Raw genomic sequence first — 61,964 nt, 5'->3', positions numbered from 1 at the left:
AACCCTGAACCCTGAACCCTAAACCCTGAACCCTGAACCCTGAACCCTGAACCCTAAACCCTGAACCCTAAACCCTGAACCCTGAACCCTGAACCCTGAACCCTAAACCCTAAACCCTAAACCCTGAACCCTAAACCCTGAACCCTAAACCCTAAACCCTGAACCCTGAACCCTGAACCCTAAACCCTGAACCCTAAACCCTGAACCTAAACCCTGAACCCAGAACCACTTTAACCGCATCATATTTATAAAGATTACAATAATATATAATTTCGTATTATAATTATATAAGTATATTTTTTAATTATACTTATGAGTTTATTTTCCTATAATAACAATAATAAATGAATTTACTTATTTATAATTTTTAATAATTATATCGAGTTTTAAAATAAGGTTCATGGAATATTAATCCCAAAATAGAAGTTATTAATTAAATTTATAATTCCAAAAAATTTTCTTTTCTTTTATAGACAAAAAAAATTAACAAAAAAAATAAATTAATAAATGGTATAGGATCAGCCTGCATAAGTTTGTATATATTTAATAATGGAGGTTTTTTCCTATGAACGGAATTTATAGATTTTTTAGTCTGTTTTTTATGACTCGATGAAGTTATAATTATTTGCACCGGTCTTTTTCCTCCAATTGAATTTATAACCTTTTTCATGTTTTTTTTTCTCTTCAATTCTTTTCTCCATCCATATGATAAATACTAACGTAAAATTATGAAAAATATATAATATTTTATACTAAGGAAATATTTTAAAAATTGTATACTTCATAATTTTATTTTTATTTACCTTATACATAATAGCCAATGCAATGGGTATTAAAAGAACTATAGCTTTAACGTAGGTTGGTACCCCTCCTTTAAATATATTTCCTAGAAGTATTACTTTCGGTGGACTTTCTTTTATTCCTGCATCAGGTACTGAATTTGTCATTATATTGTTAGAATATGTGGATACGTCCTTTTGATCGTTTAATGGGATATCTGTTGACGGATTTGTTGGCTGTGAATTTGGTGTTTGTGTATCTGGTGATGATGAAGAGAGGCTTTTAGGTTCAAGTTTTTTATTATCGTGAGGTTCTTTTGTTTCTTTTGCAGGTGTTGAGACCTTTTGAAGTTGTTCACTTAATTGTTTAATAGCGTTATAAATTTGTTTACCAATATATATAGAATTAGTATGAGCTTTTTCTATAGCTGATGATATATTTTCATTTACTCTTTTTTTAATTTTATCGTATGCATTATAAAAAAGGGAACAATAGTTTTCAAACGTATTTTGATCACCAATTAAAATTTTCAGTAGTTTTTTGGCGTTTTCTGAATCTTCTTGTCCACTTGATGTGTCTTTTGAAGATTTATCCAAATCATCTTGGTTGCTTCCTAAAGCTGGGTCGGATGCAGACGGTGGTGATGCTTTCTGTTGATTATCTGTTGGTGGATTTGGAGGTTGTGGTAGAGATGGTGAGTCTTGTTTTTGTGGTTCTGGTGTTGATTGTTGACCTGTTGATTTCTGATCTGTTGGTTGCTGATCTATTGGCGATGCTATATTTGTTCCAGGTGTTGTTATAGTGTCTGTAGTTGTTGTGGTCGTTGGTGTGGATACACTCGTCGATGAAGTTATACCTGATGGTGATTGCCCAGTTGATGACTGTCCAAGTTGCTGCTGTGATGCTGATTCTGCTGGGTTTTGTGTTTGTTGTCCTTGCGGCTCTTGTTGTGGTTGTATAAGTTCTAGGTTTGTAGGTGATCCTGGTCCTGATGGTGTTCCATCCTGGTCATTTTGTATTGGATCCAATGATTTTTCTGTGGTATCATCATTATCTTCTAATTGATCATCGTCATCACCATTATCTTCATTATCTTCATCATCGTCATCATCATTATTATTAAGAGAATTATCAATTTTCGTATCTTGGGATTCTTTTGAATTAGGTATGGTTTGGGCTTTTCTTTTTTCATAATCCTTTAACATGCTATTTCTCATTTTTATAAGCATGGAAGTGTTATTATTTAATTTTTTATGTAATTTTTTGCATCCTTTAGTGTTAAAATTATTTTTAAATGGTTTTTCTTTCAGTGAAAGTTCTATAAGCCGATTAAGTGTGTCCTCTCCGTGAACATTTTCACTTCTAGCCGTTTTTATAAAGTCGTTATATATTGTTTTTAAACGACTCAATAACTTACGATACGGGCCACATGGATTAAAATATTTAAAAAGTTTATCATACATAACATAGAATTCAAAGGCCTTGTTTACATATTCGTATCCTGATACATTTTTTGTTTGATATGTATTAATTGTATAGAAAACTTGCTGAAATAAAAGGTAAAGAATATTCATAATTGCAATATTAGAATTTATCAGATACATTTTATTTTGTAAAAGGGTCCAATAACTAAAATTTCCAATATTATTCTTTAAATCTTTGTTATAAATCGAATTTAAAGTAAAGTTGTTATCTTTGAATTTCCTGTATAATATGTGGTTTATCCATATAATAAAATAATCAAGATGTCTTTCACCATTCGTTCCATTTAAAGCTTGATTTTTATTATATAATTTCATAAATACATATGTTCCAATAGCGTTGATTCTTTGATAATCATTATAACAACTTGTATATCCATCCTGTTCAGGGCAATATTGGGTTAGTTTATTGTCATTGTTAAATCTGCTCGTATTAACACACTTATCATCAAAAAGTTTATCAACTTCATGAAATAACTCAAACTAAGAAAATGTTTTTAAAAAATTAATAAAACATTTATTAACAAAAAAGTTATTAAAATGAAGTTAATGATAATTAATAGCTCATATACACCCTGAAATATAATAAATCATTTTTATTAAAAAATTGTATTTACCGAATATGCTTCCATTATAATTGAGTTATGTTTTAATTTTTAGATCAATTTTCATCATATTGTTTTTAAATAAAATATATATGCTGAAACAAAATAAGTTAAACAATGGCTTGATTCCTCTATGTAAAATTGCAGTAGTAAACGCGTTATTAGTATTATTCCCAATAATAATATTAATTTTAAATGAATATAATATAATGAAATAAAACTTATATTCACTTTTATTGTAATTTGTTTGAAACATTTTTATCGTATGCGAAATATCGCTACTCTTAATAATATTCGGAATAGCTTCATTGTATAATTTTGTGTAATCTTTCATGAGTTTAAATAAAACATATCTCCTAATTATTATACGCTTTATATAAAAAGCTATGTATTTTCTATATTTATAGCAAAGAAGGCACACATTCTATATTATTATAATATATAAAGAATTAGAAATGTATTATTACTATAATTGTTAAAAATATATTTGTATCTCATTATTTTAATGCCATTTATTAATATACGTTATTATTAAACGTGAAATATTACACCTTTTATATTATTTCTAATAAATATAAAAACAATTTGGGTTTAAATTTAATATTTTCCTTTTTCTAAATAAATGGCACATAATATGTTTAATTATCTTAATTACTGTATATAAATTAATAATTCATTTTAGAATATTTAATAACTTTGCTTATGTGCTAACACTTCTTTATTTATAAATATAATTAATGAATAGTTTCGAGTGCATATCTTATTTTATTTTTAAAAATAAAAAAGCATAATATACAAATTAGGTTAATTGAGCTATTGCAATTAAAATGAATAATGGATATAATTAGTTTTAGGATAATAGTTAGTATATATAAAATGTACATTATTATTTTCATTTTTATCGTATATTTAATGTATAAATGATTAATAAATATATTTTAAACAATAAAGAAAATAAATATAATTTAATATAATAATTTTTAATTTTAGAATTGTATTCACACTTTGGTTGAAATAATTAATTAATTTAAGAATCAATATAACATGGGTTACTACATTAACTACACATCTATACTTATAACCTAAACATATGTATTGCATATTTTGTAATAATATTTTATTTATTTCTATAATGAAATGGTTGTATTTTTAATGAAAACTATAGAACTATTAATAAATTAATATATGCATAATAAAGATTATTTATTTCTATAATGAAATGGTTGTATTTTTAATGAAAACTATAGAACTATTAATAAATTAATATTATTTTGCTCGACATTGTTAATATTAATATGATCATATTAAGGCTTACTTAAATAAATGTTATAATATTCCATTTGGTCTTGTTTACATACAATTTTAATATTATCACCGGTTTAATAATATATATAATGAATTTATATTCATCTGTTGTATCAAATAAATATAATATACTTGGTAATATTTAGTAACATACTAGCCCATTATTATTGCTACTGATATATCACTGCATACTACAATGAGATAATTAATGCCCTCAGAGAAATACTTTAAACCAATTAATATTTTTCCTTGCTATATTGTTTTAAATTATAACATTTTAGAGCATGCATATTATTCTGTAATAACAATATATTTAAAATATAAATATACAAGCTTGTATATATATACCCTCCTAATATAAATATTGTTAGTTCAAAGAAAATTTATTATTATATTTTTTTATATATAATTTGTATTAATATATAATTATATGACGTTTTTACAATAAAATAATATTTAAATATTAGTTATCGTTAGAATAATTTACTATTTTATATGTATAGGTATAGGCATATAATAATAGCCCTAATCCTATATACCTAATTTTTTTAATTATTATAAAAATTATTAAAACAAAATATTATATGAAATCTTAACAATATTATTTTATGCAATATATTAACTTTTTAAAATATAATTTATTTATACCTCAAAACTATAAGTTTTAAAATGAATAGTGATTAATATATTATTATATCTTTATAATAAATAAACAAAATCTTATAAAACTATTTCTATTAATACTAATTAATTTTAACAAAAATGTAAAGAAAATACAAAGGAAGTAGTAACTACAATTAAAACTTAAAAAATATTGCATATATAGTTCAATCTTTACTTTGTTATTAAAAATATTAGATGCATAAAAGACATTTTATAGATAATGTTATATTGTTGATTCCTGATCGATATTCCATGCATATATATTTTATGGCTATTTATTATATATTGGTAATATATTTAATTAATCTTAAAAGACACATATTAATATGAATATATATTGTAATGTAGATGAATATTCAAAATTATAGCGATTAAAATATTTTTTGTTATTAAATAAATGAATAGTATTATAATATATAGAAAGCATATAGCACTTATAATAGTTAATTACTTAAAAAGAAATATTATATATTTATTTAAAATCGAGACTACATTATTAATCGATAACTATGAAAGAATTGCAACAATCGTATTATCATATAGCAGAATATCAAGGAATATATATAACAGTCCTATATTCATAATTGGATTTTTCATAGTTAAATGGGAATCGTAATTCTATCAAATTATATGATAAGACATAATCATTAAATTAAATTTATACTATTATATGTTTTATTGTTTAATAATTTTAAAAAATAACAAACTCGCAATATATTTAATTGCACAATTTTACATGAGAATCAAACTAAACATTTATAGCATTCAAATGCATTTAAAAATCATGAAAAAATATAAACATATTAAAAAAATGGTATGCACAAAAACAAACCCTACTAAAATAATATATATGGATATGTTTGGCATGAATATAAGAAAACGCCCTTTTAAAATTAAAAAAGGCACACAACAAATAATTTTTTAATTAATTAAAAAAGTGTATAACTTGAAACATTTGTAAACACATAATCGTTTCCTTATTACTATTATTATTCCATAAAAAACCATATTTATATAATATCTTCGCTTTTTGTTCATTGTGATTTTTCAATAATGATTTTTAGGGTTATATTACTTCATATTTACTTTATTCATTATTTATTCGGTTATTTATTTAATTCTTCAGCATTCTATTCATTTTCATTTTCTTCATCTCCGAAACATGATACAAGTTCTGCATCTATTTCTTCATCTACATTTAGAGTAAAGTCGTCATTCCCCAGTATCGTACTTGCGTCATCTTCATATATCGTGCTTTCGTCATCATCATGTACCCTATTTGATATCTCTGCATTTATAGTACTTAATTTTTGTTTTTCAGACATCTTAGGTACTGAAGGAGAGACCCCATATTGATTATGTACGTTCTGTTGTTCATGTTGATAATATTCCCTAAGAGGCACAAAATTAACCATAATCACATCTTCATGATCTTTATATGGTCTAATATACCATTCTGATACACTAGAATCTTTTTCTCTTATTAAAGATCCTGTCACTTTATCAGTAACAGTACCATCGGTTTCTGAGACAAAGGGTTTAGCTAACATACTTTTACGTCCTTTGGTATCTTCTAACTTTATTGGATCGAAATCACCTATAATTTTGAGATCTGGAAGCTTAGGGTCAACCGGTTTCTTTTCTTTAACTGATGTCTTATGGGATTTCTTTGACTTTCTTCTACAGAATCCAAACTAAAAAAAATAACAAAATAAAAAATATATCAAATATTTCCATGCTAATTTATTATTATATTTATATACAAAATTAATTAAAACAATTAATATAGGCATATACAATATGATATATTTTTGTCGTTTTTTCGTATATTACGCAACCCGTGGTGGATCCTGAATCTGAACGGTTTGTTGCTAAAACTATACTAAATATTATTGAGGAAGTTATGCCTAATTATATTACCTTCATTTTCAAAAGTCCTATTTGAAATTATACATATATAAAACATATTTTGTATTATTACCAATTTAAATATAATTAAATATAAGATTTCGAGATTCTATTATATAGGTGCCCATTTCAAATACAATCAATTATACATATACTAGTGGGAAAATACAAAAACAATATATATATTTTAGTAATTTGAAGTTAATATTGATATTACAATATAGCATATATATAGAGACTTAAGAAAACATTTTGATGGATTAAAAAAATAGTAAAAGTTTAAAAATTTATATTATAAAGCACTAAAAAAAATAAAAAACAAATATAATTATTACATAAAAAATAATATTTAATTATTATATTTTAATATTTGAATAAAATTAATTCTATTAAACATTAACAACAGTTTTATAAATGTTTTTTATAATTAAAAAAATATTATATTTTTATTACTTTATATAAATTAATTTAATTACGTAAAAATTAAATGAAAATATAAAAAACTGTTTTTATTATGTTTTTAGAAAAAAATACAACTATGTAAAATTTTTATGGTTTTTTCTACATGAAGGGGGATATATTGGATTGCATGACCATAATATGTTCATTTGAACTGTTTTAAAATATAATATGCCCCAACCATAAATATTATAAATTGGTAGATGATAATTTAACATTATATATTTATGTAAAATAAATAAAAACTTGTGACACTATTTTATTAATATAAATTAAGATTTTAACAACATAAAATGATGAAATAATTTCTTATAATATACTTTTTTATTACTATATATTTTTTTAGACATTATAAAAAGTATTTCATAAATATTTGCTGTATTATAAATAATGATGCTTTGTTGAATCTTGATTTATATTTGGGTATCTGCAACTTATAATTGTATATTAAAATATATAAAAATTTACTTCATTAATATTATAAAATATACGTATTAATCCGATTGTAATTTTACAACGTCATATATAAAATGTTTATTACAGTTTTATTGGGGAAACTATAATTTAAATTCAAAAATGTGTCGTACAAATAAGAGGTTTTGTTAAATAAAAATATTCATAAAATGAACATATTATGATATATATAATTAAATAGCCCCCCCCTTACCCATTAACATACTATGTGCAAGTAATTATATTCAAATCATATATTATCAAATATTATATTAAAATAATATATTATGTGAGTTATATTAAAATTAAATAATATCAGAATATGTTAAAACATATAGGTATTTTTTTAATGTTAATTTAAACTTTTATATTATCGGCATATTGGGTTATTCATGATTCAATATAGTCCCTGACTAACAAGTCTACATAATAAATAATAAGGGGGTTTATATATAGTTATCCAAAAATTACCAATAAAATATAAAATGGGAAGTTATAATATTGCCCCATTTAATATATATGAATGAATTAGATGAAAGTATTATAGCGCATGGAAAATATATTATGCGACCCCTTTCATATTAATGGCTATACCCCTTTTGGGTTGCATATTTAGACATAATTTTGAGATTAAACATACAGGAATGGTAAATATATTTTATCAACATCTACAGACCCAATATATTATCAAACTATAAAAAATTATATTATAATATACTCCGAACCCTAAATCAAAACCCAGATACAGTGAACAAAACACTAACCCATAATACACAACCTTGACCCATAAAACATAAATACCTCGGCATCAAGTATATCACAATTAGAAACTAAATAAATTTTATGTATGCATATATATTTCTTAATTTTACAACTTTATGTTTCATTATTTTATTTCCATTATTTAAATTTTGTATATACTTTATTTTACCACTAAAAGGAAACTTATAATTTGTATTAATTTACAAAAAATATGGGTGTCAATATTAATACCAATAAATAATTTTTATAAAATTAACAATTTTGCTAAAAAAATGTTATTTAGTAAAATTTGTGTTAAAAGTAATAAAAAAATCGCAAAATGTTTTATTCTCATACTATAAATTTGATCATACTATTATTATGAGGTAAAAAATATTGTTATTATAGTAGCTTAGTGATATATAAAATTAACTGTATTTCTCATATTAAATTAATTATTTTAATATTTAAAATATAATAGATATGTTTTATATAAAAAACTATCCATTATCAAAGAAATTTTGTAAAACAAATGTGAAAATATGTCAAAATAATTATTTTAATATAATATTTATATTACTATGGTCGTTTATTTATTAATGTAAGTATATTAATTATATTGAAACACATATATATTTTTTTATTATTTTCTTACTTTTATATTTTTATTTTAAATGATTGATCTTCTATTAGGTAAAAACGAAATTGTTTTTTTCTATTAATATATGTAATTCCAAACATAATGAAAATTTTTATAAATTTTAAATCGAGCTTAATTATAAAAATATAAGACTTGTGCATTCATAATGATATATATTAAAAATGGTGCTTATATAATATAATTAAAGTTATTTATTTTTAGATATTATAATATTAATGAAATTATGAATAATAACATTTGATATTCATTATTTATCAAAGCTTTTGTTTTTGACGTCGTATGGTTGAATTATTTAAATATAAAATATATTAAACTTATAAATCTGATAAAAGCGTACATTTTATCGTTTAAATAATTTGTATTTTTTTAAAATAAATATTTGTTTTTTATACTTCATTGAAGAAAATGATTAGCTTCAATTTTAATTATACTTGTGCTTATTTTTCGAGCTGTTAATTTTTAACCAAAAAATACTAATATATATTTTAATATTTTGTTTGTAAAGTTCGAAAATGAATAAGTTTTATATTCAAATTATTTTATTTTTTTTAACCATCTCCCTATATGTGAATAATAAAACCCTTGCAACTGAACCCTCTCCAGGAAGATCTACAACACCCGAATCAACATATCAATGTCTTACGTAAGAAAATACAACAATATATATATATTACATATTTCGTTATGAAAATGTTAATTGTACGTCTGTGCAACAATATTGTAATATAAATACAATACCTTTATTTATATATATATAAATATGTTCATTTTGATCAATGATAGTTCAGAAGAAATATATGAAAAAAATAAGCACTTATTATGTACCGATCCAGAAGAAACTGTAAAAGCAGATGAAGTTATGAAAGAAGCTGTATCGCAATTAGTATATCATGCTACAAGTATAGATGATTATGAATTATTTGATACAAATCCTAGTGGTAATACATTTTTTTATAAAAAAAGACATAAAAAACTTACAAATGTTCTAAAAATTAAATATGCAATTTATGGTTCCGACCAGGTATCAATTAATGAACAATATTAAAGTTATAAACCAAATTAAAATAAAAAAATTATTATAATTTATATACATATATTTCTCTTTGTTTCCATTAGTATAATGAACTAATAAACGAGTTATGGGATCCAGATAATGTCGTTTTTATAAATACTGGCTCTATTAAAAGTATACAAAACATAAATAATTAATCAAATCAACATATTATTGTTACTATTCATTCGACATTTCGTGATTTATTATTGCTATTGTTATATGATACTATTTATTGTTTCCCATATCTTCAAATTCATGTTATTTTAATTTACATAATACGAAATTATTATTTTTTTTAAAAGTTGTCCGTGTGTACAATCCAAATTTAGTAATGGTACAACAGCGTTACAAAAATCCGTTTTCGTCCGTTCATAAATATTTTTATGCTTTATCTGCAAAATTTGAAGTAAGGAAAAATTTCCTCTTCTATTCCGTTATAAATTGTATTTTTCATATTATTCACAATAATTTATGCAATACAATTTTATTAATTTTGTAGGTATCAAAAAACAAGACTGTATTAGTCATGGCTTCAGCAGATATAAATGATCACAACCTTTCCACTGAACCATATCAAAACACAATAGTAGAAAGCGCAAACTTATTCAAAACTGACATTGATTCTGAAGATGATATTAGAAAAGGAAAGTTAAAAAAAACGTTTATTAACATAGCTGGATATCTCATTGAAAAAAAAGACGGCTATTCTGATATCACCTACATCGAATCTGTAAGCGATATATATATTTTAATAACCTATTTCAATAATTTAAAAAAAAATATTGTTTTAAATAAATGCATATATTTATAATATATTCTATAATTTGCAAAATATTTAAACATTTTATATATTCATCCATTTATGTCTTTTTTCTTAGGTTAGTTGCCATGCTCCCATTTCCCTAAAACGTATGATTAGAAAATATTTATATTGTTTTCTACCTCATAAATAAACATATATTTTTCAGCAACGTAATATTAGAGAATTTATGTTAATAAAACAATTTATTTCCATGCATAATGATTGCTTTATATTATCATAATAAAATTTTTTTTTGTATATTATTTGTTTGTTTTTTAATATTAGAATGTATATATACGTATTAATTTTGTGAATACTACAAATATAACTGTTATAACTTATGAAGATCTTTTATTTATGATGGTCCTTTCATTTAATTATTATCACCCTTTTTGTGTTTACAAATATAGACATCATCTATAGGCTAAAATTCGGGGGGATATTTCATATATTTAAACGAATTTTTATTTATGTATACTATTTGAGAAGATTTTAAACTAATAAGTGTTTCAAAATTAAATCAAACGAGACACATAAACCTCGAAAAAATAATATTATTAGGATCTTCAATTCTTTCTTTTCTTATCTATATAGGATAACTCTTTGAAGCTTTTAGCATAAATGTATTATCCATGTCTTCTAAAAAAACAATGTGTTTATGGTTATTTAAAAATACCTCATAAGAATTACGCAGGATCACTATCTTATATATAAATATATTTATTTGTTTATTTAATAGACTTTTAAACAACCAAATATTATTAAATATGAGCCAATTAAACCATCTTTGACCCAGAAATAGAACCATAAACACCTTAACACCGAGACAATTGTAACTAAAAAATAAAAATATTTTTTGTATTTTAAGTTTTTTATTTTATATTATATATCTTGCTAAATATAAAATATGTTTTACGTTCAAAACAAATAGAAAGAAATAACAAAGCTATAGTTTTTATATAATTGCCAGCATATTATATGTATAATTATATTCAAATCATATATATTAAAAAATATTCATTAAACTAAATATATTTCTTATATAATTTTCTTTATATTTTAAATTGTTGGCGTTGGTGATAGCTAAAATTATACAGCTTTGTAACATGCGAAAGGTATACATATATAATTCCATACATAATGGCATATTTTATAAGTTTTATTTTAAAGTATGTTTTAGTTGAATGAGTTATACAACTCAAAAAAATTGTATATTAATAATGCACCATTAAAGATATTAAATAATTAAATTTGTTTATTTTTATTTATCATAACATTTGATAAATCAAAACCCATAATATTATACACATTCGTTATTTATGAAAGCTTTGGTTATCCACTGCTTCCAATCAAACTAATTAAATATAATATATCTTGAATTTATAAATATAATAAAGTTATACAAAATTGAGATTTAAATATATTTTTTTTAAATAAATCTTATTTTTATTGTTTTTTCGAATATTTGTTGCTTCGATTCCAATTTTATTTATATAGCTTTTCTAATTACTAATTTATAGTTTTTAATCTAAAAAAAATATAATTAAATTTATTAATATTTTGTTTATTAAAATCATTTTTTCTCTTTTGATCTCATCCATATATATGAGCAATAAAACCCTTACAAGTGAGGTTGATTCAAATATTGAAGCTTTACGAAAATTTATTCGATCATCTATCACGTAAAAACATAGACAGTGTATATATTCACGTCGAATATAATTGTGCATTTACATCTTCCATATATGAGAATGTAATGCATATTTATGGAAATGTATACCTACATAAGATTGAATAGTAAAAATATCAGTCTATAAATGCATTTATCTTTTTTCTTTACAAATTAAAATGCCTACCTTTCCCAATGATTATTCAGAAGGAACAAGTAAGCAAGCCTCCTTCGACTTATACATGGACCCTGAAGAAACTAAAGAAGCAGAAACACTTATGAATGAAGCTGAACTGTTATTGAAACAACATGCTACAAGTACGGATGATTACAAATTATATCATAAATTCAGCAAGGATTCAATTGCATATTATAAGAAACATGGAAATACATTAATTTTTAAATTTAATCATAAAATCAAATACCCAGACAAAATATGAATTACCAAAGAAGCATTTTTAAGCCATAATATTAAGTTAAAATTAAAAAATAATTATTACATATATATATGCGTTTTCCATGTTCATTAGTATAATTATATAATAAGCATTTTATGGAATTCAAATGCCAAATATGTTGGTGATAAAATTGTTAAAGGTATTAACCAAATAATCAATCAATTTAATATACGATTCCCAATATCCAATATTTCATCTTTTATTATTTCCAATATTCTATAATACTGTTTTTTGTCTCTTACTCGTTAATTTTCGTAATATCCTAATTTATATTTATGTAAACATATCTTTTTTTTTTTAGAATAAGTTGCACGTGCATACTCTCCAAATTTAATGATGATCCAACAACGTTACAAAAATTATGCTATATCGTTCCATGGATATTACTATGCTTTATCAAAAAAAGTTCAAGTAAGGAAACATTTGTTTTCGTTCATCCCTCTAAAAATGAAAATTTACACATTATATAGTGTAATTTATGCAAAACATATATATATTTTTGATTCATTTTTAGGTATCAGACGACACAACTATAATTGTCTATGCATCATCTGATGTAAATGACTATAACAGTGTCAATAAAAAAAAATATACAAACACTATTTTAGAAAGTGCAAACTCATTCAAACCAAAAATTTATTCAGAAAATGATATTAGAAATGGAGAATTGACAAAAATGTTTGTTAATTTATCTGGATTTATAATTCAAAAAAAAAGGGATTGCGTTGATATTACCTATCTCAACTCTGTAAGCAATCTAAAAATTTTAATAACTTAATAATTTTATTCCACAATTTATTTTGTTATTTCCTTATCCTATTTTAACATTTATAAAAAATACATACCATTTATATAAATGCAAATATTTATAATATATGTTCATCCGCACAAAACTATAATATTTCCTTTTATATATTTATCCATTTTTGTTTTTTGTTCACAGATTAATATTAATACCCCTATTTTTGAAGATTTATTAATTAAAATAGTTAATTCATCACAAATACTAAATATTCTGAGATCAACCACCATAATTTCCAAGAAATTGTGTGCATTCCTCATAATATTTTTGATCATTTTAATGTTGTAATACATTATTAATAAAATAAATATGCTTTCATATATGATGCCTATTTTAATTTATTTCCATAACTACATTTTTTAATACAGTTTGCTTTCTATATAATTTCTTTACATCGTTTTAACATAAAGCTGTATATATTTATTTTGGTGGACATCGTAAATATAACCATTATAATTTGGGAAAAATATTTCTTTATTCTCCCTTTTCATATTAATATTGATAATCCTTTTATATGTAGAAATATATAAATTAGTATTTTTCTGGTACTTTCCCCTTATTTTCATTATGCATATACAACTCCCCATTGTTATTATCAAGCTTAGAAATCATTAACTATATCAATCATCATCCTCTAAATCATCTATTAATGATTTATTTTGTCTTTCTTTTTTTCTCTCTTAAATTTTCTCTTTGGAACTGTTTTCGAATTCCAAATAATGAATACTAATATATTTTTAGAATTATAGAAAAGGAAATTATAAGTCGAAATCAAATGAGTCGACTATACAACATTGTTTTATATAGATTATTAAAATTCATATATTTATATTATAATATTACACAAAAATCCATTTTTTAATTGTCTTTATAAACCAAATTACTTATAATTTTTCAATATTTATATAGACTTTTAAATTCAGATCCAAAAAATCTGAACCCAAAACAAAAACTATTAATTAAATTTATAATTATAAATAATTGTGTTTTTTTATAAAATAAATAAATAAATGGTGCAGGATCGACCTGCATAACTTTCTATATGTTTAATAATCCCATTTCCTCATCAACTCAATTTACGACTTTTTTCATGTTTTTTCCTTACTTCCCTTCCTTCTACCCCCGTTTCTTATATTATGAATTGTAATAATTTAAAGCAGTGTTCTCTTCTAGGAACAAGTCGATTCCAATATTTGATAAATTGACTCATAAACTATTAACCAAAAATTAACAATAAAATATAAAAAGTACATAGTTCAACACATTTGACATTACGTTATATTAACACGAAATAAAATTCTTATAATTTATCAAAATATATTTCTTCATACTCATTTTTTCTTACATATTTAAACTTAATATAAATATTAAAAACTACAACTTATCCTTTAAATATTTTAATAATTTATTTCCTATATATATTTAAAGCAATTCTTTAAACTAATAAATGTTATCAAATTATAAAAAATTAAATGCAGTGTAATACTTAACCCTAACCCGAATATGGGGTCCACAAACATAGCCCTGATTCACAACATAAAAACTATATAAAAATTATACAAAAATTATGACCAAAAATTATTTCTAAATAGGTAATTTCTTAAAATATACCAGCCATTATTACTATTCCCGAACTAGTCACTTTTTTCGAATCATATATTAATGATTCATTCTCTTCTTTATATTTTTTATTTTTTCTCTTAAATATTGTTTTTGAGCTCGTTTCCGAAATCCAAATAACGAATACTAATATAAAATGTTAAGAAACGTATGATTTGTTTGTTAACGTTTGGATATATATAATTAAAGTAATTTTTTAATTCCTTATTATTTACCTTATAGGAAATTCCTAAAAAAAATGCTATTGCACCAAATATAGATAAAACGGTAAATAGTTTGTTTCCTATCGAAGAACTTGATGTATCTTCAGATGTTAATGCATAAATGCTTGTTTCTATCTCTGGAAGGGATAAACAATTTTTACATTTAGTTTTTAAATTATTATAATCATTTGATAGTGTATACAATAGTTGCTTATAGGAACTATTATTAGCAATATCCGATTTTTTATTAAGTTCTTCATATTTTTCAGCAAACGTTTTGGAATATTGCGAACAGTTTGTGCAATTTGACGTGCTTTCATCAAATTCAGTATACATTTTGCATAATAATTTAAATGCTTCATAAAAATTAGATATAATATTACTATCCATATCCAACAAATATTTTTTTTTATCTACAAGATCCTTATAACTATTATATTCTGTAACACCAGTTATAGGCTTTTGATACTTATCATTATTTATATATGTTTTATAAAAATGTTCTAGATGGCTGATGGAGCTACTAGTATTTTCCTTTAAGTTTAACATATAACTTAACCACATCATAATGTATTCAACAATATCGATGTTACTATTTGCAACAGACTTAAACAAATCAGAACTCCCAAAGAATGTATATAAAAAATATAAACATCCAGCACTAATTTTTTCGAGATCAGTATTGCAGTTTTTATTAGGGCAGTAATCTTTGAAATGTGTATCATCTTTAAATTTATAATTTTTATTATTCGAATCATATTCTAAATTCGTTGTTACATAAATGAAGTTATTACACTAAAAAAAATTTTAAAACAATTATTATAAATGTGCATTATTGAAAATTTTAATAAAATAAAGTTTAATGATATATATAATACAATATCAAAAAATGTAAAGGAAATTATTAGTATTAAAAAATGCATATACCAGATTTTTATCCATTGTGATAAAATTTCATTTTAGATTTGTAAATTGGGTAGAATCATGCTGTTTTATATACGTTTCCCCCAATATGTGACGCAAATACTTTAACCCCATATATAACAATTGTTTGTAGTTAAATATATTATAACTTTTTAATAATGAAATTAATATAGAATAAAAAAACAATATTATTACTAAAAAAAGTTACATTCCTTTTTATGATAATTTGCTAAATTACCTTAAATAGAAGGTTGCTTAATACATTTTAATTAAATATATTTATAATGAATTTTATACAAAAAATGCTATTCTTACTAACATCTGGTATAACTTTATTATAAAAATGAATATACTTTTATAAAGAATTTAAAGTATGCTTGAACATAGAAAAGGAATATATTAAATTTTTATATACTTATTTCTTATAATATATAATATAAACCTTTCTAAAATTATAACATTTATAAAATAATTTGCATTGCTCCCTTTTTTAATTGCATGTACATAATTTTAATATTGTTTTTATTTAATATAAATAAGTTCATAATCCATCTTAATGAGTCCAATAATTTTATTTTTATTCCTATATACTTAAATTTAGAAATATACCTTATTGGGTGATTTTATAATATATTTTGCACATCTTTTCCACGGTTTAAAACGACAATTAGCACTGAAACCGCATTTATTATGCCATTTATAAGCTTAAATAAGTCTTTGAATGCATATTGTTTTTAAAATAATACTTAGCAAATATTAAATATTAACACATAAATAAGTATTTATACAAATTTTAAAGTATAATAGAAAACTATGTGTAATTAAATTGTTATATTTACATTTTAGATAGGAGAGATAAGGGAATTATACTTTTTTAAGACAATTATGTAGCCATATAAAATTTACCTATTCTACATAGTTTAATTATACCTTATATTTTTTACCATTCAAACTTTCAATTAATGTATACATTAAAATTATTAATTAAAAATAACTTAGAATTATTAATTTTCTAAATATATAATTTTCTTTTATATTTTAATAAATAATATTATATTGTATATTTTATAATAATTAACTCAAATTCTTAATGAAAAACTATATTTTTAAGGAAACTATAGAATTATTAATATTATTTTGCTTGTTAGTGTTAATTCTAATATTATCGCATTAATGCATACTTAAATAAATGTTATAATATTTTATTTAATCTTATCATACCTTTAATAATATATATGATGAATTTATACCCATGTAGTCTATCAAATAAAATAATATATTAACCTAATATTATTATTGTTGTTACTAATGATACATAACTGTATAGTACAATGAGATAATTCATTCACTCAAGAGGAATACTATAATCCAATTAGTATTTTTCCTTGTTTCATTGTTGTAAAGTATAACATTTTAGAACATATATTATTTCGCAATAACAATATATTTGTGAATTTGTATATATATAATAACCTAATAAAAATATTATTAATTCAAATTAAATTAATTGTTACATACTTTTTCTATATACTTTGCATTAATATATAATTGTATATATTTCCCAAATTTAACATATTTCAGTTTTAGTCATTGATACAATATTATATATATTAGAACAACGTTAATTTTATATACCAGGTTGTTTATAAGTGTTATAGCAAAATATAACATTAAATTTTATTAATATATTTATATTTTATTTTTTAACTATTTTAAATATATATTTCCAATTTATATATACCTCAAAATTATAATGTTTAAAAATTAATAATGATTAATCTAATATTATACCTTTATAATAAATAAATTAAATTATAAAAAACTATTTCTATAATTTTAATTTAAAACTTTAGTATAAATTATATTATATATAATCGAAAGTTAAAAGGATTTTATACATATATATATAATGTAATTTTTTATTAATATATACATTTTTATTGTATTACTAAAAATGCTAGATGTATAAAATGCCTTATATAGATAACGTTGTATTTTCGAATCTCGACCGATATTTATGAATCTATATTTTATGGTTATCTATTATATATTGGCAGTGTGTTTAATTAACATTAAAAATATAATCATTACATGGAGGTATATTATAATGTAGGGAATTGTTCAAAATTAATTTTATTATAATTATACTCTGATATATAAAATTATTATACTGTTCGGTTATAAAAATACGATTTGAATCAAAATAAACATGATACAAATCATAAGTTTTACTAAATAATATTTACATAAAATGAAACATATGATATGCATAATTCAATATAGCTCTCGGTTAACAAGTCTTATATAATAAATAATTATGATACATCATAATATATTAATATATGCAATATAGACATTTTCTTTTAATCATATTAAATCGATATGAACACTCAATTATATATATTATAATTTATGAAATATGTTATGTAACCCCTTTCATATTAGCGTATGGCTCTTTTAGGTTGTATATTTGGACTTTTGAACTTCATCTTATGATTAAACATACGGATATAGTACATATATTTAATTACTGTTCAAATCATAAAAAAATTAATGCAAATAAAACTCTAACTCAAAACATCGATTCCATAGAGCAAAACGGTAACTCGTAATACAGATCACTGACCCTAAACCCTATCAAATTGTATGATAAGACATAATCACTAAATTAAATTTCTACTGTTATATGTTTTATTGTTTATTAAGTTAAAAAAGGCAAAAAAAAATATATATAATTTTAATTAGTTAAAAAAGTATATAACTTGAACCATTTGCAACCATTTACTCGTTTTCTTATTACTATTATTATTGATAAAAAGTATATATTCTATATAATAGCTTCGATTTTTCAATAGTTATTTTTAGGGATGCATTACTTCATATTTTCTTTATGCAGTATTTATTTATTCATTCATTCATTCCATCGTTTTATTCTTCGTCCAAATATAGCGTACTTGAGTCTTCTCCATTTATTGTACTTAATTCGTGTTTTTCAGGAGCCTTAGGTACTGCATGTGTGCATCACCTTTTTTATGTGCGTTCATTTGCTTCTATTGGTAATTTTTCTTAATAATTATCAAAATAAAAGTATTATTATTTTCATATTTTTCTTTATATGGTCTAATATACCATCATCTCATTGTTTCATTTTCTCTTCTTAAAAATATGGGCACTTTATCAACGAAAATACCGTCGGTTTCTGAGATAAAGGGCTTATCTAATTCAGCTTGACGCCCTTTATAAATTTCTATTAATAATGGATCGTATTCATCTATAAATTCGAGATCTTGAAAATCAGTCTCATACTCTCCTTATGTTTAACTGACTCATCTCCCGTCTTATGGCTTTTCTTTGTTTTTTTTTCTACAGAATGGAAACTAAAAAGATAAGAAAATTAAAAATATATCAAATATTGTTATCTTAATTTATTATTATATCTGTACACAAAATTAATTAAAGCAATTAATATAGGCATATTTATATACAATATGATGTATTTTTGTGTTTTTTTTCTTATATTACGAATCATGAACCACAAAACAATTTAAATCAAAATAACATCAAACCCTCTTCCGAATTCTCCGAAAATCTTCTAATTACAAAGGATATTCATAATATGATACCTATCAATATATATCCCGAAGAAATTCAATTATTAAAAGAAAAAGAATTTTATACTGATTTAAAACATCTAACTAGTTTATATATAAATGCAGATTTTAAAAAGCTCTATTATAATGTATTTTCGAAAATACATCCAAAAAATACATTATATCAATTTTCTCCCCAAATAAATCCCCAACGTCTTAATTATGACCATTTTAATGAATTAGGTCATACTATACAAACTCCATCTGGATATTCATTTAATTTTAAATATAATGTATCATTGCAAAAAGTTAAACAAAAAGTATATCCATAATTTATATTACCTTCACCCTTATATAAACATCATTTCTTTATTCTTCCCCTTTACAGAACAAACTATCCCCTCACCTCCATAACAATATTGATATACATTTATATAAAATTTATTCAAAATCTAAGAAATTAATCATAAACAACGAAGATGACGTGGGTAACTTTCCAACATTTATTCATTTCTTCCACTATTTAATCATAATATAACATAGTTACTTTCCTATTTCATTTTAATAATCCTAATTTTTTGCTTTTTTACTTCCCCAATATTAATTAATATCCTTATTCAAATAAGATATACTATATATCCACAAAAATATATTTCAATTCCAATTTCTTTCATGGTTTAAAATTCATCATTTTGGTTAATTTTAATTTATGTAATTTTATAATATTTATTAATCTATATACATTTTATTGACCACTATCATAATAAAAATAAAACTTCAATAACCATTACATACATTTTTATAATATTATTACACACACTACCATTTTAAATAAAGAATAAAAAAGTATATATCTACAAAATGATAATTTATTTTCATAACAAATCCAAAATAAAAGGCATTTCACTACATATTTTCCATCTAATATTCCAATTCCTTTAACAATTATATAATCATAATAGTAATAATAAATAAATAATTCAATTTATTTCTCTCTTATAATTATTTAACAAAACCTTATATTTTATCTTTTTTCTCAACTTACATATATTTTTAGACCCTGATATTTAATACTTTTATTTATAATAGTAATCTCACACAACATGAAATACATTATTTCTGTTAATATCACATAAAATATGTATATTCACAAACATACCCCAAATAAATCACCACACTATAACATTAAATACAACCAATAAACAAAATTGTACAAATTATATAAGTTGTATAAAAACATTATATTTCACGGAATTACCAATTTATCATCATCCCAAAATCTTAAATCATAATTTAATTACTCTATTAACTTTTTATTTTTCTCATATTCAATAAACATTATTATGCTATCTCGAACATTTAAACACTATATCACCTCTATTTTTACATATCTCAATCACAGAGCAAAAAATACAACAAATAATTTAAATATAAAATCCCATCATATACCAAATATATTTGATTAATTCCCTCCTGTTTTAATCAAAATACACAGAAATTCTAATTATAGTTTTCTTTATAGATATTACACCACTATATTTATAATAATGAGCAAAATATATATGATTTATTTAAAATTTATATACTCTTTTGTATTCAAACTCATAAACCTGCAGCATTAAACCTGATATATTTCCACATCACAGCTTCACGAAAAAAAAATATTAAATTTTTATTTAATTTTATATTTGTTTTTATATATATATATATTTTTTATTTTGATACATAAAAAATATTTTATTATAATTTGTATCAATTTGCAAGAAATAATGTATATCATTGCTATCACCGAAAATATATAATTTTGACCGTTTAACGAATAATATTAGAAAAATTCTATTAAACTTTCAATTAAAGTAAAAAATAAAATTACAGAAAACATAATTCATCATAATGTAAAATGTACCATTCTATTGTTAAGATGAATTGGAATGTTATTATTGTAGCTATAATAGTTGCAACCATATATAAATAATGCATTTTCACCATAAATTAAACTCTTTAATACATAAAAATATAAAAAACATCCATACTCAAATAAAAGAGAAAAATAACAAAACAACTATTTATTTTTGATTCTTTTCTCTCTATATTTTAAATTATCAATTTTCATTAGGTAGAGTATCCATCCATACATTTTTTTTCAGATCCATATAAATGCTTACAAATCCTATATATATAGATATTTTGTAAAACTAAGCTTTAATTTTACCTAACTATAAAAAACAAAAATTTGTATTCCCATAACGCGTAACATATAAAATATTATATATAATTAATTAAAGCTACTTTTTTAAATATTATAGTATTAGAAAAATTAAAATCATAACATGCTGGGTGCTCTATAATTTTAGTTGTACGTTATCTTCCCCCCCTTGCAACAAATTCGTTTAAATAGTTTCTCGTTTAAATAATTATATAAAATTTTTTTTATTTTTCAATAAGTATTAATTTTTTATAAATCATTGCATATTTTTTTCCTTCGATTTCAAATCTACTTATATAACCTGTTTTTACAGTTTTTAAATTCATATTTTACTTATCAAATCCAAAAATGAATAAAGGATATATTAAAATTGCTTTGATACTTTTAAGCCTCGCAGGATATATGCAAAATGTAGCATTTGCAGCCGAATATGCTCCAGATGTTTCTAGTGAGGCCAACCCCGACCGCCAAAAAACAATGTATGAAAATATCGAAAAATATATACATATAATATAAATATCCATATTCATCAAACCCATCTCTTCATAATCATTAAACATTTTTAATCCAATTTTATAAATTCATTTCTTTCTTTTTTTTACCCATCAAAAATAATCTCACTTTCACCAATAATATTTCAAATTCAAGATTTGAGAAATACAGAGACTTTGTATGTTATGACATTTATGAAATTTTAGCAGCAATAGATCATGCAAACGATACTTCAGAACTTTTACTAAAACTTTCTGAGACTAGTGCAGACAATTATTCGACCTTTTATAAAGAAAATGAAAGCAAAATTATATATTTTAAGAGAATTGGAAATATGGACATTTCAAGAGTTCATCTTACGATCCCATACGCCTCTAACGTATCAAATACCAAACAATATTTAAGATATAAAAATAACTTCAAATTAAATAATCATTATTATATATATCCATATTTTTATTTTTCATTAGTACTCTGTCGTAATAGAGAAACTCTGGGATTTCAATGATACACAAAAATACTATTACAAGTTTATTAAGGGTGCATAAAATATAATCAATAATTTTAATATGTCCTTATCACTATTTACGCATCTTTCAATTTTACTATTCTTTGTCTATTATTTTCATTTATATTTTGTTATATTCATAATATTTCATTTATATCTCCAAAATAATAATTTTTTTAGGAAATATTGTTCGTGTATACTCCAAATACTTAATCATGTTTGACAAACTTAACATAGATTCTAATTATTCAAACATCATAAAAAAATATGTTTTAGCCGCAAAAGTTAAAGTAAGCAAATTTTTTTCCATTGTTCATATTATTATACATTGATTTCCACAATACATATATTTTTTTTATTCATTAATTTTGTAGCCATCTAATGACACAACTGTAATTCTTTGTCCTTCAAGAGCTCTAAATTATCTCGGTGATATCTATAATGAACCTAATATGAAAGAAATATTAAAAAATACACAATCAATCGAAACTGGCATTGATCCTGAGGAAGCATTAACCAAATTGGGTACTAACATAGCCGGATTTGTAGTTAAAAAACGCAACGATAATGTTCAAGTTACTTATATCAACGTTGTAAGCAATCTCATAAAATTATAATTTTTTTCTCATTTTAGCATTTATCGAAAATATAGTTTCTCTATAATTCATATATTTTATGATATTCATACACAAAATATTGACGTATTTTATATATTTATCCATTTTTTTCGTAGATTTATGATGGTGGGAATTCTATCGAGTATGCCTGCGATAAAAGAGAGAGAAATTATGCATGCTCGAGTATCCTAAGCTTAGAACAACGTATCTGATCTAGTAAACAGCAATATCCCCCAAGTATAACTCTTTCAACACTTTAATATTTGGATACATATATTAATAAAATTAATTTATGATTATGCGTAATGCCTATTTAAATTACCAGCACAACATTTTTATCGTTTAAAAATTATTATTTAGTATGTGATTTTTTGTTCCTTTTGAATTAAAATATATTGAATGGGTTTAATTTGTGACGAAATCAAATAATTAATGCTATAATCCAATTAGCTTTTCTGTATCGTTCCCCTTTATATTAATTCCATCACTTTTTTTACGTTAAAAATTTATGTTTTGTACTTTATTATTATCATAAAACTTAAAATATGTTAATAATTAATTGTATATCAATATAGAAATATCATAAAATATATCTATCACCATCCTCAAATTAATATACTTATCATATTTATCTTTATTATTTATATTTTTTCCTTAAATTTTCTCTTTAAACCGTTCACACAATCCAAATATGCAATAATAATATAAATATATTCAAAAAATATAATTTAAATTTTATCCACTCAAATATATATCTATATTTTTTAATTGTCTATTATAAAAATATGTAATTTATTTAATTGATATTAAAAATAAACAGCTCGTCTATTTTAAATTATAATGTAAACAATCTATTAAAACACAGTTTATTATAATTTTATACCTTCATATATAACGTATGTTACGATTTCATGTAGGATTCATATATTAAATTCAAAAAACTCTCACATCAAATAAACCAAATGTCTGTATATTGTCCTATCTATACCCCAATCGAACCTTAAACTCCGATTAACACTTCTTATATAATAGGAAATTATGATACAGTATAATAAGAGTTCTTAAATATATTTACCACGAATTTAACAATAAAATACAAAAAGTACATAGTTCAACACATTTAGCATTAATTTATATTAACACGAAATTCAATTCTTATAATTTATCAAAATATATTTCTTTATCCTCATTTTTTCTTACATATTTACACTTAATATAAATATTAAAAACTACAACTTATCCTTTACATATTTTAATAATTTATTTCCTATATATATATTTAAAACAATTCTTTAAACTAATAAATGTTATCAAATTATAAAAAATTAAATGCAACATAACACTTAACCCTAACCCGTAACATAAAAACTATATAAAAATTATGCAAAAACTGCATATTTTGAATAAACTGTTTCTTAACATATATAAATCATTATTAATATTCCTTAAATAGTCAATGCTCTTCGAATCATATATTAATGATTCATTCTCTTCTTTATATTTTTTATTTTTTCTCTTAAATATTGTTTTTGAGCTCGTTTCCGACGTCCAAATAACGAATACTAATATAAAACGTTAAGAAGCGTATGATATTTTTGTTAATGTTTGCATATATATAATGAAAATAATTTTTTAATTCCTTATTATTTACCTTATAGGAAATTCCTAAAAAAAATGTTATTGCACCAAATATCGATAAAACTGTAAATAATTTGTTTCCTATCGACGAACTTGATGATGTATCTTCAGAAATTTGTACAATTTGTTGTGCAGTTTGTTCAGAAATCTCTCCAGAACTTTGCTCACTCTGTTTAAAAATTTGTATAATTTGTTCAGCCTTCTCAGGCAAATTTACAGTAGTTTTTGTTTTTTCTATCGATGGAAGGGATGGAAAATTGTTACAATTAACACCTTTTCTATTACAATATTTTTTAAAATTATCATAATCAGTTAATAAATTAGACAATATTTGTTTATATGAAATACTATCAGTATTATTAGAACCATTGTTAAATTCTTTATATTTTTTAGCAAATTGACTAGCTTTTTCCGAACATCCTGCGCAATTTTTCTTGTTTTCATCAAAATTAGTATGCATGTCACATAATAATATAAATGAATCATAAAATTTAGAAATATCTTTAATATCAATACTCATCAACTCTTGTTTTTTATCTATAAGATCCTTGTAACTTTTATAGTCACTAACACCATTTATAGCCTTAATATACTCTTTACCATTATTTATATATTGATCAAAAAATTCTTTTAGATTGTTGATATTATCATGTGATTTTAGGCTTAACATATAACTTAACCATATGATAATGTAATCAACAATATTGATGTTATTATGATACTTAAACAATTCAGAATTCCCAAATAATTCATTAAATAACAATAAACATCCAGCATTAATTTTATCGAGATCACCATCACAATTATTATTACAATACTTATTGAACTCTTTATCACTAATAAACTGATAATTTCCATCAATTAATTTATCGGGAAACCAGTTCCTTACAAAAAGGAACCTTCTACACTAAAAAAAACATTTAAAAACAAATATTATAAATGTGCATTATTGAAAATTTTATTAAATAAAGTTTAATGATATTTATATGTAATACAATATTAAAAAATGTAAAGGAAATTATTAGTATTAAAAAATGCATATACCACATAGTCATTCATTATAATGGAATTTTATTTTTGATCTATAAATTGAGTAGAATCATGCTGTTTTATATACACTGTTCCCAATATGTGACGCAAATACTTTAACCCTATATATAACAACTGTTTGTAGTTAAATATATAATTTTTTCAATAATTAAATTAATATAGAATAATAAAATAATATTATTACTAAAAAAACGTTATATTCCTCATTATGATAATTAGCTAAATTACCTTAAATAGAGGGTTTTTTAATAAAATTTTGATTAAATATAGGTTTGATGCATTTTATACAAAAAAGACTATTATTAATAAAATATGGTATAAATTTATTATAAAAATGAATACACTTTTATAATGAATTTAAAGTATGTTTGAACATAGAAAAGGAATATATCTATAGTTTATGTTTTAATGATTTCAATTCTAAAACTTAAATACTGTATATATCTAAAAAATAAAAAGTTATATTATTACTATAATCCTTTAAAGTATATAAATAGTTATTTTTTTAAATATATTAAATATTTATATGCTTGTTTCTTATAATATATAATACAGTTTTTTCTAAAATTATAACATTTATAAAATAAGTTGTATTTTTCCCTTTTTTAATTGATATACACAATTTTAATATTTTTTTATTTAATATAAATAAGTTCATAATACATCTTGAATCATATAACTATTTTTATTCCTATATACTTCAATTTAGAAATATATCTTATTATGTAATTTTATAATTTATTTTGCACATAGTTTCCACGGTTTAAAACGACAATTAGCACTGAAACTGTATTTATTATACTATTTATAAACTTAAATAAGTCATTAAATGTAGATTGTTTTTAAAATAATACATAGTAAATGTTAAATATTTACACATAAATAAGTATTTATACAAAATTTAAAGTATAATATAAAACTATGCATAATTAGGTTGCTATATTTACATTTTAGATAGGAGAGATAAGAGAAGTATGTTTTTTAAGACAGGGATGTAGCCATATAAGATTTATTTATTCTACATAGTTTAATTATGTTTTATATTTTTTACCATTAAAAATAACATAGGATTATTACTTTTCTAAATATATAATTTACTTTTATATTTTATAATAAACTATATTTTAAGGAAACTATAATTATTAATATTATTTTTCCTGGTAATTTTAGTCTAATGTTATTGCATTAAAGCTTAAATAAATGTTATAATATTTCATTTGATCTTGTATACATACAATTTTAATCTTATCATACCTTTAATAATATATATAATTAATATATATCAGCATATTCGAATCAAATGAATTTAATGATTTTTTCACATTTAATAATTTATTGTATTACTATTATCATTGTTACTGCTATATCACTGTATAGTACAATGTGATAAGTAATGCAATAAAGAGGGATACTTTAAACCAATTAGTAATTTACTTGTTTCATAGTTTTTAAATTAAGTATTTTAGAACACATATTATTTTGTAATAACAATATATTTAAATTATATATTTGTGAATTTATATATATATATATAATAATCTAATAAAAATATTATTAGTTCAAAGAAAATTAATTATGGTTGTTCTTCTCAATAAAATTAATATTTAATTATATGAAGGTTTCATAATATGGCAATATTTCAATATTAATTATTGATATTTTACTATATTATATATATAGTCATATAATAATAATACATTCTATCTACCATATTATTTATAATTGTTAGAACAAACTATACTATTCAATTTTATTAATATACTCATATTTTATTTTTTAAATCTTTTAAAATATAATTTATTTATGCCTCAAAATATAAAATTTAAAAATTAATAGTGATTAATATATTATTATACCTTATGATAAATAAATTAAAGCGTATATATAAAGTTCTATTATTACTAATTAATTTTAATACAAATGTTAAATACAAAAAGAGGATAGAAACTACAATTAAAACTTAAAAAATGTTAGAAGCATAATAATATTTTATAGATAATGTTGTATTGTCGATCCTCGATCGATATTTATTTGTGAATCTATATTTTATGATTATCTATTATTATAGTTCGATTGGCGTAATATAATTTAAATCAAAATAATAGTGGCACAAATTATAAGCTTTACTAAATAAAATATTTCATCAAATAAAGAAGCATATTATGATATGCATAATTCCATATAACTATGAGTTAACAAGTTTTATGTAATAAATAATTATGATATATATAATATGAATTCATATATAGTCAATATCTATATTAATATATCCAATATGCTATTTTATTTTAATCACATTAAATCAATATTACGCTTTATGGAAAAAATGTTATGAAACCCCTTTCGTATTAATCGCTATGCTCCTTTGGGTGGTAAATATTTGGACTTAATTTCGAGATTAAACATATGGGAATAGTATATATATTTAATCACCATTTATAGACAAATAAATATGATCAAATTATAAACAAATTAATAAAAATATAACCATAACCCAAAGAATAGATTCCATAGAGCAAAACTATAACCCACAGTACAGGACCATGACCCAAAATACAAGTTCTCCAAAACGCAACTCTAATCCAGAATCCTTAACTATATATATACCTTGTAATTTTATTAATAAGTGTACTTAAATTTGTTTATTTAAAATAATTATAAATACTAGCTAAAAATTAGTACATTAAAAATTCATTAATACATAATATATGTGCATGAAAATAGACAAATGAGTTTTTGAAAGCGACAAACACAGGTAAATTAATTATATAACGTGATTATATGTTAAATTAAAATATATAATAATATAAAAAACTATTAAATTATATTTAACTATTATATAAAATGTAAAAAGTATAAATTTTATGCCATAAAATACTAAATATATCATTTCTAATCATTTAAGCATGTATAATAAAGAATAATAATAAAGTGGTTATTTTAATATTTTTCTTAATTTAAAGGAATATTTATAAACTCTCCAATGGAAAAAAAATATGGAAAATCCAGACGGTATGAGTAGTATCATTAAGCTAAACAACCCTGTTATTGGTACCGAAACAGCAACTGCTACAAGTGTCAACCACGACAGGATGTATTTGATTGCTTCCTTTCTATATTTTTTAGTCAATTTTGATTTCATATGACGATTACTTGATGTAATTTCATTATTTTCATTATTTTTCAATTGTTTAAAGTCTTCATGTTCTGATACAGAACCATTTTCATATTTTTTTATTATTATTTTATCATGTATAGGCTGTATTGCTAATTCACCATTCATTTTATCAGAAATATCTTTTTTTACTTCTTCTAATTCTTTTCGAAGCTCATTAATTATTTTGTTTGCCTTACTATCTACATTTTTTAAATCAAGTGATGTATTACTTTCTTTATGCTTCTTTATATGTGAATCTATAATATTTCGAAGGTGTGCTATTTCTTTGTTACCTTCAACACAATCACCAAGTTGACTTGCAAGACTCAAAGTTGATTCATAAAATCCATTTAAATCAAATTCGTTATCTGCATATGCTAATATCCTATTATTTCTAAAGTTTATTACATTCCTTTCAAGGTATATCCCTCTATCGTTTACAAAGTATAGTTCCTGAAAAGAAATGAAATATTTATTAACATATATGTAATTAATTTTAATTGTTGATTTAACGTAAGTACCTTACCAATACATGGAACAATAATATAAGGCTAATGTGAAACAAATAGATACGAAACCTATAATGAAATATTATTAATAATAAATGAAAATAAAGTGTAACTTACATTTTTGGCATATTCAAAAGAACAAATAACAATTGAAAAAAGAACATATTTTAAAATACTGACTCTCATTTTTACCTTTACTTATTAAATAAAAGAACTAATATATGTAGTTTGAGATAATGTCGGTAACTTAATATTTATTCACAAAATAGTAATATTTACTAGTTTTTTGTTCTAAAATTTATGAATAAATGAATATATCTATAAAAAAAACGAACTTATTTCATTTATTAACTTTTTGCAATTTCTATAGAATTTATAAATGTATTATTGTAATAAATTTCGTTATATTCATTAAAATTGTTTATGGATATAAATACTATATATTTTTTCAAATCAATATTAACTTTTATCTAAAAAATACACCGTTTTTAATATAATTTATAATATGTTGGTGCTTTTAGTGATATGGTTTTAACATTTTATAAACTTATATTTTTCTATTATTGTTTAATACGAAAAAATTAATAAATATCAATTAAAATAATAAAATATTAGATACATATATTTTTTTTATATGAATAAATACAGGCATATAATGACAAAATTAACAAATCATCGTTGCTATTTACATTTAAATAGTTTCTAATTTATTATATTTTATTATAATACTTCTCCAATTTTAAGTATTACTTAATAATATTCTCCACTTTATTTACCATTTTTTTGTAAAAATAATTGTTTTCATAAATTGGTATGTAATAATTTTATTTATAAATATATCTATGAATATACAACGTCAAATATATTATTTCTAATAAAATAATATAAAATATTCATATTTTCAAATGTAATTCAAACAAATAATCAAATTATAATATTAAATCACAAAAATAATACATATAGAACCAATATATTGAATGGAATACCAATTTATTTTTATTCCAATTCGAAAAATGAAATATACATAATTCTATTAACTTTTATTTTCATCATATTTATTTAACAAATGTTAATGCACTGTGTATTTAAATAATACAATATTTGACTTTTATAAATAATAATTAAAGACAAAAATATATTATAATTTAGTTATAATAGAGAATTCCATCATATAGAAAATTTACTTTATGCATTATTATAAAATAAGAAACAAACTCTTGACATGTATCATATATGCGCAATACTTCATTATATTAATAAACAAATTTACTATTTATTATTCTTTAAATGTGACTTCAAATATAAGTTAAATAAATGTTATCATTCCAAAGAATTGTTTTTTCTTTTATAAACAAAGAAAATAAATTAATAACTGCCATATAACCTTCCTCTATATATTTAATAATCCCATTTTCTCATCAACTCAATTTACGACTTTACAATTTCTTCAATTTATAACCCTTTTCATGTTTTTTTATCTTCCTTCATTCTCCCCCATTTTCTCATATAATGCATTGTAATTATTTAAATCACCTTTCTCTTCTAGAACCAAATCGATATTGTGGAGTCATCTTTCTATATCGATCCCAATATTCGATCAATTGCCCCATAAACCATTAACCACAAATTAGCAATAAAGTAAAAAAAGTAAGTATTTTAGTTGAGCACATTTGCCATTAAGTTATATTAACACGAAATAAAATTCTTATAATTTATCAAAATATATTTCTTTATTCGTTCCTCTCCATAGTAATCTTCATTTTCATTTGTTCTTACATATTTAGACTTAATATAAATCTTAAAAACTTCAACTTATTCTATACATATTTTTAATAACTTATTTCCTATATATATTTAAAACAATTCATTAAACTAATAAATATTATCAAATCATTCAAAATTAAATATAATATAGTACCTAACTCTGACCCAAAACATAAAAACTATATAAAAATTATGACCAAAAATTATTTCTAAATAGACAATTTCTTAAAACATATCAACCATTATTACTATTCCTGAAATAGTCACGCTCTTGAATCATATATGAATGATTCATTCTCTTCTTTATATTTTTTATTTTTTCTCTTAAATATTGTTTTAGAGCTCGTTTCCGACGTCCAAATAACGAATACTAATATAAAACGTTAAGAAGCGTATGATATTTTTGTTAATGATTGCATATATTTAATGAAAGTAATTTTTTAATTCCTTATTATTTACCTTATAAGCAATTCCCAAGAAAATTGATACTGCAACAAATATAAATACAATCGAAATTATAGTTTTCTTTATTACTGATCTTCGTGAATATGTTGGAAGGGTTGGAAATTTGATAGATTGAGCACCATTACATTTATTTTTAAAATTATTATAATCATTTGATAATGTAGACAATATTTTATTATAGGGACTTCCTTTAGTATTATTATAATTTTCATTAAGATCATCATATTTTTTAGCAAATTCTTGAGCTTCATCCGAACATTTTGTGCAATTTGACGTTTTTCCATCAAATTCAGAATATATATCACATAATGATTTAAATGCATCATAAAATTTAGATATATCTTTAATATCCATATTCATCAAATCAAGCTTTTTATCTATAAGATTTACATAACTAGTATTATAATCATCACAATTTATAGAATTAATATACTCATTACCATGATTTATATATTGATCATAAAATTCTTCTAGATTGACGATATTGTCATGTGATTTTAGGCTTAACATATAACTTAACCATATCAAAATGTATTCAACAATATTTATTCTATTATGATTATTAAAAAATCCATAACTCCCAAACAATTTTTCAAACAAAAATAAACATCCAGCATTAATTATATCGAGGTCACCATCACATTCATTATTAACACAATACACATTTAATTTATGTTCATCTTCAATTTGATAGTTTCCGTCACTGCCCAATTCATCGGAAATCCAATTACTTACTATCTGGAACTGTTCACACTAAGAAAGAGTTAAAAAAAATTAATAAAAACGCGAATTATTAAAAAATTTATTAAATAAAGTTTAATGATATTTATATGAAATACAATATTAAAAAATGCATATACCACATAGTCATCCATTGTAATGAAATTTTATTTTTGATTTGTAAATTGAGTATAATCATGCTGTTTTATATACGCTGCCTCCAATATGCGACACAAATGATTTAACCCTATATATAACTGTCTGTAGTTGCATATATTATAAGTTTTTCAATAATTAAATTAATATAGAATAATAAAATAATATTATTACTAAAGAAACGTTTTATTCCTGTTTATCACAATTAGCTAAATTGCCTTAAATATAATATTGTTTAATAAAATTCTGATTAAATATATATATAATGAATTTTATACAAAAAATGCTATTCTTACTAACATCTGGTATAACTTTATTATAAAAATGAATATACCTTTATAATGAATTTAAAGTATGTTTGAACATAGAAAAGGGATATATTTATATCTTATGTTTTAATGATTGTCCTTCTAAAACTTAAATACTGTATAAATCTAAAAAATAAAAAATACTACTATTACTATAATCCTTAAAAGTATATGAATAGTATTTTTTAAAAATATACTAAATCTTTATATAGTTATTTCTTATAATATATACCAATATTTTATTAAAATTATAACATTTACAAATTAAGTTGCATCCTCCATTTTCTATCCAAATTACATAATTTTAATATTACATTTAATTAATATATATACATTCCAATAACATTATTTTTATTCCTACATATTCTAATTTATAAATACTGTTTATTGGGTAATTTATAATATATTTTCCATTCTTTAAATGCATGCTTTTTTTAAATCATACTTAGTAAATATTAAATATATAACACATAAATAAGTATTGATGCAAATTTTAAAGTATAATAGAAAACACTCTTTAATTAGGTTGTTATATTACCCTTTGAGAGGAGAGAGATAAGATATACTTGCTCTTTTAATATATAAATTTAGATAAACATTCGTTAAATGTTTTGCATTGTTCAGTTTTATCTTATATATTTTATTGTTATAGTTGTCAATGTATATACATTCAAATAGTTTGTTAAAAATTCTATATTTTATTAATTCTATGGTAAAATAATGGAAATATAATACGCGTTAATATGGAATAATAAACTGTATTTAACGTGAATTGTGTCTTTAACATTTTCTCCATTGATCTTGTTTTTTAGAATACAAATTACAAATCCACAATTGGGTCTTTAACAAATATATAAAAATGATACATTAATAATGTATTATCATTTGCCTTCTCGATAAAATTAATATTTAATTATATGAAGATTTCACAATATAACAATATTTCAATATTAGTTATTGATAGAGTATTTTATTATATTATATGTATAGAAATATAATAATAACGCATTATATCTATCGTATGATTTACAATTGTTAGAACAAAATATGATACGTAATTTTATTAATATACTTATATTTTATTTTTTAAATCTTTTAAAATATAATTTATTTATACCTCAAAAGTGTAAAGTTTAAAATTAATAGTGATTAATCTAATGTTATACCTTTATAGTAAATAAATTAATGTATATAGAACTATTTATATCAATATAAATTATAACATTAACATATATGTAAAGTTTTGAAATGAAAAAAATGAGTATTATATATATTTATTATTTATAAATTTATTATATATGCATTTATAGTCTATTTTTTATGTATTACTAAAATGTTAGAAGCATAACAAGATTTTATAGATAACGTTGCATTGTCGAATATCGATCGATATTTTATGAATGTCTATTATATATTAGTAGTGTGTTTAATTAATATTAAAAATATAATAATTACATGAATGTATGTTATAATGTAGGCAATTGTTCCAAATGAATCAAATTATAATTATATTCTGATATATAAAATTATTATACTATTCGGTTATAAAAATGCAATTTAAATCAAAATAAATATGATATAAATCATAAGTTTTATTAAATAAAAGTTTCATCAAATAAAGAAACATATTATGATATGCATAATTCAATATATCTCTGGGTTATCAAGACTTATATAATATGCAATTATGATATTCCATAATACGGTTTCATATATAGCCAATATCTATATTAACATATACAATATAGACATTTTATTTTAATCATATTAAATCGGCATGAACACTCAACTATATATATTATAACTTATAAAATATGTTATGTAACCCCTTTCATATTAATAACAATGTCCCTTTTTTGGTTGCATATTTGGACTCTTGAACGTCATCTCAATATTAAGCATACGGGTATAGTATATATATATTTAATTAGTGCTCAAATTATAAAAAATTAAATACAAGATAATACTTAACCCTAACCCGATTATGAGTTCCATATAACAAAACTACAACTCATGGTACAAGCTTCTACCACTATATATAATAATAAATATATGTTTAAAAATATCATATAAAGTTTATAATATATAATTTAATTCATCATTTAATTGAGCTTATTAGTTAGGGAGATTCCTACAAAAATATCTAACTCCTATTTTGACAATAAAAATTTAAGTTAATACTTCATAATATGATACAATACGAAAACCTTGTTGAAAAAAATGGTTTTGCAAAACATTAACTTTTTTATTTATTTACATTACATTACTATCTTATAACATGTGTTCTCTTTTTTCCGTTGCATGAATATAAAGCATTTTCAAAAAAAACAATGGTGCAATTTATTAATTTTATTGAGCTTCCTTAGGAGAATTCATATTAAAACTTTTTAACAAGTGAAATAAATATAAATAATGGAAAATTATCATGCACGCATATTTGCATAAAAAAGTTTATATCATATTTTAAAAATTGTTTTACATTAACAATACTACTTATTAATAATATCAACTATTTTTTAACTTAATTTAATGCATTTTTATTAAAACTATCTTGCTTTTTATATTCTTCAGTTAACGATCTATATTTGTTGTTGTACTTCATCTTTTATTTATTATTGTTCTTCTCCATTATGCCTTTTTATTTTTGTGAATCAACTTCTCTTATAGCGGAACTAAAACTTCCAATTATCATATATTTATTTTTAAAATATCATCGTCGTTTGTTTTTAGGTTTCTATCTACACGCTTCTTAAACATTGTATTTTGTATTTGGGCTTTCACTATTGCATTACGATTTTCTAATAGTATCAGGTTTAAATGGGCTAGAATAAAATAACCTACAAAACATTTTTCATTTTTAACCTTTATTTTATGAATTCAAAAAAACTTTAATAATTGACAGCGATTATATATATCTCCTCAATTTGGAAAGTACAATTAAAAATTATTTGAATATGAAAATAATAAATACATTATTTGTATGCACGTTTGTTTTTTAATAATCTTATGTATAATTTTAGTTATAAGGACATGTTTCAAATTAAGCTAATCATTTATATTTATTTTTCTAAAGACAGAAAAAAAGAAGTAACGCACTAATAATACGAAAACAATCAGAAATATTTAATATTTACTGTGTGTAAATGAATATAAGAAATGCTATAGCTTTTAAAACGGGATAACTTAAAACTAATAAAAAAAATAATTTTATCTTTGTTGTTGTCCTTCGAATGTGTTTTTATAATTTTATTTAACAATTTTTGATAAACCACAAAAAAACAAAATGGAAAAATATAATAAACCATAAAATAAAAATATTTTCTAGTGTAGTCATATCATGCAAACGTATGTAAATTTGCTAATATTTTCAATGTTTCCATTTTTAATTTAAAATATACGCGAACTTTGGAGAGAAAAAAAATATATAAATGTAATAATATGCACACCTATCAAGTAGTAGTTTATTCGCTAATTACACATGCACGAAAAATATTTTTATTTATATACTTATTATTACTACTATTTTATTATTGTATACTACTGTGATATAATTAATGAATACAATAGAATACTTTAAACCAATTTATAACATTCCATTTATAATTTTTTTAAAATAATGTATTTATAATAATATATATATTCTAATAAAAACGATATATTTAAAACATATATTTACAAATTCTTATATCTATAATACTATAAAATATAGTTAAAAACAAATTAATTACTATACAATTTTTCTATAAAATATGCATTCACATATAAATGTATTAAGTTACCCGAATCAAATAATATTCAGTATTTAATCATCAATATAAATTAAAAAATATATAGAGAAAAATAATTCTAATTTTATATGCTCATTTTTATTCATTATTACAAGCAAAATATATTATGAAAAATTATAAATATTCTTATTATACCTATTTTAAAATATATTAATTTTATATAAATTTACACTCCCCAAACTATATATGTGGGGCTATTAAAATAAAAAAATAATTTTAACAATATAGTATTATACCTTTGTGAAAAATAAATTAAACCATATAAACCATTTCTACTTTATTATTCTAAAATTAACAAAAAATTTAAATAATTAAATTAAAAAAAATGTATTAATATAATTAAAATTTCAATTATTTATTATTCATATATTTATAATGCATTTTTATTATTAAGATATATAATTAGGTGTAGGCAAAAATATAATAATTAGCAATTTGGGGATAATTTATAAAAGTTGTTATATATGATCAACCAAAACTTACCATTAAAATATAATATACAAATATTATACATTAATAATGTTTAATTTATGAGTTCATCAAATTTAATATTAAACTTTATGATATATTTTATATTTACAGTGTTATTTTTGTATTAATGGTTATACATATTTTCTGTGTTCAAAATTTAGTCTTTATCTAGAGATTAAAAATTCAGGTTGTAAGACATTTTTTTTATATTTTTTACTTATATATTTAAACAATTTATTATTTATATATATTGTTTAATAAATATGAGATCAATAAATATTAACAAACTTTACAAATTTTATTAAAACGAAATTCTACACAAAATCTGGGCAGCATCTTAATCTGTGTTTTATATACATGGCACTAATTATTTATTCTAAAACCGAAAAATGGCGAGTTTTTATTTGAATTATATAGTTTTTTTTAATTAAAATCACTATTGAATTTCTGCATGCAAAAAATGAAATAAAAAGGTCTTTATTCCGAATTACTATTCCCCTTTATTTGCATATCATCTAACTTTTTTTAATTCATGTAAATGTTTTTGGCTTTTAAATTTTTGTCAGCACACATTTATCTTAAAAAAAGTTATAATGCAATTATTAAATTTTTTATTTATATAAATTAAAAAAAAAATGAAAGCATAATTATTTAATTCCCTTTTTTTATCTACACACCAACAAATAAGTTGTTAATTTTTAATTATTGGTTATAACTGTAATTTTTAATTTAAAATTTTTATTTAGTGGAAAATAATTTGTTTTATATACTTAAACATATATTTTTTATTTATATATAAACATGAAGAATATTATATTTAAATAAAATGACCAAAAATTAGAAAATTAAAACAATTAATGTAGAACAACATTAATATTAAGAAATAAAATCAAATAAAAATATCATAAATATAGAAAACGCATATATATAATACATTTTTTTAACTCAAAAATATATATTATATTTAATCATGAAAAAATATATTTATATTATTAGTTTGGCTACATTTTTTATCTCCTTTGGTAATAATAGAGATCTTTAACAAATTATTTCAATTCGTGGTTTTACATATTTTATTTAATATATGCGTATGTATTAATTATGCAAATTTGTATATTCCTATACTAATATTATTTAATTTTTTTCACCATTAATATGCAGATATAATATGTGGAATCCAAATTAAGAAAAATAACAACAAACATGCCCCAAATTCAAACAATTATAACCCATATCATAATTTAAAAGAAAGTGATTTTAATAATTCAAACTTTTCAAATGAAAAACAATATAATAATAAAAATAATTCCATTAATAATGAAAAATATATACAGCCATATTTAATAAATAATAACGCCTTTCAAAATAAAAAAGACATAAACAATACAAAACTCACATTATATAATGAATATAATAAGACAAATAATCTTGATGATTTTAGAAATTTTAATCATGAACATGAAAAAACAAATAACAGGCTAATTGAAATTAATAAGTCTTTTTTACAAATAACCTATATATCTCGAATAAATAAAAATACATTAAATACGGTCGATACTATATATGGTGTAAATGATGATGAAAGTGTATTGAGTTTTTTTTATAAACCTCTATATTCTGCTAAATATATTAAAAAAATGTTAGAAAAATTAAATATATTATCTAATTACACTGTTCAAAGTAAATTGAATAATAATCATGATACGGTTCTTAATGACGTCATAGAAACAAACAAATCATGCAATGACAAAAAACAGGAATTAATAAATCAAATTGACAATATCCACAATCCTTTATATAATTTTTATAATAATCCTCCAATGGATGATAACTCATATACAACATCAAAAACAAACTTTGTAAATTGTTTAAAAAATGGATTTGAAAAAATAAAAAATAAACCAAATGATATTATTTCATATGAGGAAAAGGTGTATAAAGAAAACTGTAAAAATAGAATCCAACTCAAGAATCTTCCTCAGAATAATTCTGAATTTTGTAAAAATGTGACGCATCTCGCTCCAATTTATAAAATAAATTGGGAGGTTCCCAAAGATAACGAAACAATTCCATTTATAGATTTTCTAATAAAAGAATTAAAACAAAACAATAATCTAAAGACTCTTGTAACAAAACTAGAATTTATAAAAAAACAATTCGAGGATATTAAAAATAAACACAATAAACACATAGAAATATGTAAAAAAGAAGAGGTTTCTTTGAAAAAATGTATCAACACCATTAATAATAATAATTGTGATAAATATTTTAATGAAATTAAAAAAATAGCCGAGTCATATAGTATTTTATATTATAATTATACAATTATAGAAAATTTAGAATCAATACGTATTACTTATAATAATTCCTTAATATACTTTTTTAAATCGCTAGGGGAATTATTAATAAACAAAGTAGACTCAGATGGAAATATAATAGAACAAGATGATATTTATAATTTTAATTTGGTGAAACCCCAATCTACATTCAAATCATTAGAAACCGAATTCCATAAAATATTTGAAAATTCATGGAATTTTTATAAAAATAAACAAAATCTTGATAAATCCAAGGATATAATGAAAAATAAAATATCATTAATTTTACCACTTATGGACAAATTTAAAGGTTTGAATGACTCTATGTTAAAATTAAAAAATGATGCTGTTTTAGAAAAATTTTTAATTATTAATCAAATAAAACAAAAATTAAATAAATCAACTTATGATGAAAGAAAAGAAGGATTTAAAACTTCTCTCGGATTAGCAAAAACTTGGGAAACGAAAAAAAGCGAAATATTAACGAAATTAAACGAAGAAAACGAAGAAACTGTTCAATTGGAAAAAGAAATTAGAGATTTATTTAAAAAATATTTAGATGTGGTGGCTGAAAAGAAATATGTAGAAGACTTAAAATTAAAATTAAGAGAAATAATAAAAGACATACATAGCAAAAAGGAATATATTAAAAAAACAGTTGACTTAAAGAATGAAATAGAAAAAGACATCGTATATATTGATGAATTAGCTAAACAACCACCATATAAAACTACGGAATATATAGAAAAAAAAAATACAATATATAATACAATAAAATCAGATATCGAACAAATTTATATAGGTAATATTGACCAACTTTACAATGAAGTGTCTTCTGTAGTTCAAGAGAATACCATTGATAATATAGAAAATAAAACAGAACTTGAAACTTTAAAATCGAAAATAGATAATGTATATAATAAAATCGAAAACATAAAAATTGAAGCAGTTGAATCACATATAAGGAATATAGAAACTAACAAAAATAAACTATCAGACACAATTTTGGAAATAAAAAAATATATATATGGAGAGATTGATAAAGAGCTAAATAAAACATTAAAAGACCTTAAAAATAAAGAACAAGAACTATCAAATAAAATAAATGACTGCACTAAGGAAAATGACCAATTAAGTGTATATCAATCAAAAATATTAGAAATCAGAAATCATTATAATGATCAAATTAATATAGAAAATACAAAGGGAGAAGAAGCAAAACAAAACTATGATCAATCCAAAGAATACACCAAGACAATATCTATCAAAGAAGGCGAAACATCAAAAATCATCAATGAAGTAAAAAGTATGAAAGACGAATTATTAAATAAAGTAAATAAGTATATTGATTTTGACAACGCTTATAAAGAAAAGGTTAACTCAGAGCACGAAAAATTTACCGAATTAATAAATAAAATAAAAAATGAAATTTCAGATTACCAGTTGAATGACTATGAACAGAAATTTAATGATTGTAAGGCTTTAATTATTGAAACAAATAAATCCATTGAAGAGGAATATAAAAATATAGATACTCTTAAAAAGGTAGATGCGTATATAAAAGTATGTGTTAATATAACTGAATTAATAAAAAAATTTCGTAGTAAACAAACTATATTAAAAGACAAATTAAATCAAAATATTAATATCATAAAAGAAACTAATTCAATAGATACATTTTATACAAACCAGTTTGAAAATATATTAACAGATAAAAAGACAGAATTAGATAAAACATTTACAGATGCCTCTTTAAATGATCACGAATCAAGTAACAATGAATTAATGAAATATTTCAATAATTTAAAGGAAAATTTAGGAAAAAATAAAGAAAACATGCTATATCAACAATTCAATGAAAAAGAAAAAGCTGTTGATGATATTAAGAAAAAAAATGTATATATAAATAAAAATGTTTCAAATATCGAAATAGCAATTTATACATCCATTTATAATATTAGTGAAGAAATAGAAGATGAAATTGGAAAAAATATAGGATTACTAAATACTCAAGTACTTAAAAAGGTAAATGAAAACGTAACCAATTTGAATGAAGTAAAGGAAAAATTAAAACATTATGATTTTCATGATTTTGGTAAAGAAGAAAATATAAAATATCCTGATGAAATTAACAAAATTAAAAATGACATTAAGACTGTAGACCAACAAATTGATCACCATATAAATAAATTAGAGGAAATAAAAAAAAAGTCAGGGAGACATATTGACGAAATAAAAGGAAAAATAGATAAATTAGAAAAAGTAACAGATAAAACCATATATAGCAAGGATCCAAAGGAAATTGAAGAAAAAATAAAAAATATAGTAACAAAAATCGATGAAAAAAAAAATATATATAATAAAATAAATAAATTATTAGATGAAATATCAGAAATAGAAAAAGATAACACATCGTTAGAAAAAGTAAAAGATATAAATTTATCATATGGAAAAAGTTTAGGCAAACTATTTTTGGAGCAAATTGATGAAGAAAAGAGAAAGGCTGAATATATGATAAAAACAATGGAAGCATATATAGATGATCTTGATAATATAAAAAATAAATCGCAAGAAATAGAAAAAGAAATGAACATAAACATGGACGTAAACAAGGAAATGAAAGTGCTTAATATATCACATGACTACGGCAAAATATATCACACTATAAGTAAGAATCATGAAGAAAAAATTTCTGATATCCATAAAAATTCTTTAAAAATAATACAAGAATTTTCTACGGAATCAGATATAAATAATATTAAAAACGATTTACAGAGAAATGTTTCAGAATCCAAAAATCATAATAATTATATTAATCAAAGTTTAAGCAAAATTGCGAACTTATATAATATTTTAAAATTAAATAAAATTAAAAAAATTATTGATAAAGTAAGAGAATATACTAATGAAATTGAAAAGAATAATAAAAACATAAATGCTGAATTAAGTAATTCAAAAACACTAATTAAAAAACTCGAAGACGATTTAAATTTAAAAGAATGTAAATCGAAAATAGAGTCAACCATAGATGATAAAGATATTGATGGGTGTATAAATAATATTACAGATTTAAAAACTTATATTTTAAACGAAGAAAATAATATCAACACTTATTTTAAAAATGCCGAAGAGTATAATAAAAATGTATTATTAAACTTTAATAATATAGAAATGGCGGATACTAAGTCGCAATATATATTAAACATTAAAAAAAATAATGACATTAATAACAATGATTATAATATCAATGAATTGAAAGAACACAAGAATAAGTCTAATGGTTATAAAGATGAGGCTGATAAAAATACAAAAGCAATCAAAAAAAATAAGGAATTATTTGAAAAATATAAACAAGATGTAACTGTACTTTTAAATAAATATTCTGCATTAGCATTAAAAAATAAATTTGATAAAACAAAAACAGATTCAGAACAAATCATAAAGGAAATAAAAGAGACACACAAAAATTGTATATCGCAATCAGGCAAATCTGAACAAAAAATGAATGAAATAAAAAACGAACAATTTCATATTGAAGATGAAGTCGCTAACAATGATAAATCTAATAAAGCAATAACAGATATTAAAATATCCGTAGAGCCATTCGAAACAAAATTCTTAAAAATAAATGATATAAGAAAAAAATCAGATGGTTGTTTAAAAGAGACCGAAAATATAGAGAAACAAATATCAAATTTATCTATAGATAGTCAAGAAACAAAACTAAAAGAGAACGGGGATAAATTAAATACCCTTGAGAAACTTTTCGAATCTCTCAAAAACCAAAAAAAAAATATTGAAGACCAAAAAAAAGAATTAGATGAAGTTAATTCCAAAATTGAAAAAATAGAAAGCGATGTAAACCAGCATAAAAAAAATTACGAGATTGGAATTGTAGAAAAAATAAATGAAATCACCAAAGAAAATAAAAACCAAATTGAATCAACAAAAGAATTAATAAAACCAACAATAGAGAATCTAATATCTTCTTTTAACACTAATGATTTAGAAGGTATTGACACTAATGAAAACTTGGAAAAATATAATACAGAAATGAATAATATATATGAAGAATTTATTAGATCATACAATCTAATAACAAATTATTTAGAAACGGTATCAAAAGAACCCATAACATATGATCAAATTAAAAATACGCGAATCACCGCACAAAGTGAACTCTTAAAAAATATAGAAAATGTAAATAAAGCCAAATCCTATTTAGATTATATAAAAGGAAATGAATTTGATAGAATAGTCACATATTTTAAAAACAAATTAAATACAGTGAATGATAAGTTTAAAAACGAATATTTAAAAGTTAACGAAGGGTTTGATAATATTTCAAACTCTATTAATAATGTTAAAAATTCAACTGATGAAAATTCATTATTAGATATACTAAACCAAACAAAAGAAATATATGCAAATATTGTCAGTAAAAAATATTATAGTTATAAATATGAGGCAGAAAACATATTTAGAAATATTTCTAAATTAGCAAATTCTTTAAATATTCAAATAAAAAACAGCTCTGGGATAGATTTACTTGAAAACATTAATATAGCTATATTACCTTACTTGGATTCCCAAAAAGAAGATACGCTAACCTTTATTCCATCTCCCCAAAGAATATCAGAAACATATACAAAAATAAGCGATTCTTACAATATTCTTCTTGATATATTAAAAAAAAGTCAAGAATTGCATAAAAAAGAACAACAAACATTAAATCTTATACTCGAAAACCGACGTTTATATGAAAAAGTCCAAGCAACCAATGAGTTAAAAGACACATTAAGTGATTTAAAAAATAAAAAAGAACAAATATTAAATGAAGTTAAACTACTTTTGCATAAATCTAACGAATTAAACAAATTATCATGTAACTCTCAAAATTATGATACCATTTTAGAATCGTCAAAGTATGATCAAATCAAAGAAAAAAGCAATAATTATAAACAGGAAAAAGAAAAACTTGGGATAGATTTTGATGTAACAGCTATGGAAGAAAAATTTAATAATGATATTAAAGATATAGAAGAGTTAGAAAATAATTACAATTCTTCAGAGGAAAATAGTTACAATTCTTCAGAGGAAAATAATTACAATTCTTTAGAGGAAAATAATTACGATTCTTCAGAGGAAAATAATAATATTTTACAATCTAAAAAAAAACTAAAAGAACTAACTAACGCATTTAATACTGAAATAAAACAAATTGAGGATAAAATAATAGAAAAAAATGATTTAATTAATAAATTAATAGAAATGAGAAAGGAATGCCTACTTTTTACATATACAACATTAGTTGAGACTCTTAAAATCAAAATAACTGATTACTCAGAATTCATAACATCTGCAACGAAATTTTCAAAAGAATTTTTAAAATACATTGATGATACTTCCAATACTTTAAATGATGACATAGACGCATTGCAAATAAAATATAATTTAAATCAAACAAACAAATATGTAAAAAGTATGTTTGCAGATGCAACTAATGATAATAATAATTTAATAGAAAAGGAAAAGGAAGCAACTAAGACAATCAACAATTTGACCGACCTATTTACAATAGATTCAAATAATATCGATGCCGATACATTACACAATAATAAAATACAAATGCTTTATTTCAATTCTGAACTTCATAAATCAATTGAATCCATAAAACAACTTTATAAAAAAATGCATGTCTTTAAATTATTAAATATAGGTCACATTAATGAAAAATATTTTGATATATCCAAACAATTTGATAATATTTTACAGCTGCAGGAAAATCAATTAACAGAAAAGTTAAATAGTTTAAAGAAAATTGGTCAAAGCATTTCTGATAAAAAAGATCAATTCCTTCATGCACTAAGTGAAACTCCAATTCCCAACTTCAATACACTTAAAGAGATATATCATGATATTGTTAATTATGAAAGTCATATAGATAAAATAAAAAATATTAGTAATAAAGAAAACGAAAATATAATCTTATATATAGACACAATTACCAAATTAAAGGAAAAAGTCCAAAGCATTTTAAATTTTGTTACAACTTATGAAAATGATAATAATATAATCAAACAACATATCCAAGACAATGATGAAAATAATGTATCAAAAATTAAAGAAACTTTAAAAACCACAATTCAATCATTTCAGGAAATTCTAAATAAAATAGATGAAACAAAAGCTCAATTTTATGGTAATAACAATATAAATAATATTATATCTACCATATCACAAAATGTAAATGATGTTAAAAAACATCTTTCTAAGGATTTAACTATAGAAAACGAACTCATCCAAATACAAAAGAGTTTAGAAGATATTAAAAATTCTACTTATGAAATCAGAAGCGAACAAATAACCAAATATATCAATACTATAAACAATTATGTTGAGCAACAAACTAAACACATCCAAAATAATCCAAATAAAGACGAAATAGACGATATAATACAAAAAATCGTCAATTATAATAAAGAATCAGAAATAAAATTACCCACCATTATAGATAATAAAAATAACGTTACATCAATAATTTCTCATATTAACAAAGTAATTGATTTAATAAAATCGGAATATAATAACAATAATAATGTATCATATAATGTTGCCAAAAAGCAGGAAGAAGATGCCAATATCATAATTCGTGATTTAGATACGAGTCAAAACATGGTTAATAATTTAATACAGAAAATTTTAAAAATTATAAACGATTTAAAAAATAGAAAACAGGAGATGGAAAATCGTAATAATTTACATGCTATTAATAGGCAACAAGAAATAACGCAAACAAAACATATTAACAATACATATCATCATCATATTAATGATACAAACAATATAAATAAAAATCACCAATACTCAAGCTCAGATAGAAAAAACTCTTCCAAAACAAAAGATACAGAAAATTCGGTTAAATATGCCGGAGCAATTACACTAGGTTTAGTAGCATACTATATAATTATAAGAACAAAAGAAAAAAAGGATAAAGATGAAATGGAATTCGATGAATCTACAAGTTTTTATAATGGAAATGAAAATGACCTTTTTAAAAGAGATGATGAAATTATAGAAATAGATATGAATGAAGATTTATGATTTAATTAAAAACCATTTGTTTATAAAAGTTAATATTATAGGGAATTTACAACTACAAATAACAAAAAGTATTTTATATGAATATTTACCATATTAATGCAACAATTCTATGTTTAACATATTTTTTGTATTACGCATACAAATGCTAATTGTTGAATGTTATATATTTAAACACATTTATAAAATTGTAATTTATAATACCAAATTAATACATCAATGGGTATTATAATTACATACAAAATAAAATCACATAACTTAAAAAATTTCCAATTATGTTTTAAATATTTGCAATTTTACATTTTTTTTTGTTTTTGTTTTTTTTGTTTCAATCCTTATTATATAAATATTTGTTTTGCATATAAAAACATATTTTATAATTCACACTAATTTACATAACAAAATGGGTATCAATACTATTAAGGATACATCATTTTTATCAACTTAAGAATTAAATTGCAAACATTTTGTTTAGTAAATTTGAAATTAAAAATAATAAAAAATAATAAAAAATATCACATAAAACAGGATTTATTATAAATTTTATGATGAATTTGTAATATTATTATTGTAGTTGTGCAATTGCAACCATAATAAGCAATTTAACCTCAAATTAGTCTCTTTTAATGCTTAAAATGTAAAGACATGCTTTATACCAAAACTAATGAAAAAAACACCAAAACTATTACTTTTATATAATCTTATTATAATGTATTTCTCCCCTAATCGCTTATTCATTGACATATGTATCCACAAATATCATCATATTCAAATCATATATATCAAATTTTATATTAAAGTTAATATATTTTTTATAATCATTCCTCTTTGCATTTTAAATGGTAGTTTTGCTATCAGTTACACACAATTGGTAGTGTATAATATTGCTTTTGTTCGATTTTTTGCAAATATAAGGTATATTAACCCCATATGTATGAATATCTTACAAATTTTAGTTTTTATTTTAGCTTAACGAACCATGATAAAAAGTTTGTGTATTCATAATGCAATATATATAATATTTATATTATTTATTTTTTGATATTCAGTATTGGGGAGACCATTGGTTTTTATTGTTTTCTTATAAAGAACAATTTAAATAAAAAATATATTGAATTTATAAATTCAATTAAGTATGCGCATTAATAATTAAATAGTCGTATTAATCTTTATTTTTTTAAATAAATATTAATTTTTAACGTTTTATTTATCATGTCCAAAATGAATAAAGGATATATTAAAATTTGGGTTTCTCTTTTAACCGTATTCATATATATGAGCCGTAAAACCCTTGCAGCTGAACTTTCTCTAGAAAAAGTTACTCTAGGCAAATTTGTGTAATCAAATAGGACAATATATGTGTTTCATATAAGAGAATATTATATACATATTTATGTAAATACACACCTGTATAACTTTGGATAGTTAGTATACCATTTTACAAATTATTTTTTTACAAATTATTTTTTTTACAATTAAAAATGTAAATATTAATTAAAAATATATCCATTTTGGCCAATGATGAATCGGATAAAGGACATGAACAAAACACCCCACTATTATGCACAGATCCTGAAGAAATTGAACAAGCAACAAAACGTATGAATATACCTGAGTCACTTTTACAACACCATGGTACAAATACAGATAATTACGATTTAATTACTGATATTGATTTTGATACAAATATATATTTTAAGAAACATGAAAATGCATACATTGAAAAACTTAATTTTAAAATTCGAACCCCCGATAAAATATGAATTAAAGAGAAAAATATTACAATCTATAAAGTTAACCCAAAATAAAAAAATTATTATATATTTTTTGCCATTAGTATAATGATATAGTAAACAAACTATGGAATCCACATGGTGATCAATATTATGATGAAAACTTTATTAATGGTATACAAAAAAAATAATCATTCTATTTAATGCATGGTTGTTACTCCTTATGCGTCGTTTCTTGCTTTATTATTTCCAATTTTATATGATCCAAAATTGGGGTTTTTATTGTGCTAATTCCATAGTATTTTATTTTTATGTATCCAATTTTATAATTTTTTTAGGAAGAATTACTCATATATATAATCCAAATTTAATAATCATACAACAACGTTACCGAAATCCTACGCAATCATCTCCAAAATATCCTTATCCTTTAGCCACAAAAGTTGAAGTAAAAATTATTTCTGTTCATATTAAATGATTGCACCATAATTTATACAAATGATGTATTTTTATATCCATTTTGTAGATATCAAAAGACACAACTATAATGGTCTGTGGTTCAACAAATATAAATGACCACAACAATGCCAATCAAAAAACATATATAAACACAATCTCCGAATTTTCAAATTCATTAAAAATTGATATTGATTCGGAAGAGGATATTAAAAAGGAAAAATTAGAAAAATATATTTTAACTTATCTGGATTTATAATTAAAAAAAAGACGAATTAATTGATATTACCTATGTTACCTCTGTAAAGCAATATAAACAATTTAATAGCATAATAATCTTATTTCATCATTTATTTTACATTTTTATTGCGTTATTCTCATTTTAACATTTATCAAAAAATATACTCTGAATAAATACACATATTTATAATATATGATATCCATCTTCCAAAAAATTGAAACATTTCTTATATACATTTATCCATTTTTTTCGTAGATGAATGTGAATGCCCCTTTTGTCCCAATGTTTATTAATATACTAAATAAAGCATCAAAATTGATAGTTATTATGCACTTAAAAAATATTTTTTATAATGTATAAACATATATTTCCCATTGTATCTTTTAAACAATTTAATATTCTGATACATATATTAAAAAATTCATTTGTTTTCATGGATGACACCTATTTTAAATTACCATCACAAAACCTCTTTTTTCCGTTTTATGAATTCTTACTTTGTATATAATTTGCTCATATATTCTTTATATAAAGATTCATATGCAGGTATTTAATTTTGTCAACAGACAAATATAAGTGTTATAATTTGTGCAAATATTTTATTTACGCCCATTCTTTCATTTAATGTTCATCATACCTTTTTCTAATATAATGCAAATTTTGGTCAAATCATAGTATTTGAAAATTAAATTACATTGTCCTATTTTCTAAGTGTATATGCATAACTTTTAAATTATTATTAATATATATAATTTTTTTTTTAATTCTCTTCAATAACTTTATTTACATCCAAAATTTTCTCTACACATAAATTTTATTTATATATTTATTTTTTAACTGTTTTAAAATATAATTTATTTATAACTCAAAATTATAATGTTTAAAAATTAATAATGATCAATCTAATATTATACCTTCATAATAAATAATATAAAACTATTTCTATAATTTTAATTTAAAACCTTACCATAAAATTATACTATATATAATCGAAAGTTAAAAGGATACTATCCCTATATCTATAATGTAATTTTTTATTAATATGTATATTTTTATTGTATTATTTAAAATGATTGATGCATAAAACATCTTTTATAGACATCGTTGTGTTGCCAAACCTCGATTGATGTTTTATGAATCTATATTTTATGACTACCTATTCTATATTGGTAATATGTTTAATTAATCTTAAAAACACATTTTAACCTGAATGTATTTATAATGTAGATGAATACTCAAAATGAATTTTATTATAATTAATACCCAACTTCATACATAATAATAATATTGTACTGTTCGATTATCAAAATACAATTTAAATTAAAACAAATAATAAGTTTTACTAAATAAAATGTTTTATTAAATAAAGAAACATATTCTGTTATGCACATTTCAATATAGTTATGATTAACAAGCTCTATATAATAAATAATTATCATGTATCATAATATGAATTAATATAGACATTTTATTTTAATCTTATTAAATCCATATGAACACTCAATTATATATAACTTATGAAAAAAATGGAATGTGGCCCTTTTCATATTAATGGTTATATCCACTTATGGGTTCCATATTTGGTCTTTTGAACTTCTCGAAATTAAACATACGCGTATAGTACATATATTAAATTAGTGTTCAAATTATAAAAAATAAATAAGGATATAAGATTTAACCCTAACCCAATTATGGGGTCCACGACCTGAACCCTGACCCACAATATAAAAACTATATAAAAATTATGCAAAAATTATGACCAAAAATTACTTCTTAATAGACAGTTTCCTAAAATATATAAATAATTATTATTATTCTTAAATTGTCACTCTCTTCGAATCATATACTAATTATCCATTTTCTTCTTAATGATTTTAGCTTTTTTCTTAAATTTTTTTGAACTTTTCTCCGAAATCCAAATAACGAATGCTAATATAAAATGTTAAGAAGCGTACGGTTGTTTGTTAATGTTTACATATATATAGTATTTTTTTTTAATTCCTTATTATTTACCTTATATCCAATTCCTAAAAATAATGCTATTGCACCAAATACCGATAAAACTGTAAATAAGTTGTTTCCTATCGACGACCTTGATGATGCAACTTCAGATGTTTGTGCAGAAGTTTGTTCAGAACTTTTTACAGAAATTTGTGTTGTTTTTATCTCTGGAAGGAGTGGAAACTTGCTATTTTGAACATTTTTACATTTATTTTTTAAATTATTATAATCAGTTGATAAAGTAGACAACATTTTATTATAGGAACTGTTATTAGTGTTATTATAATCTTTGTTAAGGTCTTTATATTTTTCAACAAATTCTTTAGCTTTTCCCGAACAGTTTGTGCAATTTTTATTGTCGTCATCAAATTCAGTATACATTTCACATAATTTTTTAAATGCATCATAAAATTTAGATATATCTTTAATATTCATATTCATCAATTTTATTTTATTTTCTATAACACTCTTATTAATATTAAAATCATTAGTTATATGCTCATTATATTTACTATTTGTGTTTATATGTTCAGTATAAAAATCGTATAATTTGGTGTTTCCATTTTGTGTTTTTTGATTTAGTTTATAACTTAACCATAAAATAGCATATTCAGCAATTTTATCACTCTCTAATTTTTCATTATGATTAATACCATTAAATAAAGTTACTAATGCTATAAAAGTAGAAATAACTTTTTTGACATCAGTATCACAGTTATTATCAGGGCAATAATACTTAAAATAACCAATAGAATTATGTCCTCCCTGGTTTTTCGGATCATTAGCAAAATTATCAATCTCACTAATTATATAACACTACGAATATATTTTACGAATTAAACAAAAAATGTATTAATATAAATGTTACTAAAATTAAAATTAATATAATTTGTAGGAATGCAACATACGAATAATATAAGAAAAAATGTATATACCACTCTAAAAGACATTATAATGAAATTCTGTTATAATTTGGAGATTATGCGGGGTGATGTTGTTTATATATATTGCATAGAATATATGGTATATTTACTCAAGATCTTTACATATAAATTATCTTTCGTTAGACATATTATTCTTAATTTTAACTTCATGTAAAATAATAATACATTAGTATTACTAAAATTATATTATACTTATTTTATGGCAGTTAGCTAAATTACCTTAAATAGAAGGTTGCTTATACACTTTTGCCATATGTATATATGATGAATTTTATACAAAAAATACTATTCTTACTAACACTTGGTATAACTTTATTATAAAAATAGATATACTTTTATAATGAATTTAACAAATATATACTTATACATATGCTTTAATATAGAACACAAACAACGTCATAAAACTCAAATACTACACAAATACAAAAAATTAAGAAAGTTATTATTATTAGAATTCTTAAAATATATAAATAGTGATTTTTTAAATATATTAAATTTGTGTATACTTGTTTCTTATAATATATATTATAGTTTTTTCTAAAATAATAGCATTTTCAAATTTAGTTACATGCCTCATTTTCTATACAAATTATTTAAATTTATATTATTTGTATTTAATATAGATAAATTAAAAAATAATTTTAATGCGTTAAATAACTTTATTTTTATTCCTGCATATCCCAATTTAGAAGTATTCTCTGTTGGATAATTTTATTATATATTTTCCCATCTTTTACATTATTTAAAATAACAATTAGCACTGGACCAGTATTTATAAGCTTAAACAAGTATTTGAATGCATATTATTTTTAAAAAAATGCTTAGTAAATATTAACACATAAATAAGTATTGATGCAAATTTTAAAGTATAATATAAAGTTATGTTTAATTAGGTTGTTATATTGCATTTTAAGAGAAGAGAGATAAGATATATTTTCTCTTTTACTATATAAATTTAGATAAATATTCGCTAAATGTTTTGCACAGTTCATTTTTATTTTATATATTCTATTGTTATAGTTATTAATGCATATACGTTCAACTAATTTATTAAAAATTCTATATGTTATTAATTCTATGGTAAAATAATGTTGTTTTAGATTAAAAAATTATTATTCAATAAAAACTAATAATATAATACAAGTTAATATGGAATAATAAAATGGCAATTAACATGAATTGAGTCTTCATCATTTTCTCCATGGATCCAAATTTTTATAATATAAAACCACATATCTCCAAATTGAATCTTTAACAAAAATATATAACATTGATACCTTTATAATGCATTATTATGTGTTTTTTCGATAATATTAATGTTTAATTATATGAAGGTTTCACAATAAAATAATATTTCAATATTAGTTATTGGTAGAGTATTTTATTAGTTTATATGTATAAGCATATAATAATAACGCATTTTGTCTATCATATTATTTATAATTACTAGAACTATAACATTAAATTTTATTAATATACTTATATTTTTTCAATTTACTATTTATAATATATTTCCAATTTATATATACATCATATCATTAAAACTTACAAATTAATAGTGATTAACATGTTAGTATACCTTATGATAAATAAATTATGGCGTATAAATCAATTTCTATTAATACAAATATAAAATGCAAAAAGAGAATAGTAACTACAATTAAAACTTAAAAAAATATTATATATACTGCGATTTTTATTGTATTATTAAACATGTTAGATGCATAAAACATATTTTATAGATATCGTTGTACTGCCGAATCCCAATCGATATTTGATGATTATCTATTATATATTGGTAATATGTTTAATTAATATTAAAAACACACATATTAATATGAATATATATTGTAGTATAGACAATTGTTCCAAATGAATCTAATTATAATTTATACCCTCATATATAAAACTATTATACTATTCGGTTATCAAAATAAGACTTAAATTAAAACAAATGATACAAATAAGTTTTACTAAATAAAATGTTTTTTCAAATAAAGAAGCATATTATGATATCCATAATTCAATATAGCTCTGGGTTATCAAGGATTATATAATAGGCAATTATCATATAGAATAATATGAATTCATATATAGTCAACATCTATATTAATATATTCAATATGCTATTTTAATCATATTAAATCAATATTACACTTTATGGAAAAAATGTTATGCAACCCCTTTCGTATTAATGACTATGCTCCTTTGGGGGTGTATACTTGGACTTAATTTCGAGATTAAACATACGAGTATAGTATATATATATTTAATCACCATTTATAGACAAATAAATATGATCAAATTATAAACAAATTAATAAAAATATAACCCTAACTCAAAGAATAGATTCCGTAGAGCAAAACTATAACCCACAGTACAGGACCATGACCCAAAATACAAGTTCTCCAAAACGCAACTCTAAACATAAATCTGAACCATAAACATTTAACAAATGCCAAATAAATATAAATTTATTATATATTAAATTAAAATTTACATAATAATAAAATTAATAATAAAATATGCAATTAAATAAAATTCCATTATTATATAAAATGTAAAAGTATAACTTTTATACCATAAAATATTAAATATGTTATTTTTAATCATTTAAACAAATATAATAAAACATAATAATAAAAATTGGTTATTTAAATTTAAATTTAATGATTTTCTTCAGTTTAGTAGCTATGTCAGCTGAAATTAGTGTAACTATAACCAAAAATGGTATTGATAACGTCCCTGACAATATTCCCATCATAGAAATTCCAATCAACAACAGTCCTCTCTTCAATATTTTTTTGGCCGCTTTATCTGCCCTTCGATGATTTTCTAATTCATTATTACTACTTAAATCGATCTTATTATTTTCTGTCCCCAAGACATGTTCACAATTTTCCAATTGTCTAAAATTTTCATGCTCTGATACAGAATTATTTTCATCTTTTTTTGTTATTTTTTTATTCTCTATTGATTGTATTGCTAATTCATCATTTCTTTTATTATCAAACTCTTTTTTTACTTCTTCTAATTCTTTTCGAAACTCATTAATTATTTTTTTTGTCTTATTATCTACATTTTTGAAATCAAGTAATGTGTTATTTTCTTTATGCTTCTTTATATGTGAATCTATAAGATTTCAAAGTTGTACTATTTCTTCGTCATCGCCATTGCAGTCATTAACTTGATTTGCAAGATTCAAAGTTGATTGATAAAAATCATACAAATCAAATTCGTTATCTGCATATGCTAATATCCTATTATTTCTAAAGTTTATTACATTCCTTTCAAGGCATATCCCTCTATCGTTTACAAAGTATAGTTCCTGAAAAAAAAATGAGATATTTATTAACATATATATAACTAGTTTTAACTGTTTCTTTAACTAAGTGTTTTACCAATACATGAAACAATAATATAAAATTAATGTAAAACAAATGATACAAAAACTATAATGAAATATTATTAATAATAAAATAATGTGTAACTTACATTTTTGCCATATTCAAAAGAACAAATAACAATTGAAAAAAGAACATATTTTAAAATACTGACTCTCATTTTTAGATTTATTTATGTATTAAATAAATGAAATAATGTTGATAACTTGATATTTATTCCCAAAATATTAATGTTTACTATAGTTTTTTGTTCTAAAATTTATAAATAAATTATATATCTATAAATAACAAATTTTATTTCATTTATTAATTTTTTCTATTTTCTTAGAATTCATTAATTCAATGTTGTAATAAATTTCGTTATATTCATTAAAATTGTTTATGGATATATATATTATGTTTTTTTCAAAGAAATATTAACTTTTATCTAAAAAATACATAATTTTTAATATTTTAATTATAACAAAATATATGTATATAATAATTTTCCCTAAAATTTATTTTTAGAAAATTTGTTATAAAATAAACTTTTAATATAATTTGTAATACTTTGGTATATTTACTGATGGGGTTTTAATATTTTGTAAATTTATATATTTTCTATTATCATTTACATACGACCAAATAATAAATATCAATTAAATAATATGATATTAGGTGCATATATATATGTTCTATATGAATAAATACAACCATATAATGAGCACTTTAGTAAAGTATCTTTGTTATTTACATTTAAATATTTTTAATTTATTATATTTTATTATAATATTTCTCCAATTTTAAAATTACTTAATAACATTCCACATTTTATTTACCATTTTTTTGTAAAAATATTTTTTTTCATAGATTGATGTGCACTAATTTTATTTATAAATATATCTATGAATATGCGCATCAAATATATGATTTCTATTAAAATAACATAAAATATTCATATTTTTAAATGTAACTCAAACAAATAATCAAATTATAATATTAAATCACAAAAATAATACATATAGAACCAATATATTGAATGAGATACCAATTTATTTTTATCTCAAGTCGAAAAATGAAATACACTTAATACTATTAACTTTTATTTTCATTATATTCATTTAACAGATGTTAAGACGCTTTTTGTATTTAAACACTACAATATTTTGACTTTTATAAATAATAATTAAGTCAAATAAATATTATAATTCAGTTATAATAGAGAATTTCACCATATAGAAAATTTATTTATGTTTTATTATAAAATAGGAAACAAATTCTTGACATGTATCATATATATACAATACTTTATATTAATAGACAAATTTACTATTTATTATTCTTTAAATTCGACTTCAAATATAAGTTAATTAAATTTATTATATAAATAATCGCTTTTCCTTCTATAAACAAAAAATTAATAACTGTGCAGGATCTGTTTGCATAATTTTGTATATATTTAATAATCGCACTTTCTCATAAACTCAATTTACGAAATGTTTCATCTTTTTTCCTTATTTCCACTTCCCCCAACTCATAAATACTAACATAAACACTAACGTAAAAATCACCAAAATATATAACATTTTCAAGTGGAAAATTATTTTTAAAACATTATACTAATTCTTAAAATAATGGGTATTAAAATAAATATGCCTTTAACGTAACTTACCTCCTTTAAATATATTTCCTCCAAATAGTACTTTATACTTCTATTCCATTTAAATTAATCCCTCCTTCATTTATTCCATTTATCATTCGATTCAGGTGTCACTGATGGAGGAAATAATAATAAATTATTTTTTTCCAATTTCCCCCCCTAGTTGTTCATATTAAATATTGTAATTATTTAAATAAACGTTTTCTTCGAGGACGAAATCGATACTTTGGAATCATTTTTCTATATCGATTCCAATATTTGATCAATTTCACCATAAGCCATTAACCGCTAATTAACAATAAAATATAAAAATTAAATAGTTCAACAAATTTAACATTAAGTTATATTAACACGAAATTCAATTCTAATAATTTATAAAAATATATTTCATTATTGCTCCTTTTCAGAGTAATATTCATCCTCATTTTTTCTTACATATTTAGACTTAATATAAATATTAAAAACTACAGCTTATCCTTTACATATTTGAATAATTTATTTCCTATATATATTTAAAGAAATTCTTTAAACTAATAAATGTTATCAAATTATAAAAAATTAAATGCAATATAGCATTTAACCCTAACACGAATATGGGGTCCATGAACATAACTCTAACCCACAACATAAAAACTATATAAAATTATGCAAAAATTATGACCAAAAATTATTTCTAAATAGACAGTTTCTTAAATATATAAATCATTATTAATATTCCTGAAATAGTCACTTTATTCGAATCATATATTAATGATTCATTTTCTTCTTTTTTTTAGTTTTTCTCTTAAATATTGTCTTTGAAGTCGTTTCCAAAATCCAAATAACGAATACTAATATAAAAATTTAAAAAAATTTATAATTTATTTATATTCACAAATTAGTCAGTGCTGAATATATTTTTTATTTGACTTATTATTTACCTTATATGAAATTCCTAATAAAATTATTGTTGCAACCAATATAAATGGAATTAGAATTAGTTTTTTTATTATCAATGAACTCGATAGTGTCGTTTCAGAATATGATACTTCAGGTTCAGAGTTTGATGTTGATGTTCCACTCGATGACCCATCCATCTGTGTTTCATTAGAACTTAAAGAAATTTGTGTTTTTTTAAGACTTGGCCCAGAAAATTGTTTTGCTGTTTTTTTCTTTGTAAGTTCTGGAATTTGTTTCCTTACAGATTCAACATTTAATGTACTTTTTATATAATTATAATCGTTTGATACAACGGATAGTACTTGTTTAAATAAATTATCGTTTGTATCATTGAAATTTTCATTAAAAATATTTTTATACTCATCAGCAAAATTATTAACATATTTTAAATATTCTTGGGCATTATTATTTGCCGTTTGAAGCTCATTATACATTTTACACAAATTATTAAATAAATTATAAAATTTAGACATAACACTGATATCAATATCCATCAATCCCTTATTTTTATCTATGAGCGCAATATAAGTTTTATATTCCGTATCATTTTCTATATTCTTTTTATACTCCTCGGAAGTTTCCATATGTTTATTATAAAAATCCATTAATTTAGTGATTCCATTTTGTGGTTTTTGATTTAACTTATAACTTAACCACGACAAAATATATGTAACAATATTCATGTTGCTATCTGCATTATTCGAAATTTTTTCACTATCCCCATAAAATTGTTTAAATAGCCATAAACATCCAGCATTAATCTTATCGACATCAGTCTTACATTCTTTATTGTTTCCTGAATCTCCATTAGGGCAGTAGGCATTGAGAGGTCCACTTATAGAATTATATTCTCCAGATTCAGTTAAACCATCGGAAAAAAATTTCCTCAAATCATCAAACGTAGTACACTAAGAAGTCATTTAAAAAAACAAATAAAAATAAATATCAATGATATTTTTATAATGCTAATTTTACTATTAATTTATGAGTAATATAATATCAATAAATGTAAGAAGATGCAAACTTTATTAAAAAAGTGTATATACTATTTTGTTGTCATTTTTAATGAAGTATTTTGTGCTATTCGTTGTATTTTGTCCCATGATAGTTTTTTTTATATAAAATGTATAATCTGCGTCAAAATAGGTGATATAAGTATTTGAGTTTTATATATCAATTATTTGTAGTTAAACGTGTTATTATCATTTTTAATATTAATTTAAAGATAATATGGAACAATATATACTTTTATGGTAGTTAGATAAATTGCCTTATTTTGATGGGTGGTTAATACATTTTTTATCATATGTATATATAATACAATTTTTCATAAATTGTTACCCTTAATACCTTCCGGTATAATTCTACCATAAAATTAAATCAACATTGTAATGAATTAAAAATATATATTCTTATATATATGCATTAATATTTAAAATAAACAGCGTCATATCTTTTGTTTTAATAAATGGTACCCCAAGACTAATATATTGTAAAAATCGAATCAATTAATAAACCCATTATTATTATTATCTTAAAAATATATAAATAGTCATTTTTTTAAATATATTAAATACTTATATACATGTTTCTTATAATATATAATATTGTTTTTTCTAAAATGATAACATTTACAAAATAAGTTATATGCTCTACCTTTTATGCAAATTATATAAATTTAATGTTACTTTTAATTAATATATGTGCATTCCGATTATATTTTAACATTTTCAATAACTTAATTTTTATTCCTATATAATTCAATTTAGAAATATAACTTATTGGGTAATTTTATAATATATTTTACGCACTGCTTCTTCTGTTAAAATAAAAATTAGCACTTGACCCCATACTTATTATGCTATTTATAATCTTAAATAAGTCTTAGAATGTATAATATTTTTTAAATAATGCTTATTAAATATTAGCATGTAGATAAGTATTGATGCAAATTTTAAAGTATAATAGAAAACTATGTTTAATTAGGTTGGTATGTTCCCATTTAAGAGGAGAGAGATAAGATATATTTTCTCTTTTAATATATAAATTTAAATAAATATTTGCTAAATGTTCTGAATTATTCAGTTTTATCCTATATATTTTACTGCTACAGTTATCAATGTATATACAATCAAATAACTTGTTAAAAATTATGTTTTATTAATTCAGGGTAAAACAATGATAATATAATACGCGTTAATATGGAATAATAAAAAGACATTTAACGTTATTTGAGTATTCACCCTTTTCTCTATTTATCCAACTTTTTAGAATATAAAATTCCAAATTTCAAATTGAATTTTTAACAAAATATATAACATTGATACTTTTATAATGTATTATTGTGTCTTTTCGATGAAAATAATATTTAATTATGTGAAGTTTTCGCAATAAAACAATATTAATTATTGGTAGAGTATTTTACTAGTTTATATATATAGGTATATAATAATAATACATTGTACCTACCATATTATTTATAATTGTTAAAACAAAATATAATATTAAACTTTATTAATATGCTTATATTTTAACTATTTTAAAATATAATTTATTTATACCTCAAAACTGTCAAGTTTAAAATTAATAGTGGTTAATCTATTATTATACTTTTATGATAAATAAATTATGGCGCATAAATCAACTTTTATTAGTACTAATTAATTATAATATAAATGGAAAATACAAAAATATAATAACTACAATTAAAACTTCAAAAAATGTTAGAAGCATAACAATATTTTATAGACTATGTTACATTGTCGATTTTCGATCAATATTTCATGGATCTATATTTTATGAATATCTATTATTACAGTTCAGTTGGATAACACGATTTAAATCAAAATAAATATGATATAAATCATAAGTTTTATTAAATAAAATTTTCATCAAATAAAGAAACATATTATGATATCCATAATTCAATATAACTCTGGGTTATCAAGGCTTATATAATAAGCAATTATCATATAGAATAATATGAACTCACATATAGCCAATATCTATACTAATACATACAATCTAGACATTTTATTTTAATCATATTAAATCGGAATGAACACTCAATTGTATATATTATACTTTATGTAAAATGTGTTATGTGGCCCCTTTCATATTAATGACAATGCCCCTTTTTTGGGTTGAATATTTGATCTTTT

At 21.5% G+C, this 61,964-nt stretch overlaps 12 protein-coding genes and 3 pseudogenes across 12 annotated transcripts, besides 3 other annotated features; 6 read left to right on the top strand and 9 right to left on the bottom strand.

The window, feature by feature from the left end:
- Positions 1 to 439: 439 nt before the first annotated feature.
- Positions 440 to 2,893, bottom strand: PBANKA_0317181 (BIR protein; the record flags this gene model as incomplete). Its single annotated transcript, XM_034567774.1, has 3 exons — positions 440 to 715; positions 804 to 2,744; positions 2,879 to 2,893. The coding sequence occupies 3 exons, from the start codon at positions 2,891 to 2,893 to the stop codon at positions 440 to 442; spliced, it is 2,232 nt and encodes a 743-aa protein (XP_034420062.1).
- A 3,071-nt stretch (positions 2,894 to 5,964) lies between these two features.
- On the bottom strand, positions 5,965 to 6,760 carry PBANKA_0317161 (erythrocyte membrane antigen 1; the record flags this gene model as incomplete). The annotated part of the gene is made up of 2 exons (XM_034567763.1): positions 5,965 to 6,528; positions 6,755 to 6,760. 2 exons carry the CDS (start codon positions 6,758 to 6,760, stop codon positions 5,965 to 5,967), a joined length of 570 nt encoding a protein of 189 aa, XP_034420061.1.
- Positions 6,761 to 9,568: 2,808 nt separating this feature from the next.
- PBANKA_0317141 (fam-a protein) lies at positions 9,569 to 11,063 on the top strand (the record flags this gene model as incomplete). Its single annotated transcript, XM_034567752.1, has 6 exons — positions 9,569 to 9,699; positions 9,840 to 10,077; positions 10,173 to 10,242; positions 10,413 to 10,516; positions 10,610 to 10,840; positions 10,989 to 11,063. The coding sequence occupies 6 exons, from the start codon at positions 9,569 to 9,571 to the stop codon at positions 11,061 to 11,063; spliced, it is 849 nt and encodes a 282-aa protein (XP_034420060.1).
- A 1,454-nt stretch (positions 11,064 to 12,517) lies between these two features.
- PBANKA_0317121 lies at positions 12,518 to 14,129 on the top strand (annotated as a pseudogene).
- Positions 12,518 to 14,129: a sequence feature (fam-a protein, pseudogene).
- Positions 14,130 to 15,500: 1,371 nt separating this feature from the next.
- Positions 15,501 to 16,606, bottom strand: PBANKA_0317101 (BIR protein; the record flags this gene model as incomplete). Its single annotated transcript, XM_034567741.1, has 3 exons — positions 15,501 to 15,587; positions 15,677 to 16,459; positions 16,592 to 16,606. 3 exons carry the CDS (start codon positions 16,604 to 16,606, stop codon positions 15,501 to 15,503), a joined length of 885 nt encoding a protein of 294 aa, XP_034420059.1.
- Positions 16,607 to 20,204: 3,598 nt separating this feature from the next.
- Positions 20,205 to 20,716, top strand: PBANKA_0317081 (conserved rodent malaria protein, unknown function; the record flags this gene model as incomplete). Its single annotated transcript, XM_034567730.1, has 2 exons — positions 20,205 to 20,486; positions 20,567 to 20,716. The coding sequence occupies 2 exons, from the start codon at positions 20,205 to 20,207 to the stop codon at positions 20,714 to 20,716; spliced, it is 432 nt and encodes a 143-aa protein (XP_034420058.1).
- A 2,016-nt stretch (positions 20,717 to 22,732) lies between these two features.
- PBANKA_0317061 (fam-a protein) lies at positions 22,733 to 24,213 on the top strand (the record flags this gene model as incomplete). The annotated part of the gene is made up of 5 exons (XM_034567718.1): positions 22,733 to 22,863; positions 23,033 to 23,355; positions 23,565 to 23,674; positions 23,759 to 23,977; positions 24,118 to 24,213. 5 exons carry the CDS (start codon positions 22,733 to 22,735, stop codon positions 24,211 to 24,213), a joined length of 879 nt encoding a protein of 292 aa, XP_034420057.1.
- A 1,263-nt stretch (positions 24,214 to 25,476) lies between these two features.
- On the bottom strand, positions 25,477 to 26,698 carry PBANKA_0317041 (BIR protein; the record flags this gene model as incomplete). The annotated part of the gene is made up of 3 exons (XM_034567707.1): positions 25,477 to 25,563; positions 25,653 to 26,546; positions 26,684 to 26,698. 3 exons carry the CDS (start codon positions 26,696 to 26,698, stop codon positions 25,477 to 25,479), a joined length of 996 nt encoding a protein of 331 aa, XP_034420056.1.
- Positions 26,699 to 29,624: 2,926 nt separating this feature from the next.
- On the bottom strand, positions 29,625 to 30,541 carry PBANKA_0317021 (fam-b protein; the record flags this gene model as incomplete). The annotated part of the gene is made up of 2 exons (XM_034567696.1): positions 29,625 to 30,299; positions 30,473 to 30,541. 2 exons carry the CDS (start codon positions 30,539 to 30,541, stop codon positions 29,625 to 29,627), a joined length of 744 nt encoding a protein of 247 aa, XP_034420055.1.
- A 1,813-nt stretch (positions 30,542 to 32,354) lies between these two features.
- PBANKA_0317001 (BIR protein) lies at positions 32,355 to 33,459 on the bottom strand (the record flags this gene model as incomplete). The annotated part of the gene is made up of 3 exons (XM_034567685.1): positions 32,355 to 32,489; positions 32,579 to 33,337; positions 33,445 to 33,459. The coding sequence occupies 3 exons, from the start codon at positions 33,457 to 33,459 to the stop codon at positions 32,355 to 32,357; spliced, it is 909 nt and encodes a 302-aa protein (XP_034420054.1).
- A 5,538-nt stretch (positions 33,460 to 38,997) lies between these two features.
- Positions 38,998 to 47,449, top strand: PBANKA_0316981 (reticulocyte binding protein, putative; the record flags this gene model as incomplete). Its single annotated transcript, XM_034567674.1, has 2 exons — positions 38,998 to 39,049; positions 39,189 to 47,449. 2 exons carry the CDS (start codon positions 38,998 to 39,000, stop codon positions 47,447 to 47,449), a joined length of 8,313 nt encoding a protein of 2,770 aa, XP_034420053.1.
- A 1,218-nt stretch (positions 47,450 to 48,667) lies between these two features.
- PBANKA_0316961 lies at positions 48,668 to 50,236 on the top strand (annotated as a pseudogene).
- Positions 48,668 to 50,236: a sequence feature (fam-a protein, pseudogene).
- Positions 50,237 to 51,715: 1,479 nt separating this feature from the next.
- Positions 51,716 to 52,827, bottom strand: PBANKA_0316941 (BIR protein; the record flags this gene model as incomplete). The annotated part of the gene is made up of 3 exons (XM_034567663.1): positions 51,716 to 51,805; positions 51,890 to 52,693; positions 52,813 to 52,827. 3 exons carry the CDS (start codon positions 52,825 to 52,827, stop codon positions 51,716 to 51,718), a joined length of 909 nt encoding a protein of 302 aa, XP_034420052.1.
- Positions 52,828 to 55,471: 2,644 nt separating this feature from the next.
- On the bottom strand, positions 55,472 to 56,385 carry PBANKA_0316921 (annotated as a pseudogene).
- Positions 55,472 to 56,385: a sequence feature (fam-b protein, pseudogene).
- A 2,234-nt stretch (positions 56,386 to 58,619) lies between these two features.
- Positions 58,620 to 59,906, bottom strand: PBANKA_0316900 (BIR protein; the record flags this gene model as incomplete). The annotated part of the gene is made up of 3 exons (XM_034567652.1): positions 58,620 to 58,694; positions 58,785 to 59,711; positions 59,850 to 59,906. The coding sequence occupies 3 exons, from the start codon at positions 59,904 to 59,906 to the stop codon at positions 58,620 to 58,622; spliced, it is 1,059 nt and encodes a 352-aa protein (XP_034420051.1).
- Positions 59,907 to 61,964: the final 2,058 nt, after the last annotated feature.

Source organism: Plasmodium berghei (genome assembly GCF_900002375.2).
Source record: "Plasmodium berghei ANKA genome assembly, chromosome: 3".
NCBI classification, from domain to species: Eukaryota; Apicomplexa; class Aconoidasida; order Haemosporida; family Plasmodiidae; genus Plasmodium; species Plasmodium berghei.
The sequence above is the reverse complement of the archived record's forward strand: the minus strand, read 5'-3'. Positions and strand labels throughout refer to the sequence as shown.